This window comes from Periplaneta americana, chromosome 9, assembly GCF_040183065.1.
Source record: "Periplaneta americana isolate PAMFEO1 chromosome 9, P.americana_PAMFEO1_priV1, whole genome shotgun sequence".
NCBI classification, from domain to species: Eukaryota; Metazoa; Arthropoda; class Insecta; order Blattodea; family Blattidae; genus Periplaneta; species Periplaneta americana.
In genome coordinates this window covers 155,587,405-155,650,497 of record NC_091125.1, presented here as the reverse complement: position 1 = coordinate 155,650,497, position 63,093 = coordinate 155,587,405, and the positions used below count along the sequence as shown (strand labels likewise).

The 63,093-nt window shown below is 36.0% G+C and overlaps 2 protein-coding genes across 3 annotated transcripts; one reads left to right on the top strand and one right to left on the bottom strand.

The window, feature by feature from the left end:
* Window positions 1-20,876: 20,876 nt before the first annotated feature.
* On the bottom strand, window positions 20,877-44,905 carry SC35 (SR family splicing factor SC35). 2 transcript variants are annotated; one of them, XM_069836194.1, is made up of 4 exons: window positions 44,579-44,905; window positions 43,536-43,673; window positions 29,432-29,649; window positions 20,877-22,265 (listed from the first exon to the last, which is right to left on the bottom strand). In XM_069836194.1, exons 1-3 carry the CDS (start codon window positions 44,758-44,760, stop codon window positions 29,436-29,438), a joined length of 534 nt encoding a protein of 177 aa, XP_069692295.1. In that variant the 5' UTR covers window positions 44,761-44,905; the 3' UTR covers window positions 20,877-22,265; window positions 29,432-29,435. The 2 variants fall into 2 exon arrangements, with proteins under 2 accessions (XP_069692295.1, XP_069692294.1); XM_069836193.1 differs by lacking the exon at window positions 44,579-44,905 and adding an exon at window positions 43,932-44,286.
* Window positions 44,906-44,950: 45 nt separating this feature from the next.
* LOC138706649 (uncharacterized) lies at window positions 44,951-62,121 on the top strand. Its single transcript, XM_069836195.1, has 4 exons — window positions 44,951-45,087; window positions 50,818-50,926; window positions 55,244-55,422; window positions 61,770-62,121. The coding sequence occupies exons 2-4, from the start codon at window positions 50,845-50,847 to the stop codon at window positions 61,992-61,994; spliced, it is 486 nt and encodes a 161-aa protein (XP_069692296.1). The 5' UTR covers window positions 44,951-45,087; window positions 50,818-50,844; the 3' UTR covers window positions 61,995-62,121.
* The last annotated feature ends 972 nt before the right edge of the window (window positions 62,122-63,093 follow it).

The window sequence follows — 63,093 nt, the reverse complement described above, 5'->3', positions numbered from 1 at the left end:
TTTAAAAATGCAGTTATATTGTCAGACTCCAAAGCAGCTATTCTATCAATAGTCTCTAAACACACACCTTCATCTCAAACAGCAGAAATAACTAAAATGCTCTCCCAATTAATATCACTCAATAAAAGAATTGTATTCCAATGGATACCATCCCATTGTGGAATCCTGGGAAACGAGAATGCGGATGCTTTAGCAAAGAAGGGCAGCACTGCTACTTACAGACCTGTTACTAAATCTACGTATTACTCTGTGAAGAGATTTATTAAATCTACATACTTAGACTTCAACAAAAAAAATTTGATAACACAATCCCAAGGGAAAAAATGGAACTCTCTGCATCAAAATCCACAGTTAATTCCCGATTTACCACGAAAATCGTCTGTAGCTGCATTTAGATTGGCAACAGGCCATGATTGTTTGGCCAAACACCTGCATAGAATTGGAATATATCAGTCCCCTAACTGCCCATTGTGCAACTCAAACCAAGAAATGGATTCAGAACACCTCAAAATCTGTGCTTCAGTGGCTGGCCATGATAATATCTTTGAAAAATACTGGAGTGCAAGAGGTCAAATGACTTTATTGTCAAACGCCTGGCATTAGAAAACAACAACATATTTCATATGCTACCAAATTGAACAGTTTTTCAACATCATCAATTCCTTACCTGAATGCAGGAACTAGGAAACTCAGTTGTTTATACAATGAAGAGAAAAGAAAGAAGTTCTGCCTGAACTGGACACTGCTACTACTAATTCCACAATTTGGGACATCTGGCCGACATCTATGGCTGACTACTAGGATCCAGAATACAAAGCAGAGATTAAATAAAAAATAAGATACAATATGATTTCGGAGAAACAAGAGATGAAAGTACAATTAAGAGTAATGAAATGAAGAAAAAAAATTTATATTACGTAGTGTTATACAAGTGATTGTGTAAAATTGATAACGAATCTCTCAATACTAATTAGACAAATATTGTTAATGTCATTAGAAAATTTAAGAGAAAGGAGAAAGATTTTGGTTAACTTAAATGAAGTTCCCCTAGCGCCAAAAAGAAGTCCTTTCACTTCCCATGTATTAATATTCTTTTATATCTCTCACTGAAGTGAGGAATACATGGATTGTAAATAGACTTCTTTTCATCGTTAACATTACTGGCGTGTTGATCATCCTTCTCAAAACTAACACTGGAGTCAAGAATGAGGCTTCTTTGATTCTGGCGATCAATGGCTATATGTCTGCTCTTGACGACCCATTCTCAGCCAAGCAGTGCACTTTTTTGTAAACCTCCCACTTTGCCTTCCAAAGAGTGGTTGCAATGGAAAAACTCTATATTTTCAGGCAGAAAATTACATCTTTTGTGAGTTAACATTGTGTTCTATGCAGTACACACTTTCACATATTTTACTCGCTTATCTTTACATATTTCAACATTTTGACATATTTTCCATATTTTATGGTTTTGAAATCCACAGGATTTAAAATTTATTTTACTAGCATGTGTTTCTGGTTTATCCACGAAATGTTTAAAGTAATCTTTGCTCTGTGCTGCCTTGGGGGATGCACATTCCTTTGTTGCCTGCTATGTCATTACTGACGTGATTTAACCCACTCCATCATCAGTACAAAAATATTTTTTATACCTGGCCTTTAAGAAAGAAATTCTACTGGCTAACAAAAAATATAAAATGTGGGGGGGGGGGGGGGGGGAAGAGATTTCTATCGCATGTGCAACTTTATAAGAAGAGTGAATTTAATACGGACCTTTTAAAGTCCCTATCGGAGCAGACCTACTCTAAAAGTTGAAGAACCCATGCATCAAGAGTTCCTGAAAAAATTACATTGTGTGAAGTCATACCATTTACTTAGTCATTCAAATGATATGAACATAAAATTCTCGTACATTCATTCTAGTTATAGCTTCACAGTCTACTAGTCGTCATTTTTTTTATCAGAGCACATTACATGGTTACTTTCCAGTGTCTCCTGTTGAGATAACATAGTGTACATACTGGGCTTGGCCATAAGGCAATATAGTGATGAGGTAGAGAACAGATATGAAAATGTGCTGTTTCAGAGTTATTCAGTTCTGTACATCCTGAAGGCTGGAACAGCACTGAAAGTAATTTTCCCAAAGATCATTCATTACACTTGTATAGCTCATGCTTTTCATCGATATGCAAAGCTTGTTAGAACCAGCTATTGATGTGCAAAGCTTGTTAGAGCCAGCTACTCTAAAGTGGACATTTTAATATTTGCAATAAAGGAAGTTCTTCCAAAGGCTTCTAACAGGAGCCAAATTTTGTGAGACATGGAGAAAATCCACAAACGATTAGGGAAAACATGGGAATTTTACTGGAAGCAAGTAAAGAGATAGGTTTGGAAGTAAATCCCGAAAAGACAAAGTAGCCTAAATGATTATGTCTCGTGACGAGAATATTGTACAAAATGGAAATATAAAAATTGGAAATTTATCTTTTGAAGAGGTGGAGAAGTTCAAATATCTTGGAGCAACAGTAACAAATATAAATTATACTCGGGAGGAAATTAAACACAGAATAAATATGGGAAATACCTGTTATTATTTGGTTGAGAAGCTTTTATCATCCAGTCTGCTGTCAAAAAATCTGAAAGAATTTATAAAACAGTTATATTACCAGTTGTTCTTCATGGTTGTGAAACTTGGACTCTCACTTTGAGAAAGGAACATAGGTTAAGTGTGTTTGAGAATAAGGTGCTTAGGAAAATATTTGGGGCTAAGAGGGATGAAGTTACAGGAGAATGGAGAAAGTTACACAACACAGAACTGCACGCATTGTATTCTTCACCTGACATAATTAGGAACATTAAATCCAGACGTTTGAGATGGGCAGGGCATGTAGCATGTATGGGCGAATCCAGAAATGCATTTAGGGTGTTAGTTGGGAGGCCGGAGGGAAAAAGACCTTTAGGGAGGCCGAGACATAGATGGGAAGATAATATTAAAATGGATTTGAGGGAGGTGGGATATAATAGAGAATGGATTAATCTTGCTCAGGATAGGGACCAATGGCGGGCTTATGTGAGGGTGGCAATGAAACTTCGGGTTCCTTAAAAGCCAGTAAGTACCTTGAACATGCTACTACCACCCAAACCAATCATAACTAGATGGGGAACATGGTTACAAGCAGTAGAGTATTAATGAATTAACACCGAAGTCATTGAGAACTGCACTTAGGCACTCAGCAACCTATCACTCTGTCCGAGCTCCCATCATGCAGAAAATGGCAGAAAATGTCAACTGACACAATGGAAGTGTCGCAGTAGTAGTGTAAGTGAACTTGAAAACAGAATACAGGCTATAGTAACATGTAAAATATCAATGCCATTTTAAGTGGCGATGTTTTATTAGGTCCCGTTAGAACTCTGAAAGATATTACTAGGTTTAGAGTGGTCCCCATTACTTCTTATGATGTTGAGCAGGGTAACAAGGAGTACATAGCAATTTTAAGAGACAATAAACCGTTTCACATTCCAAAATTTGAAATATTTTGTAAATAAGCAATTGTTACAGGACGAAGACAAATCAACTGCTTTATTTTACTTACAAATAGCTTTTAAAACCCGGAGGTTCATCGCCGCCCTCACATTAGCCTACCGTTGTATCCTGAGCAATATTAACCCAGCCCTAAGCATCATATCCCACCTCCTTCAAATCCATTTTAACATTATCCTCCCATCTATGTCTCGGTCTTCCAACCAACAGTCTATATGCATTTCTGGATTCGCCCATACGTGCTACATGTCCTGCCCATCTCAAACGCCTGTATTTAATGTTCCTAATTATGTTAGGTGAAGAATACAATGTGTGCAGTTCTGCACTGTGTAACTTTCTCCATTGTCCTGTAACTTCATCCCTCTTAACCCTAAATGTTTCCTAACCACTTTTATTCTTAAACACCCTTCACCTCTTTTCCTCTCAAAGTGAGAGTCCAAGCTACTGAAACAATAATATAACTGTTTTATAGATTTTTTTTTTTTTTTTTTTTTTTTTTAAGAGTAGACTGGGTGATGAAAGCTTTTCACCCAAGTAATAACAAGCATTTCCCATATTTGTGTTAAATTTCCTCTAGAGTGTCATTTATATTTGTTACTGTTGCTCTAAGAATATTTCAATCTCCTCAAAGTTTAAATTTCCAATTTTTATAGACATAATCATCATATACTTTGTTTTTTTTTTTACTTCCAAAAAAATATTATAATAATGCAATAATACGTTAAATTCATGTTCTGTGGCTTCTTGTATTTATGCAATAAGCTTTTTAATTGAACTTTATAATTACATAGCATGAAAATCATGAACTGATTTTGTTGTTGTTGTTTTCTAATGCCAGGCATTTGACAATGAAGTCATTTGACCTCTTGCACTCCAATATTTTTCAAAGATATTATCATGCCCAGCCACTGAAGCACAGATTTTGAGATGTTCCGAATCCATTTCTTGGTTTGAGTTGCACAATGGGCAGTTAGGGGACTGATATATTCCAATTCTATGCAGATGCTTCGCCAAACAGTCATGGCCTGTTGCCAATCTAAATGCAGCTACAGACGATTTTCGTGGTAAATCGGGAATTAACTGTGGATTTTGATGCAAAGAGTTCCATTTTTTTCCTTGGGATTGTGTTATTAAATTTTGTTTGTTGAAGTCAAAGTATGTAGATTTAATAAATCTCTTCACAGAGTAATACGTAGATTTAGTAACAGGTCTGTAAGTAGCAGTGCTGCCCTTCTTTGCTAAAGCATCCGCATTCTCATTTCCCAGGATTCCACAATGGGATGGTATCCATTGGAATACACTTCTTTTATTGAGTGATATTAATTGAGAGAGCATTTTAGTTATTTTTGCTGTTTGAAATGAAGATGAGTGTTTAGGGACTATTGATAGAATAGCTGCTTTGGAGTCTGACAATATAACTGCATTCTTAAATTTATTGATGTGGCATAGAAGATTCCTGAGACTTTCCCTTATTGCAATGATTTCACCATCAAAACTTGTTGTTCCATATCCAAGAGATCTATAAAGTGAGAAGAGACAGCACGTAACATCTGCACCGGCACTTTGTTCTCTGGAGATCAAGGATCCGTCGGTGTATAAATGAAGCCAGTTTTGTGGAGGGTACCTAATATTAATTGTCTCTAAAGACAATTGTTTCAGTATTTCTTCTGTTAAATTTAGATTATATTCTATATTTAATAGAGTTAAAGGGTTTGGTTTAATTTGTAAGTTTTCTTTTAAATTTGTACATATATTCCTAGCCAGCCCTGGCAATAACTAGACACCACATGTTCAGAGAAATGTCTATTTTATACTAATCACCACTACCCATGGCAAATGAAGCAATCTGATCAAGTTTTATATGACCTATTTACGTATTATTCGAGTTTTTCACGTAACATTAAAAAAAATTGAGATTTTATATATTACAAAATCCCAAATTTATGACATTTCTGCCCATGATGGCTGACATGTCTTCAGCCAATAAAATCTCACCACACTACATATCAAAACTATTCTGCCAGTCCTCAGTTGACAGCACGCTCAAACTGTGCAGCAATGTTTTCTGAAGAGTCCAGATTATCCCTGAAATCTCCAGATATGGCAAGAGCCTGGAGAGCAAACTTCTGGGACGATTTCTAGTCTATGAGGTGCACGAGACATTCAGTACTTGTCTACACTCTCAGGTAAGTGAAGAGTGCACATAATGCAATTATGCGTAAGTTCAGTTCAAACAGAGTTACTTAAAAAAAAAAAAAAAAAAAAAGGTGAAGGGACCAGACCATGCCCAAATGGGAGAAAGTACTTCTCTCATCTATTTATTTAAAATTATCAATGTATAGACTTAAGTTGGTTAATGGATTACAGTACCTTAGTCTATTTAGTTAGCACTCTTGACAAGGAGTATATTTCTGCAATGGTTATTGTCTTTTTCTTTACCATCGTAATCAGGCAAGTGTGTGTACTGTATAAACACACCCACCAAATATGACAACTCTTTCCAATGTAATACAATTGAATCGATGATTTTAGAAATGACCTCAGTCATAGTACAGTTTTGAGATATACAGAATGTTTCCGGGCTGGTGTTACAAACTTTCAGGGATGATGGGCACATGTATCAATTTGAGATAAAGAACCCTGGTCCGGAAATGACTGAGTCGAAAGTTATAAGCAAAAATAGTTGTGTGGAAATGGAATTGTAATTTCGCACCATGTACCCTCCTTCCCTTAACCTTTGGAACAGTCATGAAAAGATGGTATGGTCTATGTCTCCTACGTGGGTACTGGCCCAATAGAATCTGTAAGCTTGTCTACTGTTCCCATCATTGGCTCATCCGTATTCAAAAATCAGGTCTGCATATTCCGCTCTCGTGTACTCCTACATTTCACTAGGACTGATCAACTGGACACTGCAACTTGTACACATACACTGCTCTCTACAGACATGCATATCAGGACCGACCATGTCCGTTACACATTACGCAATCTACATTGCTTTAGTGTAGTTTCCTATCCCCACGCCTCAGACAGCGCACTGAATGGAATACTGTAAGTAGACAATGTAAACAATGTCAGATGAATACAGTATGTGTAAGATGTACAGATAAACACACATAAATAAGGTGTACTGAGGAATAAAATTATTTCAATTTCCACACAAGTACTTTTGCTTGTAACTTTCGACTCAGTCATTTCTGGACCAGGGTTCCTGATCTCAAATTGATACATGTCCCCTTCCCCATCATCCCTGAAAGTTTGTAACACTAGCCCGGAAACACCCTGTATAGAAGAAACACTATTTGAATGTTTCCGAGACATTTTTATATGCATATACAATTAATTTCTCTGGAAAGAATACCTGAAGATATACATTTAAAGCTATCTTGTCGACACTACTTCAATTCTCTATCATTACAATTTATAATTGGAGCCAGATCCTTTCTGCAATCAATGGAAATAGAGAATAAAATATAGTAATAAATCACAGTCAAATTCAAGTAATGTACGGAAATAAAATTTGGAGCTTCCTTACGCTGTAGTTTTGCTTACAACACATTGCACACGTGCAGTGAACAAGAGTTCCTGCATATATGCTACTTGTGGACAGTTGTGTGAATTTGTTGCCTACATACAAGTGGACTCCCATCAAGACTCACTCCAAATTTTAATTCCATATCTGTACAAACCAATATTTTAGTTATTTGTTTTACTTGATTATTTAACGACGCTGTATGAACTGCTGGGCTATTTTTAGCATGGATAGAATTGGTGATGAGACAACATTTGGCGAGATGAGGCCGAGAATTCGCCACAGATTACTTGAAAATCACCTTACAGTTGAAGAAAACCTCAGAAAAATCCGAACTGGTAATCAGCCCAAGCGAAAATTAAACCCTGGCCAAGCGCAACTCCGGATCAGCAAATCCGCTACCACCTGAGCTATGCTGGTGGCTTTTAGTTATTAATGTGTGTCAAAATTAAATATGTTTTTATTATTCCATTACTGAAAGCATAAAAATTTCAAGCTGCTGTTAACATTTTTCACATTTTACATTAAACCACTGTCCCTATAATGCACTATCTACCAAAAAGTAATTGGGCACTGTTTTTGCCCCTTTAGAACCTCGTGGTGCCAATTCTTGTTGCTGTAACAGCAGCCATCCTGTCAGCATGCTCTCCATTAGTTTGTGTAGGATATCCACTGGAATGCGTCATCATTCCTTCTGCAACATGGCACTCAGTTGCACAATGGAAGTTGGCCACATCTCCCGGGACCTCAATCGCCAGTCCAATTAGTCCCAAAGGTGCTCAATGGGATTGAGATCAGGACTCTGTGTAGGGCAGTCCAACCGGTGAACATCATTGTCTGCATAGTAGCCGCCAAACATGGGCCAACTTCCACTGTCCCACTGAGTGCCATGTTGCAAAAGAGGAATGGAGACACATTCCGGTGGATATCCTACACAAACTAGTGGAGAGTATGCCTGACAGAGTGGCTGCTGTTATAGCAACAAGAGGTTCCAGAGGGGCAACAATAGTGTCCAATTACTTTTTGGTAGATAGTGTACAATATCAGCCTGATGACACTTCGTACATCTTTGTATCTCCATTCCATAGTTGACCATTGGAAGATATTCCAGAATTCATTTTCGGCAGTTTCTGACACATAAGCTGCTGATTTCTTAATATGACATTTTGCACACTTATTGCATATGCAAAAGACAGAGCAATTTTTTTTTGGGACATGTGAAATATGCAGTTCAAGCCACCAATATACTCATAGGCAGTAACCAACCCCCCCCCCCTTTTTTTTCACTTTCAAACTGGTTAAATGTAGACTTGATTAGTAAAATCTTACAGTCTCTTGCAACAGAACTAGAAATTTCTACTGAGGTTCAGATCTTTCTATACAGTGATGACAACCATGATTTAAAATCTAGCATGCATGTCTTTTGAGTGCAGAAAGGATCACAGTCCTGGACTCCAGATCTTTCTGTACTCAACTCAATCCCATGTTTTGAACCTTAAATTTCCGTAGTTTGGGATCTTTTCTCTGTAGGTGAATATACCTCTAGAGATTCAGAATCTGCCCACAATTGAATTTCGTTAAAAAAAAAAAAAAATGCTATTCAGATCCTTCCTGCAATCATAGATTCAATTATTCCCTAGTTCAAGAATCGGGTCCTTTGGTCTATTCAATTTTTAAGTGATTTATGTATGCTATTCAGAAACACCAGGAATACAAATCCCAATCAATACTTCAGACATGCCCATCAGGAAGTATACCTATTCATTTCAGGGCTCCTTATATTGCGTTTTTAATCATGCCATGCTAGGATGATATGAATTAAGGAGGGAATACATTAAAAACATTAAAAATTCATCAGCATTATTTTATTTTCAACAGGATTACATTTGTAGCATGTAGCAGCCTTGCAACAGTCTCTTCTAAGATGATAACACTGTAGAATTAAACAGCACATTTAACGACAATCGTACAATGTCGAACCTCAAATTGTAATTTTAACTTGTGCGAGGTCTTTAGGCAGCAGAGATAAGCCCGTGCTTTCCCACTCTTGACAGATATAATCAAAGTCATCTCTGACCAAGACTTTGAATTTTATAGGAAGTTGATTGGATCCTGGATGAAAAATCACACCTCCAATTAAGGTTTGAACATTTCCTCTTTTACACTCGTCTATAGCTCAATGCTCCCGACCTCTTTCTTGAACTACCCCCCCCTCCCTCCCCAAGAAAGACCTCAGTATTCAATTTTATAGGACATTGAATACTGGATTTAAAAAAATTCCTCTATGAATCCGTCTTAATTTTGTATACGTACTAGGGCATTCGAAAAGTAATGGACACTAATTTATTTAGGTTACATTTGACATTACATACTTCAAATATAGTCTCCTGCCATGTCAATATGTTACCAAATTCTTGGAAGACGGCGGGCGGATTCCATCTGATGCAGCATTTCTGGCTCTCTCTCTCTCTCACTGATCAATCTAAAGCTCTTCAGACGTCAACTCTCGATTGAAAGCAAATGCCTCACTTCCAACCAATTGTAATTGTTCAATATGGAGGACTTCTCTCCCACAGACTTCTTGTAATGCCCTAAAGGATTGAGTTGCATGTTTTCCTCTTGCAACTTGGGATTTTTATGAAGTACCTTTGTCAGTATCTTTAGAGCTGTATCATTTACTACAAATCAGAAATGGCCCCATGTATTTACAAAATATGGCTACTTCCACAATCTCGATATTGCAAATTTACAAAAACAATCACTGTTCTTATCACACTGGTCATCGCTAGAAGCACTGATTTACAGCATTGTCATTACTTATCAAATGCCCTAGTATAGGCCTATATATATTTTTTAACTCCATATTAAATTGCTATACACGAAGAAATTTAACACCAGACTTAACCGTTGGTTTTCTGTCAGGTGACCCTTGTCTTGTTGCAATAGTCCTCTTCCATCTATCATATTATGTATAATCGCAGAGGATAACATGGCTCAAGATAAGTTTTCATTGGGATCATCTGTATAAAACTGTATATGATATTCTGTATCATAAAGATCTGTTCCAAACAAAATATATTTAGAGAAATTGCATTGAGAACATGAATAAAACATTGTTTAAGTCACATTTTCAATATGAACACCAATGAAGAAACTACTTGTCTATGCAACTGCTACTTGTGCTGTTATTGTGAATGGAAATGAAAGAAAAAAACACTCGGGTGAAAGTTGTCTGCTGAAAAGAAATCCATATAAGACATACAAATAAATATTACAGAAATTAGTCATTGAAGACAATCTTATTCCTTCCCCCAATTTGTGTACAAAATTACGCAAAATTTTTTTTACAGATGTTTCTGTCTATGAACTCTGTATTAAAGGATCTCAGACACATTTCCTCAGTACTCTCCTCCATTTCTTCAATTATTCTTGAAGTTATCATAAATGTAGAGAACTCATTTGTATAACATTCATGCTTTGAGCAAGTTCTAAACCAAAATGTTCCCAATGAAAACGCATGTTTAGAAGTATTCCAGACAGTAAATTTTTTTTCGCGAATTTTGGCGAAAACTGGCTGTTCCTCTGTGAAAAACCTTGATTTCTACATGGGAAAAAAAATATATATATATTTTTTTTCTACAGAAATCCAGTATATTAGTTTTGAAGATGCTAGTTACAAAATAAAAGGGGGACAAATTATTTGGAAATTATATTTGTTATTAATTGCCTACAGGACCACTGCTGGCTGGGCTTTTGCATAAATAACAGTGATTTACATAAGGTATAATTATCTTTCCCTAGCAATGAGTTTTAAATATAATAACGCATATAAGATTACTGTTAATTAATATTGCGTATCACATTAGCTGGCAAAGGAAAAATCACTAAATTAGTCACACTTTTAACCATAAGTATGATACTGAAACATTTCACCAAAAAACTTGGCCCTGCTCCTGGGAATGTAAATTCCCTTAGTAATACTGACCACTTCCATGATTCGAAAAGTAGAGCGATGGTCCACCATTTGCAATGATTAACAGTATGAACAATTTGTGATGGGTAATAAGACAGGTTTTTTGAACAGAAACTGTTAATGTCAATATGAACGCGACACTGACGACAGAATTAATAAAGCATGACCTCCCTGATCCTCCAGATTAGTGCCAATTTCTATCCCAAGGACAAATCAAATCCTAACATCCGAGAAATGAACAGCAGTATTCATTAAAACACTCATTTCTCAAGGGAACCTGCAATGTGTTACCTCTTAAATGCCACAAATTTTCAGAAAGCAAAGGCAGGCTGTTTCAGAATCTTTTTGGTTATTTTGACCAGTAAATAACTGTTTAAACATATATTTATTTAATAAAGTAATATGTGAGTTACTTGCAATTCCAATAAATTGCACAATGGCAGGGGTTAACGTAAGGGTGTGTAACTTTAAGAAAAAAATTTAATTAAAAATCTGTTCCAAGTATTTCGTCTAAAATCATAAACTTTTTCAGAACTACGATTTTATGAATAACAGAAACACAATTAACGTGTGATATGGCTAAAAATCAATTGGATAAAAAACATGGCTCTCCATTGTTGCCTGCGGCCACTGAACTCAATAGAATTCCACTAGCAAGATATCTCTCAATTGAGAGGTGGATAAAGTTTAAGTGGATCTTATATAATTGAGATTGATCTTAAAAATTTATGTTATCTCAGCAGGTGTCTAAACAGCTGACAGTGAGGTAGGAAAGTAGGATGGCAGAATTCATTATGTTGGTTGAGAGAAGGAAAATCTACAAAATTCGGAGGGATTCACATGTTCAAAATTATAAAGAATGTTATCGGTTTGAAAGATAAAATGTGTAGTAGCTCTAGGAACACATACAATTCACAAGAGAGTGGTGAATTCATCACAGGACTTCCTAGAGTAACTCCTGTTAGATTGATTCATGAAGAACTAGAAATTCCGACAATTCAAGAATTTATTTCAAATCAAGCCTTCTGCACGTACACCAAGTCGTACAGCAGCACAAACCCACTAATTTCTTCACTAGGAAATTACAACCCTGCGTTAGACAAACATAAAAGACCTAAGAGCGTACTCCACCCTCTAGCTTGGAACGACAACGTACAAGACGAATACCAACTTGAACACTAAATAACCACTTGACTCTACACACAGACAAGGCTATTAATGCACTAATAATGTTATTTCTCTGTTTCAGGGTCATCACGTTATTGGCAGCATAGATGCATTCTTCTAATTGTTAACATTTTTTTTATGGACCTTAAATGTATTTGTATATTGAATAATGATTAAATCAAAACCTCCCACCTGAACATATTCCGACCACACTATAGCCAATTGGCTGGTCGTCAGCACGACACCTCATCCTGCTCTAGGTTTTTCCGTGGTTTACCTTGAGCAATAAGACAAATGTCGGGATGAGCCCTAAAAGAAATGGGCCACGGACCACTTCCCTTCCCCCACTTTTTCTCTTCTACTATCACAAAGAACTTGCTAATTTCTTAGATACAAACCCTGAATTATGATAATAGGGGAACATAAATATATTGTAAGTTCACAGGGCTAACGGCTTCGAAGCTGGGTACCTGGTTCTAATGAAGTGCACTGGTAGCAATCTAAAACATGGGGGGGCATGAGATAGTTACTCTGCCTGCCATTAAAAATTCACTTCACTAAATCCCCAAGGTAAAAAAAAAAAAAAAAAAAATGAAGTTCTTACAGTGTGTGGGGGACCCAGGTAATCAAAGTGGCGTGGTAGAGGATATTGGTGTGGATTGGAGTATGATTTCTGATACTTTTGGCAAGTTGCTAAGTGTATTTAAAGAGGTTCAGAAAACGGATTAAGTTTCCATTCACAACAGAGGCACTAGAAAATGCAAAGTCACAGTGGCAACAGCGGTACAGATTCCCCCATGTGTTGGCAGCAATATATTGCACTCACGTGCTATTAAAAAACCCCAGATACATGGTGACGAGTATGTTAACCAAAAAGGGGTCGAAGTGTAAATGCCCAAGTTACATGTAATAGTAGAGAAGAATTCACAAGTCTGGATGCAACAATATGGAGGAACTTGGATGCATGCAGGGTAATAATGGTAATACATGATATGGAATACCACCGTGGCTGATACTATATCCAATAATGACTGCTGAACAGGGGGGGGGGGGTGCCTCTAATAACTGCTTTGCGAGATGGGTTTCACTCAACCGAAACAACAATTCCCCATTTTCAGCATAAGATATGATTAGTTACAGAGAGGATACCAATAGTTATAATCAGCTGTTTTGCACTTCATAATGTAGTGAAACATCTATAGAATGAATATTATCATAACATACTTGCTGAAACGGAGAATGTGAAGTTAAATTCTGTGCTACCTTCGTCCACGTGGTACTCATATAAATGCAAGGAAAATAGTCTTTAAACTAGAATGAACTTAAGGCTGGTCCACAATAAACTGGGAACGGAAACGACGAGAATGGAAATGTTGTTAAAATAAATGTATTTAAATATGAGCATTGTCACGGTATGTTTGGATCTTTAATATTGTAATCCGACAGAATGAAAATTCGGCTATCTTTCCTCTATATGTATCTTTATGCTCGACCATGCCGAAATGTAGTAATTATACACCTGGTAGCAAACCTTTAATGCATGTCATTAAAGTACACCTACTCATTAAAGGTCAGGTCTTTCAGCCAATGACGACTCAGGTTACAACTGTTCAGCCAATGACAGGTCAGCTTTCTACCGTTATAAAACCGCAAGTATCGATTATTCTCGGATATGCAATCGAAAGAGAATTAGCGAAAAGTCACGGAGGCTGGAAATCCAATACTGTCGCAGAAGGTTATGTTCTGTTACTATAATAATTAGCGTTAATTGTAAATAATATTCAAATAAATTCAATTTGTCATCTCGTTTTTCAATGTCTAATTTAATTTCAATGTTATCTCTGTAGGTTCTTATGGCCTAGCAAGGTCAATGTGAACATCTGGTCCTCGGAAAAAAATCAATACTTTCGCGTCTGCGCACATCTCACAACTTATGGGACATTGGTCAAGGTCAGATACAAAGAAAATTAATAATATCAAGTTAGAAATATGGTCGAGCATAAAAAGTCGTATGAAACTCGCCTATAACGGTAGTTAAGAAGCTCGTATGAAAATTCTCGCTTGCGCTCGTTTCATAAATATCCATACTCGCTTCTTAATTACCTTCATTATAGGCTCGTTGCATAATGTACTATTATAAAACGGTTTCCGGTGTATCAAACTTTAACTATTTCGGTGCGCATGCATCAATCCACTTCCACCTCCTACTTGAATGCTCGAGGGGAGGGGGATGGTTGTGGAGATGACAGGATGAGGCGTCAGTTGGGGACTTGGCCTGATACGGGTCATTAAGAGGGCAGAATCAACTCAGTTGGAGAGATCAACCAACCGAAACTTGGCCTTTGCTATGTGATAAGTATACACCGGAAACTTGGAGATTGAGATTGTGAGATGGGTTATGTGTGGGTTAGCAGATTTTAACAGATACGTAAAAAGGGGCTGCCGCTGAATGAAATAATTTTGTTATTTATTTTTCTGAAAGTTTGCTGTTTATTCTATTTAAGAGAAAGATTATAATGTAGGGAAATATTCTTGTTACTTATTGTTGGAAGTTTCCTGTCAATTCTATTTAAGAGAAAGATTATTATTCAAAGGAATATTCTTGTTATTAATTGTTGAAAGTTTGCTATTAATTCTATTTAAGTGATAATTTTATTAAAGGGAGATATTGTAATTTTTGGATTTTTTCTTTTTCTGAATTTATTTGGTTTTCAAAGTTTCCTTACTTAAGCACTGGTGTAGTGAGGCAACGTTACATTGAATTCAAGTAGGAGATGGTAGTGGATCGACGCATGCGCACCGAAATAGTTAAAAGTTTGATACACCGGAAACTGTTTTATAAAGATACATATAGAGGAAAGATAGCCGAATTTTCATTCTGATTACAATATTAAAGATCCAAACATATTGTGACATTATTCACAATTAACAAGAAGCTACGCAACATACAATTAATATATTGCAATCAACTATTAGACTTACATTAAAATATCCATTATAATAACATTATAAGCCTAAAATGTAGCCTGATGACTCAAATCGTAAAGTGAAGTGTTTTATGGAGCTATTTACCAATATTAATACATATTAGTTTATGTTCACAATACATTTATGAAATTATTACACCCACATTTAATTAATTTTACCTCTCAGCTAAATTGATTTTGTATTAATTAAAGCTAGTACCATGAAAACATGACAGGAGGAAGGTAATAGCAATCATCTAGTAACGAACTAGCTGTAAGTTCATTAAATTTTGCCCAGGGGTCTTTTCTTTTGGTGTCCAGGTTCGGGCATGATATTTCAGGATAGGGACCCCCTGACCAAAGACCCTCACAGAAGACCAGTGCGTAAGATTTTGCTCTTAGCTGGATTTGATCCCACGAACTTCGGTCCAGAGGCACACGTTACCTACCACTGTTCCATCATGTACAAGTTTAAGTTGCATGCTGAAGTTCAAAATGCGCAGATAAAGAAAGGGGAAAAAATACGTGCAACAAAATTACCCTTACTTCCTTTTCTCATGCTTGACAAAATATAACTTCCCATCTGCAGAGAAGTTCTTGTCGGTTACAATCCACTCTTGCAGCAGACCACTTCTTGAGGATTTTTATTTAGTCATGATCCCTTTAAGTAAACTGAATTATATTGCACAAATAACAATGTTAAGTGTGTATCACTAGTTCACTAGTGAACGATGAAGGATCAAACTTCTCATATCTGAGGCAAAAAGAACACTGGCTATTTTTTGCCCATATCATAATCACGTACGTAATTATGCCATGTCTCACATGCACCTTTTCTTTTAAAATTTATTCAGACAGACTGTCGTTCTTTGTATAAACACATTATCCCTGCATTATGAATCTTTTCTTTCAAAGAATGCCGTCTAAAATAAGGTATTTATGCTGCAACAAATGTCTGTAATGTTTCAGTGAGTTCTTCAGTTAATTTAAAATAAATATAACTGATGTACAGGTTAAACAACGAATTACGCCTTTTTAGGTTCTGACAAGCAAAATAAGTAATTTTAGATCCGAACCTACGAATTTGATTCCACTTAATTTCAAAACAGATTCATTGATCTCGCAATCTCATCACCTATTTCACTTCAGGTCTTAGGCCCCCCACCCCCAAAAATAGGCTCATAAAACAGAGTACAAATGTACTTGCAACAAGACGAGAGCCAGCTGGCTTTAAACCACTTAACTCTTCACCTGGAGTATCTCTACAATGGTATACTCAACTTACCACATTACCATTCACTGCTTCAAACTGTTATTCAACCATTTCCCCATAAAAATCTAAACATTTGAATATCCGTTCGTGTAGAAAAAATAACGACAGAATTATTTGTTTACATGCACAACAAACAAGGCAAACATTTAGTTACCATTTGGGGCAAATGTGTGGAAACCCCGTATCAGTTGCCCAATTTTCAGAGTAAATATGGAGGTTATGTCATTACATCTGCTATGGTGACCAAGACCCCCATCCTCATTACACAAAGAGAGACGTAATGAACATCCACTGCAATTAGAAAGTACCAACATGAATGAAGCAACTTTTATACAAGTACATTATGCAATGTTTAATTTGTAAGGGAGCTCAGTGAAATAAAAAAAGTTATTTAATAAACCCAACAATTACGTATTAACTACAGATTAAGCAATGAATATACAGACTGCAGGACAGGAATCAGATGAATTTTCAAATTAAGCCAAGTCTGTGAAATTCTACATTTTTAAAATTGCATGTTTTCTACAATTATTCTGCACTCTCCCTTGCAGTCTTGAGGACAATTGCCCACTTTGCCATGCCTTCCGCCATAGATTTAACTTTTTAGCCGATAACTTTTAGCTCATTTGAAATCTATACTGTTGCCAATTATGTTAATTAATTAATCCGTGGCGCTACAGCCCGTGAAGGGCCTAGACCGACCAGCCGGCTGCTGGCCTCACACCCACATGGTGAAGCAGAGGTGGACGATCAGCCAACCAGAATGGAGGTATCGTGTGGATAGCACGATGATCCCCCCCAGCCGTTATAGCTGGTATTCGCAACCAGATTTCGCTACCTATCGTAGCTCCCCAAGTGCATCACGATGCTGGGTGGGCACCGGTCCCATACACTGGCCGAAATTTCATGAGAAAATGTCTTCCCCCATGAGGAATCGAACCAGCACGCATTCCGTAACGCGAGTTCTAGGTGGGATGCCTTAGACCACGACACTACAGCGCGGGACGCCAATTATGTACATTAAAAAAAATCAAATCATTATTTGAGGTAGTCAGAAGATTAGATGTGTGTTGTTGTTTTCTAATGCCAGGCGTTTGACAATAAAGTCATCTGACCTCTTGCATTCCAATATTTTTCAAAGATATCATGACTAGCCACTGAAGCACAGATTTTAAGGGGTTCCGAATCCATTTCTTGGTTTGAGTTGCACAATGGGCAGTTAGGGGACTGATATATTCCAATTCTATGCAGGTGTTTGGCCAAACAATCATGGCCTGTTGCCATTCTAAATGCAGCTACAGACGATTTTCGTGTTAAATCGGGAATTAACTGTGGATTTTGATGCAGAGAGTTCCATTTTTTCCCTTGGGATTGAGTTATTAAATTTTGTTTGTTGAAGTCGAAGTATGCAGATTTAATAAATCTCTTCACAGAGTAATACGTAGATTTAGTAACAGGTCTGTAAGTAGCAGTGCTGCCCTTCTTTGCTAAAGCATCCACATTCTCGTTTCCCAGGATTCCACAATGGGATGGTATCCATTGGAATACAATTATTTTATTGAGTGATAATAATTGAGAGAGCATTTTAGTTATTTCTGCTGTTTGAGATGGTGTGTGTTTAGAGACGATTGATAGAATAGCTGCTTTAGAGTCTGGATTAGATGTGTGTGCAGAATGGTGACAGACAAAATCTTTCAAAGTAGTGAAAATTTACCTACTTGTAAAATTACAAAATCATCAAATTCCCCTGCCGCATCCTGTACATATCTTAAAATATATATTTGTACTTACCTGCACTTAGTTGTACTGAAACAAAACTGTATACAAACGTATTCCAGTCTGACAATTTTAATTTCATGTTTTTTAAACTACTTTATCATGTGCCATTTGCCAGTATTTATCAAAAATGTAAATCAATATCAATGCTGTGTTAATCACGCCGCCTGCCCTGTTCCCCCTCCCTATGAGATGTCAGTTTTCTTAAAATAACTTTGGGGAAAAAACAACTTCTTAACAGTATAAAATATCTTGACATTAAGAATGGTGGCAGTCAAAATAAGATCCATGCAGACATAAGCAGGATATGAACTCATAATTAAAAAAAAAAGGTTAAAAAAAAGTGTAAGTGGTTTAGCTCTCTGTCGAACAAAGGACAATTTGATTCACTTGCATTTAGGAAAAAAAGAACGTAAAATTGCCCCCACCAAGGAAAGTGCTAACTGGTCCTACTTACAATAGCTGCCTCTTTAAGTCAGCAAAAGAGATCCAGAACCTAACTAAAATCCTAGACTTAAAAACGTATAACAGAAGGGTAAACTTTATATAAAAGGAGTGATGAGAACCACATAAAAAGGTGCAATTTGCGGTATCTAAAGGGGATCTGAATGCACCAACGTACCAGTCGACTGGAGATGCAGGCTGGTGGAATATATATTATTAAGGATTAAGATGGACAACTCCCAAGACCGAAAACAGGAACTGAGGTGAGGATGTGTTACACAGGAATTCAGTTGTGGGTCAAACTGGTTCAATAGGACCGGATGATGCTCGCCACCACCACGCACACAGGTCGGCACGCACTGCCATCAGCTACCCGCAACTGCTCTCGCTACCCTGACTGCCATGTGCCCCGCAACCGCACTGCTACTCTGCCACCCCAACACAGCTTACACAGCAATCTGCCACTGCCTCTCGCTCGAGCACTACCGCCCACCCTGCGGTATTGGAAAAACAGGGTTAGCCATCAAACCATAGGATGCCTGAGCACCAAGGCTCAATTCCCAGCACAGATTGCATAAACCAATTATTTCATTACCTCGTCATGTATACAAGCAATTATTTCGGTAGTGCATAATAAGATAAAAAGGTTCTATCTACAAAGCTTTGCAAGGATGGGAAACTGGTTCATCAGCAAGTAAAAATTAAATGAAAAGAACAAACTTATGAAACATTACTTTTGCTTTTCAGAAAACATTTCCAGGTAGATATGAAGTTTTAGCTTAGTTTTAACATATTAGTAAAAGCCAGTGTATAGTAATACAGGCATATTTGACTAAATTATGTTAGATTTTTCTTAAACTATTTTCTCCATGAAGAATGGTGGAAGCACCTACAGCCAATTTAATTTACAGCACTGAATTAAGATAGTTTTATGTCCAATCAGTGAATAAACACTAGCATAATCAATGTCCCCACAAAATTTGAATATCAAAACTTCCTTTGAAAAAAAAATGAAAACGATTTGTTCTAGATGAGTTTTGATGGAATAAAAAAAAATCTATAAGTTAAAATAGCTGAACCTGTTGAATATTTATTTTACTTATAGCACATGATCAAATATTGGTAGTACTGTAATAATAATAAAAAAAAAAACAGCTGCAACCATCTTACTAAACAAGAGTTTAAACATACATGTTCTTGAATACAACCGGACTGTTTCATGTATGGTATTTCAAGCTCATGATTTATATAATACATTTCACAGAACTTTCTGACTTACTAACCCCTATAGTACAAAATTTATAGAGTTTATCGAAGGTCTGATGGTCTGAAATCTGAACATACAAACTGATCGATGCCTAACTTCAATTCTGAATCTAGGATGTAAAGGTCATGAGCTATATGACTAAATAGCAAATAATGGTATCTTTGGAAATTAAGAGCAGATAGAACCTTTTCACAGCATGATCCGAGTTTTCTAATTTCTAGTAACATATGCTTTACCGCATACACAGTATGCACCAGTGGATTTTGTACAGAAATGAGATGTATTCTGGGGGGGGGGGGGGATAAGTTCATATACAGTCTGCCTTAGTTTTCGAGGTGGGGGAGAAAATATTTTGCAACTGTCAAATTCTCTATAAAACATAATAGTAGTTTCAGATACCAAATTTCGTACTTGAAAACTTGTTTTCAAATATACACCACTTATCTTTTTTTTTTGTACCATTTGGTTCACAATTGTTCACCAGCTAGGGCTTAAATCCTCTCAAATAGAACAGACATTTCGTAGAAACGTGTGCATTTATGAATTCACAACTAAATTGAATTTGTTTCATGCGTAATGTACTGTTAAAACAGGATCATATTGACATATTAAGTAATCACTAAAAAAAAGTGTTCCGGCAAATTGGTATAAGAACATGTCTACTTTTTGCCCAAAAACACATCCAAAACTCCTGTACGAAGTCCACCAAAATATCTTTGTCACAAAAGATCTGACGAACATTTATTAGCGAAGCAATAAATCCGCAGAATGTGAATACAGAACATGATAAATTTCAGTTTTACTTAAAATATCGCACAATCTTCAAAGAGATTGGTAACTCAAATGCAATCTCATTATGCATAGCAGGGAATTAAGCCTTGCAGGCCATCACTAGATAAGTGGGGAATGCATGTTTTTACCAAGTAAATCCACTGTGTCATTGTACATTAATTTTATGTGAGTAATACAATGTTGTAACTACACACAACAAACCAAAACTAAACCTAATTCTTCAGCTTTTTTAAACTCTTGTACAACTATGAACTTGCTATTGATATTTGAACCAAAGTAAAAAATACAAACACATTACAAAAATTTGACACCTATATAATTCCTGTTCTATTATAAGCTATGGCTGTTTTTAAGTTAGCCATTTATAAAGTTATAACATACTCTCGTAATTTAATGTTACAATAAACTGTTACCATACCAACACAGTCATGAGAATCTTAAATGTTAGCTAGGGAATATGAATAAAGGAATGGGTACCGTAGAAAACTTAAAATGCACAATATTGAAGCATTACGGTTCTACTGATGAAGAAAAGCAACAAAGCATATCTACTCGATAATCTGAGTACACACATGTGCGTAATGAATCCTGCCAATTTCCTTCTGTGGTACAAAAAGAATTGTCCAAGAACCGGAAATGGAAACAAAAGCAGTAATAGTTCAAAGTGCTACATACATAAGAAGCAGTATCTCAAAAAAGTCTATGCTACAGCATTTTGTGAGACCGACTTTCGAGTAAATGGAAATCTGTTTTGTAATTCAAATTCGCCAAACTAAAACAACTCAACAGCCAATTGAAACAGGAAAGATTTCATACTCTTATTTCATAGGGAAAAGCTATTAAAATGTATGTAGTCTAACCAGCTGACTTTCAACATAGCGCCTGGTAGTCCCATTACCTGATTACTAATAAAGGCAATGCAGACAAATGTGTCAGTATACGTAAGTATGGTGTTCAACATGCTACAAATAAAAATGTCCCTTTTCATTGCTATGAATTGTACACTGTTTAGGGAAAAAACCTAATTATAGAATGGTTCTGATACACAATCATCGTCCATTATTTAAACAAATATCCATATTTCCAAAACATATACAGTAAATTTTGACTGAAAACAAAGCACTAAGCAATCAATCAAAAAATCTTAAATACGATTGAACAGAAAATTTAATACATTTTAAACACTGAGAAGAGTGGAATCCATATACAAATAATTCCAACTCGATTTAAACATTCACAATTAGTACAAGAGAATCTTCGATATCTGGCAAGGAGGGGCAGACATTGCAAGACTTTTTTTATAACTCAGATACACGTAAAATTATACAAGCACAGTAATTTTGAACTTTTCTTTGATGATCATGTTATCAGATTAAACATCACGTTAACACAGAAAGTAACTCAAAGTTAGGTACAATAACATTCTTCTGTCCAACACTATGAGTAATCAGTACCTTTCAAAATGCAGAAGTCTGCTTCCATCTTTATTCCACTAAATATAAAGTGTTGAATCAACCACCTAGCCACCATCACCCTGCAAGAAAAGAATCATATATGATAAACTTGATGTAGTTCAAAATAAAGCCAAATTCATATCTCATTTCGTTTCCCTGAGCACAATGGCTGTCACAAATCATATGGTTGCTCATATATACTGGAACTTCAAACAAACTATGGTACATTTTTGCACAATCGTGTTTTTCGCTGCAGTTACAGCTACTGTTGTTAGGCCTTGAAAGTTAAAATTCCCACACAGAAACTTGTTACTAGGGAAACCATTTTTCAGAACATAAAACTACACTCAAACAGACCCATTGCACTGCACTTTTTGTTACTTTAGTTACCATTACAGTACAGTTTTGCAAAGGCTTTGGAATAATATTGCTCTAAATTTTCAATGCACAATATATTGTATTTGCAATTTTAGAAATGTGATCGTGCAAAAAATGCTTACAATACACGTTTGTGAAGTACATTACGAATATCTCGGAAATTGAAAAACTCCCTCCGCTCATTCTTCAAACTTTTTCTCAATTTTGTAAAAAGCACTTTCCAACCTTGTATCATAATATACTATTATACTCATCTTATAAGAAAGGAAAACACCTTAAGCTTTGAATTTGAGATGTCACACAATATAATTTGTCACATCTTCAATAGGAGTGATTCACTCATTTTCCATCTTGCTTCCCACTACAAACTTTCCAATCTGCTTAAACTAACACATTTTAACAATATTCAGTATTTATGATAAAGTTACGATCATTACATTCCACAGTTACCAATAAGGCTTGAAACTACAATATGACAGAAGTAGTCAACCATTTATAACAAATTCAAACAATGTAACAATGTTTTTTCTTAAACCACTTAACGATTTTGAAGTTTTATTTGCCTTAACATGAAGTGTGATATCTTACTTGTTGACGATCTTTGATATTGTGACAGCTACACCGGGGTTCGAACGTGTGACCATTGGTCGCTTAGGTGTGGCAGCGAGGGGAGCATCTGGATGCTGAGAGGGTAGAGGGGCGGTGTTCTACGGCGACGCGGCGAGGGGAGGTTGCGCGCATCTGGTGCTTGCCAAGAGTGGAAGGAAGCAAACTGCTACGTGCGGAGTGAAGGGGGGACGGACCCTCCCGAATCGTCCAGAAGTCCGTCGAAGTGGAAATCCAGATTATTCGAGAGTGGAATCTTTCGCGAACTCTCTAGAAACTATAGTTTGGTTATAAAAGAGAAGACGCAAGTGAACGTCAGTCAGTCAGTAAGCCAGTGTTGTTACAGCCAGTGGACAGCAAGCAGCCAGTTTTGTATAGCAGTGAAGCCAGCTTCGAGACCAGAGCGCAACTTGAGTTGTGTCCGTAACTGTGGAGCCTGAAGCCAGGAGTTCGAGTGCAGTGGACCGCAGTTGGGGGACCTGAGTTCGAAGTTCAGCGGATCGTCTCTGAAGGTCTGGGGTTCGAGATTCTGTGAACGCGAGTGACTGAGCTAGAAGAACTAGCCAAGACAAACGAGCTGTGAACTGAGAACTGACAGCTCTGTGTTGTAAATAGTGCTTTGTGAATATTAGTTAAGATTAACAGTTCATTGTTGTTCGTAATAGTCCAAGTAAATTGTCATTGTCGTCTGTGGAGTGCACTAATGAATACTGTGTTACTGTGTGGAGAGCAAATCCCATTGTTGACGGGAGTGAAATTAAATTGTAAAGAGTGATAATTATTGTTGCTTTGAATAAAAGTTACATTGTTGAGTTGGAATAAATTTACAATATGCACAGCAATAACTATCGATAATACTGAATATACATGAGGAATGAACTAATCGATATTAAACTCCCGATTTGGCATTGGACTCTCCAAGCAACTTGGAAACTGAAGAGGAGCAGGATCTGGCCTGTGAAGTATGGAAAGAAGCAGTACAGAAATTGAAAATTCCTCCATCCTTCTCTTTTGAGGATTATGTTTCAGTAGATGTCACAATAGAAACAACACAGCAGCTAACAGAAAGTGAAATTGTGGAATCTCTGTTGATGTAACTACCATTAGGAGGAGAAGAAGAGGTAGAATAGGAGAAAGAAGGGCTACAGTAGAAACCATTTCTTCTGTGGATGCAATGAAATGTGTAGACAAACTTAAAAGTTTACCTGGGGAAGACTGAAAATGTTTCAGAAAGAATTCTGAAGTATTTGACGGAAGTAGACCAATTTGTGAAAAATGTACTTAGAAAAAACACTTAAAAAAATAAGTGATTTCTTCACATTATCCTAGTTCTTACATTTTCATTTTTTTTCAATTGTTAGTGTTAAGTGTTTTATTGTAAAATGTAATAATTCTTTAAAGTGTACTTGTGTGTTTGAATTTGTTCTGTGACACAAAAACTGTAATCACAACTAGTAATGGTAGGTCAAAAGGCATGGTTATCAGAATGAAGTACTTTTCATTATAAAGTCACCAGGTAATCTGAAAACACTCTCTTTGCATGTCATACAATGTCCCATATTGTAGTATAATTAACATTTCTTTCGACTTCTGACAGCTCACTAGCTCTGTGGCTTATCGGTCTGCTGTCACAGCAATGCTGACAACTTGCTATTGCTAGGAGCCAGTCAGTCACACGCGGTATGTTCGATAATGTGGCAGCACTGCCCACAAGTTTGAATGAAGAGAGTAGGGGGAATAAAACAGTGATGGCTACTTTCAAGGTTAACTTTGGTTACCATGACAACCCATAAAATGGTAACTGGTATTAACCCATAAGTACTATGAACCATCTGCTAGACCACTCCGTTTCTAGCTTTCAGTTCTGATGAGACCCGCATCACAAGAAAGTCATTGTCGATTGAAATACAGTTGTTCCATGAAATTCAAATGAGAGTTATGACATGTCTTTTTATGCAGTAGCTAGATGGCAGCATAGTGAAATTGATAGAAGTTGTTGCCATCAAAGACTATATAAGGCTGAGCAATCTGTTATATAATATGTGATCTGAGTTAATATTAAGGGTTAAGTAAACAATACTCATTCCTACCTTCTGTCACTTAAAATTTGTACACAAGGCGCCCCTAACAGTTGTCATCTATCCATTGAAGACATCGGAATCATTGCTGTGCTCATTTTGTAACTTTGAGATACTTCTCCGATACATCAATGAACCACTTTACTCTTCCAATTCACTCTACTTTTATACATACACATTTCAGACCCAAGACAGTAACTGTTTCGTGCATCCACATCCACACTTCACTTAGTGGAAATTTGTAACAAGATTTTGTACTTCATTCTATGTAACTATCATATTGTGATTATACACTACTTAATAGTTTCTAAGTATTTTGGTGAAAACATAACACTTCATCTCATTGTATGATTAATGTATGCATACCACCGTTATAATGAAAATCTTTTAGGGTTTAAAATTTTCTTAATTTAGTTTGATGAATTGTACAGACAACTCTAGATATAATGAACTCAGTTATAGTGAATATTCGGCTATAGTAAACCTAAATCATTTGTCACAACCAACATACATTAAAAAGTACATTTGTGCGAGATCATGCGTATTGGCTTGCTTTCCGCACAACACCAATACGCGGTAAGTGTGAAATACCACATTCAGTATTCCCAACGTCACACACAAAACAATTTCCCTCTTCTTACCGCTTAAGCGCCATATTCATTTTACTGCTTTAGGCTTTTAACATATTTTTAGAGACGTTTAACATAGTAATAATTATAAATTGGAAACTTACCACTGCAATTTCACCTAAATTGCACTGTCAATTATTGTTTTTAAATATTTGCAAAAATTAAGTAAACTCTACAACACCACAAAAGTTACTGCATTTGTAATGCAAGTAACATTAAGGAAGCCGTGAAAAAATCAACAAGATTCCAGATTCCGATGTTATTACTGCAATATGTTATATAAATAATATTGTTAAAATATTAAAATGAAAAATAAATCATTACATAACCTTACCGTTTGTTTTAAGTTCGCATTTATAGACTGGGGGGAAAAAAAAAGACAGACGTATATCACGGCCTGCTGGAATATAGTAAACACAGCAAACATTTTATAGCAACAATTTGAAGATAGATATTTTTGTTTTTAAAAGTTGCAGTCATTGAACAGAAACCAAGATGGAGATTTCATTGCAACTAATTAGAAATTCCTCTTTCAGGTATGTAATAAACGATCTTCGCACAAAATAATGTACGATACACGAGCGGTATGTTTGTTTTCATGTTCTCGGAAATTAAAAAAGCTCAACTACGTTTTGCTTTTTCAATCTTTTCCTCGAACATGAAAACATCAACATACCGCTCTTGTAACGCATATTACTATAATATTTCCGTTTATAGTGAACCCTTGCTTGTTATAGTGAACCTTGTATCCTGACAAATTGATTCCTAGACAATGAGCTGTACTGTAAAACCAGGCAACACGTGAAGACCTTGCCTCACCCCACCGTCGAAGGGTTGCCATTCTGTTCTCAGGTATTCTACTCTACTGTTATTTCTAATCCTCCACCAACAAAGGGTTGCCTCTTGTTTTCAGAAACATTTCCCTTATGGCGGATAGCATCGAAACAATGGAAAATGAAATTGCCTTTTATTAAAAATGGACGGACAATTATGTCCAGATCATAAATGAAGGTAAGATTTCGATGGCTTTCAAACTCCATCAACCCTCTTCCAATTTCCATTAAGAGACCCGGGAAATTCCAAGGCTGAGTACGCAGTCACACCATAACAGCGTTTGTCATTTCTACCTGATCTTCTGTTTCTAGTGTTCAAACAGTGAATGTACTGTATAAACACAGTCTACTATATACAGTCGCGAAGCTCAATATGTAGTAAATATGCAAACATGGGTGGTTGCCCACCACTAGGATCGCTACTATCGCCTCATCATCGCAGATCTCTCTCCTAGCATACGACAAAATATGTTACACTTTCGTTGTTGTGTTCTTTTGGAAAAATTAACACCTTCCTTCCATTATTGAAATATTAAATGCATAAAGTTAATTTATTATTTTAATGAAGTATATTAAATTCCACCATTAACTTGAAGATACCTGCAAGAAATAAGTTAATATAATTTTTGTTTGTGCAAAACGAACTGAAATTTACTATAATAGCTTCACTCATTCAAGATTATAGCAATAATTAACTATGAAACCAATAAATATCAATTTGCATTTCCCTTTACAACATTAATAATGGAAATATGAATTAATGGCGTAACTTACGTGTACCAGTACTTGTAGTGTAGGCTTACGTAGTTAACAAAGTGGGATGAGGTTAAGCAATAATAATCACACCAGAATTGGAAATAAAACGTGATCAATAAATTTTATTGTAACAGACTTTTTCTACGTCTCTAGTAAAGCAAAAAATAAAAATAACAACAAAATTAACAGCTATAATTAAAAACATGTCCTTCAAAAAAAAAAAAGTAGGCCTAAGCAATAATAATCCCACCAGAATTGAAAATAAAACGTGATCAATAAATTTCATTAAAACATACTTAATTTTTCTAAGTGTTTAGTAAAATAACACATAAAAATAATAAAATTAATAGCTACAATTAAAAAATATATCCTCTGAAAAAAAAAAAAAGTAGACCTAACCTTTATTTCTCTGGAAATTTAGCAGCCGGTATCTAATGTCCTTTTGGTTAGACTGAAACATTCCATTGTGAAATTTAAGGATATAATGTATCCTAACAGTCACAAAGAACTTCAAAATTAAGAGTTTTATTTCTGCACAGCATTCTTGTGGAAACCCAGGAACCTTTCTGAATCTTTCGGAAATCGAAAAAGGATAACTCTGGCTCTTTTTCTTACTGTTGCTACAATTTATAGCACTACAAATGTCTCCTCCTTGTCCCATATTATTATTCAAATTATTATATTTTAGCCATTAACATTTTCATTACAACCAATAACGAACATTTCACAAGCATCAATGTGAAATACGCAACGAGCTAGCACTCTATAGAAATACGACACAGTCCAAAGTCGACCATGGACAGTCTATTGTTTCTAGTTGCTAACCGCTTGGAGCGCTTTATCACGAGATTTGCAAAAAAAACACCTCAAGCTTCGCGACTGTATATAGCAGACTGTGGTATAAATATGTCGAAGCATAAACTGCTTCCTTTGGAAGATCAGGCGAATATTATAAGTGACATTGAACTTGGTCTTTCCCAAGCGGACGTGGGTCCATAGCATAGTTCAAGTAAATCAATTGTAATGGTATAGGCCTACAGTATACAGTGTAATCCGTTCCACAAAAATAAAATATTTTATTTTCTTGTTCACAATTTCATTCATTTCTGTCATTTAAGGTTAGGGGAGAGACACTTCCGATATAGTGAACGAAATATCCAAGTCCACAGAGGTTCACTAATCCAGAGTTGACTGTATTCCATAACTTTTACACTTGTGCATTTGACATTTAATGTCTGCCTACCATATGATTTGCTTATCCATATGATATATTTCTCATTCAGTGTTTATATTGCAGTTGTGTTCAATCTTCACACAACTACACTGGAATAAGTGATTTTCCATCCTCCGTCATAAACTGTTCAACACATCGTAGTTTATAGTTCATTTTAATATTTTACTGATATAACAGTTTATACAAGCATTTTATCGATGTTTTAAATTTTTAATTTCACAATTGAATCAGTCGGAGCTAAAAGGAACTAAGTCACTTTTCACAACTTTTCAGGAGAAGCAAAAAAACATTCCACTAATAACACAAATATTATATTTTTATATGATAGAAGACAAAGGAATATTTATAAGTCTTAGTTCCTTCTTCCACCGTTCGATGCGCATGACATCAGTTGTTCAAATTGTTGCATAATCCAAAACTGCATATTTTGATTTAGTTCCTTTTAGCTCCGACCGATTCAATTGTATTGTTTCAGAACAGATGTTCACACTTTGTTTAATTGTAAGTGTTTCACATTAGATTGCACACATATATATTTACACAGATTTATGTATTCATTGGCATAACTTCTGAAGATGATTCAGTCGAGTCGAAAACGTTAAATATTTAAACAAAATGTGTACAAATAACTTCTAATTAATTGTTCAAACAGATGAGCATAGACGGATCTTGTGTTTAACTTAATACTCAGGGACACAAAATACGGTAAGTATATTGCATGCAAGTACTCACCTGTTCACTTCGACTTAGATCGGGACTTGCTTTTGCTTTCACGTGGAGATTTGCTACGGGAATGAGATTTCCCGCGAGAGCTCTTGCTGTCTGAACGTGACCTGGAACGGCTGCGAGAACGGGTGTAAGAACGACGGCGAGACCTTGAGCGTGAATGGCGGGAACGGGAACGTGAGCGGCTCCTGGTGCGTGAACGGCGACGAGAGCGAGAACGAGATCTGCAATTAAATGGAGACCTTAAGCGTGAATAGCGGGAACGGTTAAGGGAGCAGCTCCTGGTATGTAAACAAAGAGAGTGGGAACGAGATCTGCAATTAAATGGAGATCTTGAGCGGGAAGGAGATCTGCAACCACTGAAGCGTGTAGAGCTGTTATAACGGATACGAGAGCGGGAACGTGGTCTGCGGTCTGAGAGTGAATGGCAGGAACGGGAAAGTGAGCGGCTCCTGGTGTGTAAACTGGGACGAGAGTGGGAACGAGATCTGCAATTAAATGGAGATCTTGAGCGGGAAGGAGATCTGCAACCACTGAAGCGTGTAGAGCTGTTATAACGGATACGAGAGCGGGAACGTGGTCTGCGGTCTGAGAGTGAATGACAGGAACGGGAAAGTGAGCGGCTCCTGGTGTGTAAACTGGGACGAGAGTGGGAACGAGATCTGCAATTAAATGGAGATCTTGGGCGTGAATGGCGGGAACGGGATCGTGAAAGACTCCTCCTGGTGTGTGTGCGGCGAGTACGGGAACAATATCTGAAAATAAACAGAGACCTTGAGCGTGAACAACTTCTTGTTCATGAGCGGCGACGAGAACAGGTACGAAATATGAAATTAGAAGAGAAAACAATACAATTGGATAACATATAGTTACCGAGATGTAAAGGGATGTATCCCCTCACACCTGACTTCTTAATTAGAACTTCATCAACAATATGCAAGGCCTCTCAAAATGGAATACACAACTCAGCATGTCCTCAAAGAAAAGCTATAAAAACTAAAAAAAATACACAAAACATCATTACATTCAACCAACATCTTTTATACACCACCGAAGTTTCAAGTTACGATCATCAATCTACGATCTCATAACAATATCTATCTATCTACGATCTCTCATAACAATCAGTACTATGGTAACATCAGTAACTTCTCTTTTTGGAACTGAAGTGGTCGTCATATATCCTGCTTTATAATGACAGCACTAAATTAAAATGCGAAAGCAGAGAACAGGTTGTGGTCCTTATGTTATTCAGCTTCGAAAATCAACGTGAGCAGAAATGGTCAAATTTTGCCCTATGTTCGGGACATTTCTTTTTGTGCAGAAAATCTACGACACTGGTCTGCCAGCTTTACTTCCATCCTGGAAAAAACCATGCTAAGGATTTCACAGTCCTCAGTTATGTCTGAACTCTCAAACCTCGGCCAACATACTGTCCATACTTCACGAGATGATCCCTGCGAGGGGGAATGGTCCTTGCGGGATAAGAGACGAGGGTAAGGAAATGTACAATAACTCAGCGCGTCTGAAAGAGCAGGTAGATGAGGGTGGAGGCATTGACTGGCTGGGACAAAGTTCAGTGACACAGAAAACGTTGGTTTTGCAAGCATTTTAGTTACTGTTGAGATTTTATTGTATGATGTTTGTGTTGTGAATACTGTGGATAACAAGTGTAGTTTATATTAAAACATTCTTAAGTAGGATTTTAATTTCTTAAGTTACTTAAAGATCGTGCCAGATTGGCTGCATTACGCTTTAATTAGGCAATTATCTTAATTAGTAATTTAGTTAGACAATGAGTTACGAAGTTGTTTAGTCAGTGAAATATTTAGTTAAGTAGTTTTAAAGGGAAGTAGAGTTCTGTTTGACTTCAATAGTGTCACATATCAGTTATCATAATGTTTACAAAGTGTAAAAATGGAAAAACTATACATAGTGAAACACGACAAAGTATAGCGAATGTAATAAAGCTGTGTGATGAAGAAGCAAGGCAGAAGAGATTATTGTGTCCTTTGATGAATGCTACAGAAAGGGCTGCTAAATAGGCAGGTATTTATTTATTTTTTGTAATTTAATATTAATTTCATTTACACTGACTTAATAATATTCTCATAATGTCAACATTAAATTATTGAAACTTACAATAACTTCAGTTAACCACAGGCGTGCCTTCGAGAGGGGAACAAATTTAATACTTTAGTTAGCTCAAAAGTATACATAAAGCTTTAATATTTCATTTAAATAACATGCAGCATTATACTCGTAAAAATTTTAATTTCTATATATTAAAAAAAATCTTATTAAACTAAATAATTAAGTTAATAAATTAAATTATTATTATTATTATTATTATTATTATTATTATTATTATTATTAGTAGTAGTAGTAGTAGTAGTAGTAGTATTAGTAATTACTATATTGTAAACCAAACATAATATTTACATTGACTGGTGTAGTATAACACTGTCACTGAATAATTGCTTTCCGTAATTAACTTAATTATAGATATTAAATGTATAATATGTAGCCTGTATGAATTGATAATCCGGATACAAATGTTTTACTGAGGGACAATGTTTTCACTGTAGTTGATAGTGAAAGTTTAGTGGCGAAGTGCATCAACATCGGTTAAAAACGCAGTAATCATAGATTACGAAACGACGGTTAAACAGTAACCGTGGTTAAAATGTAATTTCTGTGCACCATTCATAATCACCGATTACTTAAACATAGTTAGCTGACACTTCATTTAACCAGAGCAAAGTCTATGATGGTACACTGTTTCTACAAAATGACTAAAGGAAAGCATTCATACCACAGCAAAGATAATAGTCAACATCTAAAAACGACTGCGCTCACTCCGTTCTACATCGAAGTGAACATGTCCTACATTTTCGCGTTGCATTTGTTTGCCTTTGGGCGCTGTTATATTTGCGAGTTGCATTTCTTTGTTTTTCATTGCTGTCAGGTTAAAATCGTACAAAATAGAAAATTGAATGCAAAAACGATTATATCCCAATGTGAGGTTAAGTATCGATAGACTTACTTAATAGATTTAAATATATTATATAATAAAGAAGGAATATACATAAAGGAAAAGGATGCAGAAGATTAGTAAAAATGTGTGTACGACCTAAGATCCCATTTACACCAGGTTACTGTTCATTATCCTAAGATCCATCCATAACCTCTCTTTGTTCAGCCAGTGACAGAGAAAGAGACATTCAAGTATTCCCTCTTAAAATACAGAAAATAACAGTTACATAGAATCTTAACATAAGGAGGTGATCAACAGAAGAAATATGACTGTTTTTGAGTTATTGCAAGTGAGTCATTTGTAGATTTTGATAAACAAAATCCCTCCTGAAATTTTCTGTCACCTAATTCCTCGTAAAGATTCTCTCTTTCCACTAAAGAAACTTCACGCCCACGCTCTATCCAAGTAATTCAATTACTGTACAATAATAATCGTCTTCGAAGTAAACATCTGTGGCTCTGGCCGCCATTTTGCTTTACTTGCTCTACTAATCACTGGTTATCTCCTTTAACCGCTCGAAAATGGCCGGTTATAGATTACTGTGGTTAACCTCCTATTTAAGTCGTAACCGAGGTCGATCCACTGTAAAAATGCTTAACCAGAGGTTAGGTGACAATTTTAACTCGTGGTTACACTAACCGACGTTGATGCACGTGGGCATAGAGCACACAAACCCGGTTGTCTCGATGTTTGATTGTGAGAGTGGGGGGAAAACCTTGCATTCCTTGCTCGGATCATCTCGTGAAATGTGGACAGTAGTAACAGAGACCAGCGAGACAGACTCCACTAGCAAGTTCGGCTTTTGACATTAAGCACTTTAAAAGAATGCCCAGTTACTCTGTGATTCATTATTATAGCATTTTTTCTTTATAAACACATTTAGTTGGTTAATTCTTCAGAAGTGACCTGTTTTTTTTAATTCAATTATTGCATAAAGGAAGCTCTTTCATTCCATTATTACCTTCCGTGAAGTGTATACATTGGGGAACACATGATCCTACTTTCTGCTTTCAAATTCTTTCAACATAATAATAAAAACATTTACCTGTATGTTTTTATGTACAGCTGTAAGCTCCGTCACATTGTCTGCCCGTCAAGATTCTCTCCTCCCTGAACTTAACTTCATACATAAATAGGGACCGGATTTTTATGTAATATCAAGGTGTGAAATATGTACATATTTATGTAAGAAAAATAAGCTGAATATGTACCAAAATATGTAAAATCGTGAAAATATTTAATATCAATATCTGGCAGGTATAGGATAGGTAAGACTCTCCAGTTGTGATTTCATAGAGGACCCGACTTTTTTACCACACACTCGACACATTACTATTTTCCCATCTGTAGTAAAAGCTTCGTCCATCGCAATCCATGATTTTATTTTTGTCATTAGGGTTGAAAATACAGGGGCAATTTTAGTTAAAAGCAGTAGATACTCTCACTTGCACTTTATACTGTAAGTACTAAAACTACAGAACTAGGTGAAATGAATGACACAACAGTACTGCAAGCACTCTTTCGCTTTATTGGATTAGGAGAAAATAAGAGATGTGGGACACATGCATTTTAGCTGCTCCCTGTACCTACTAAAACCTCAAACTATAGGCATTCACGAATTGAGTCGACCTGGTTGGCGAGTTGGTATAGCACTGGCCTTCTAAGCCCGAGGTTGCGGGTTCGATCCCGGGCTAGGTCGATGGCATTTAAATGTGCTTAAATGCAACAGGCTCATGTCAGTAGATTTACTGACATGTAAAAGAAGAACTGCAGGACAAAATTCCGGCACATTCGGCGACACTGATATAACCTCTGCAGTTGCGAGCATCGTTAAATAAAACAAAACATTTAACAATATTTCACAAACTGTTGTTTGAAAAGTGACATTCCTGTCTCATTCAGAAGGATAGGATTATTCCAGCCGAGAACCAAACTATTTGCTCGGAAAATCCCATTTCTGTACAGGTCTACTAAATTTAAGGTAAAGAGGTCAAGCAATAAGCTGAAAAGCTATTTATTTTAATCTATCAACATCTTTCTAGTTTGTTCCTTTACTCCAGCTTTTTTTCAAAAGTTGGCTACTTTATTGCGGCTCATATCAGACTTGACACGGGTTTTCCCTGGAAGGATTAGGAAGAGGGTGGGTGGGTAAAGTTGCAAATTGCATGGGAATGGCTTATTACGATGTGTGCAGAAAAATTATAGTTAGAGACAAATCATGTCGTTCTCATCCCACTCCACCGCACGAAGGCAACGCTACTTTCTGAGTGATTTTTACAATACAAGGTAGTTGTATGAGAAAGGTTGCCTTTTGTTCACTCATATTTACAATGGACGGTATGAGGTGAGTGCCTCTTATTACTTTCTGCAACCATGGGCGTTTATGTTTTGTCCCGAAATATATCCTTTCTTTGATAGATAAAAAGGCTTTTTAAATCTGTGCATTTCAAATTGTAAACTTCCCCAGCAGAAATCCACCCCCCCCCCTTAGAGAAGTAAAAATGAATAAAACGCCTAAATATGTAGATTTATGTAATACCAAGCCATAATATGTAATGTGGGGTAAATGTGTAAAAAAAAAATGTATCAAATTTTAATATATTAATGATAGTTACAAGATTCGCAAAGATTTGTTATTTATATACAGCTACGTTGGAATATAATATGTAATTACTAGCGCCCATATGTTAGGCATTTTGGTTAAAAAAGGCAGGCATATAGGCACTAAAAATAGTAAATATAAGCAGTGAAATAGGCATTTACTATTCATGGAAAGAAAAAAATAGACAAATACTTAATAAACTATCCCATACGGTACTCACTTTCCTTGGTTACATGTCACAACAAGATGCTTTTTTTTAAGTTGTCAAACTGTCATAGTGAGCTACTTGTCAGAGAGAACGTTTATGGTGGAAAAAGATCTTTCTACTGCTATTGAAGTGATTGGAGCTAACTTAAAACAACTTATTTCAGAAGGACTGTATCTATTTTCTTTCAGAGATCGGGAAAAGCCGACTATGTATTGTCTCAAAAAGAGGGGTGTGAGAAGGGGTTAGACTTCAAACTACACGTGACTTGTGCGTGTAAGCGACAATAGTAACGGAACCTAAAGACTTGCTTTTAATACTTCCCTCATCCCCTTTCTTTCGCTGGTAAACCCCGAAGTGACCTGAACACTGAGGGTCATACTGTTCAAACATCTTTGTTAAGGGACATATTAAAAGATGAAATCTGTAGCGGAGAAAAATTTACGAATTCTTGGAAACATATATGTCTTGCTAGAGAATAAGATTCTCAACAAATATTTGTGTGAAGTAAATAAATATTTTTAATTTGTACAACCGTTCTTTTTTGTTTTTTTTTTATATGATTTATGTGCAGTTTATTTTCAATGCATTAAAAATATAGAAAATCTACAATGACATAAAAAGGCTAAAAGACATTTAACCTTAAAATAGACGAGAGCCAAAATAGGCAAGAAAGACAAAATAAAAATTAGGCCTATTGTTCCCAAATGTGTAGAAACGTGTTTATCTCTAATAGATCTTCATACATACACTCAGTTTAAAAAAGGTATTTTGTCTAACATCGGTAATTACTAGACATCGGATTTTTAGGCACTAAAAACTGCAGTTTTAGGCGCCTAAAATAAGCTCAAAATTTGTAAAATTAGGCTCTATTTTAATGAAAATAGGCATTTTAGGCACATCAAGGTATCATACTTATTTCTTTCACTGAAATTTTTAGTTATACACTAAAATACGCACAAAAAAGTATGTTTATACATTAAAAAAGAATACTATATTATATTTATAAACAAAGCTGCACAAATTTAATATATTGAAACTAATGAAATAATGATTATTGATATCAAGATTACTCATTTTAAGTTATTGAAATTCAGTTCCATGCTCAGACTTTATTATAATTATCTGCACAGTACACCACCAGAATTTTTTCTAAATTCTCCACAGTTAACCTTTGCCTTTTGTCACTGAGAATCATTTTGAAAGCAGAAAAACTTCTTTCAACCGAAACTGATGTGAGAGGCGCAAATTTTAAATTAGGTACAATAGAAACATCAATACTTACTGGAACATTTACACTTTCCCCCGATATCACTCTTGACACTTTTTCCAACAGTGAAAATCCTACATTCTTATTCTTATTTAATACGTTGTCCCACTTATTTTTAACTTTTTTCCCAGTTTCGCCCAAAGCAGAATGTATGTTCACTTGAGTTAGCTTTACTATTGCTATTTGGTTACAAAGAGATTGTTTTTCACGTTCTAATTGTTCAATGCTTGCAGGTATGAAAGAAAAGTTTGATGTTATGTAGGCAATATCGTTTTTCACTCGTGAGTCATTCAGACAATCTTTCACTGCTTTCACACACGCTGCACTATCAGTTTCAGGTAATTTATCAATAACTGTGACCACTTCTTTAAAATACTTAGAATAATACACCACTGACTGAATCCAGGTTCCCCATCGTGTAACAACCGGCTGAGGTGGGAGTGGGATATCTGGAAAGTTCTCACTGAATATTGAAATCCTGGATGGGCTTTACAAACACATTTTTTTGTGTTAGAAATAAACGAATTGACAAGAGGAAATTCATTCCGGATTGTTTCAGAAACCCTGTGAAGGCCATGTGCTAGACAGGTTACATGCGTGAGGTTAGGATAAAATGTTTTAAGAAGTGGAGCTGCAGCAACCATGTATGAGGCAGCATCAGTACAAAACAACAGAACTTTAGAATCGTCTATATTACCTGAGTATAAAGACTGTAGGCCTTTATTTACAAAATAAGCAATGGCTTGGCTATTCACTTTCGAAAGTTCCTTAACACATACGAGGTGTGGAATCGAAGGTCCATCAGGACTAAGTTTTCCTACTACCATATTTGCTATATACCTATTCATATGATCTGAGGTTTCATCCACAGAGACCCATATGTAAGAATCACCTATATCCTCCCAAATGGAAGCTAAAGTTTCATTGTATATTCTGTCTAAGTAATTTTTTCTTAGGGTCGACTCAGATGGGATATTTTGTTTGCAGTATTTTTGTAAAAACTGTCTTAAAACCGGATTTTCAATTGTAGGCTGTGTTAGTAAAGTTTGTTGCAGTTGATTTTTCTGCTGAGCTTTAGCCTTATGAGCCGCTCCTTGCACATGCTGCTTTAGGTGGCACTTCTTTTCTTGCGAAATCTAAAAATGTAAAGTAAACCGAATTAAAATAAAATCCTAATTGTTGTATTGCCGTATTTCTATCACAAAGTTAGTGGGTTCGAACAATCAAAATTTTAATGACCTGCAAATACTTTAACTATCGGAAATTAAAAGGTTAAAGTGTAGTGGTCTTAAAAAGAATTATACCTCAGGATAGTTCAGTCAATGTATAAATATTATAGGCCTACTCATTAAAATTAATAGAATGTATATATTTCAACTATTGTTACATACCTGTTTGCTACAAATCTTGCAGAATATTATTTCTCCATCATAAGTGAATTCTGAATATTCTGTTAGCCATTGCCGGATCAATGTAGATTTTGCACTTATATTTTTCGGCATTATCGCGTTAAACTTCACAGGAAAACGTCCTACCACTCAAAACTTCTCAACACAAATAAGGTGAGGGAAAGAGCAACTGTTAACGAGCATTCAAATGAACCGTTGTTATTGAGATTCAATTGGACAAAAATACAAAATTCCACTTATTGTTGCATTTCCTGGTAGTGTTGACACTAGGAGGGCCATTCTTTTAAATATTTTGTAACGGTTTACCCTACCAATTCGCAGTTTTACGACTTTTCATAAATATTTCAAAAACACTCTTTCTCCAAAAATTGTGATTTTATGACACTCTGAAGGGCAGTACAGCTAATCGGTTTCAGACCGAAAACAGTCATTTTTATAGTATAGTATATCTCTGAATCGGTAGCAGCACATGTTGTGATTGTTGCCTGCTTCAAAACTAAGGTTGGTTCTTTGTCGGCATTTATGCCTCCAAACATGTTAAATTCGGTGAAATCTATTGCGAGTGTCGTGAGATTCAAAACATTTTGTTTCCTTTATCAATGGTTTCATGGCCGGTGTGAAGCAAACTTTCCACTTTTTAAATGCCTTAAATTTCGCAGTGAATGCATGTATAAATTATAAGAAGTAAGAGTAAAATGCGAAACTTGACAGTGAGTTAGGCATTTTTAGGCGAATATTAACAAATTAGTCTCTAATAACCGTTTTAGGACACTATAAAACTCTTTGAATACCTTTCAATTTCTATGAAACACAAATATTAATAATTATTTTTACTTTTCTCCTAAAGAAACAAAATAGGCATTTGCCCTAGAATCCGATGTCTGGTAATTACACAGGTACATAAAAATCTGGGCCCTATACATAATGTACACAAACTGACATTCATATCCAACATATAATATATAATAATAAATTGAATAATAAATTTTGGCGAGAGGCCTACGACGAATTACTGGAGAATCGAAAGATTTCAGTTCACATACGATCAGTTTACTTCCGTCCAAGCATTACTCTCACCTACTTAATTATAGCCAATGCTGTCCCTTTCTCTTACTAATCATAATTCCTCTCATTAAGTCATTCATAACGTTATCCCTTCCATCGACACATGGACCTCTCAGGGCAACAACGTAAGAGAAAGCATTGTAATCCCACCAGCATCTGCCACGGTGGCCTAAGGCTGGGTCTACACATAGCGATTTTGCAGGAACGATTTTGTGGGACCGATTTTGCAGGACGACAACAACACATTGGTTTAAATGGAACGGTGCACACATTCCCGCAGAATCGGAGCTTGCGGGATGGGACTACAGCATGCTGCAGTTATGCAGGATGCCGCACAGCGGGATGTACGACTACAACACGTGGATTCAAATGGTGGCGTTCACACAGTGCAGGATCCCGCTACAACTACAACTCAAGCATTCAGGTAGTGACAGGGCATCCACACAGAGCAGTTTTGTCGTCCGTATTTTTGTGGATCTGCACTCTACAGTCAATGAAGTATTCGAACACCGACAAACTTGTAAGAAATATTATAACATTGTAGAATAATGCACTTGTTTACATGAAACATTTTTTCTGCACATACCGAAGTGTAGGAAATATTGAGTATTGAAAAGAAAATTAAAAATATGTATATTTAAAAAGACACGTTTAAGTTTCGTAAGATGTGTAATTGTGTAAACTGAAAAGTATTCGAAAAGTTTAAACTCCAGTGACGATTAGGCCTGTGACTCTTACGTGTTTGATCATGGGAACTTCTTTTCACAATGGGGTTCAGTCTCCAGTGGCCAAAGAAAAAAAAAATTGGAAAGCATGAAAATAACTTGCTGCTCAAGAAAAATGTCCAAAGCAAATGGAAAAGCAATTTTAAGAAAAAAAAAAAAATCCCGTTTAAGAGCACCGAAAATTGTCTCTGATCTTGAACTACAACTAAGTGTGACAGCACAGTTCGTAATTATCATCATCATATCCCTCATGTATTAGACCCTACAGGATCTGTTACGGTCTCATGCCAGCGCTTTCGTGGTCTTCCCAATTTCCTCTTTCCTCTTGGTACATAAGTAAGAATCTGTTTAGGCCATCTAGTGCGATCCATCCTTTCGACATGTTTTTTCCACTGAAGTCGATATTGTTGAACAAAATTAACTATAGGATTCATTTTGAGTTCCTGCAATATGTCCACATTTTTACGGTGTTCCAGCAAAGAGCATCCCGCTGTTCGTCTCATGAACCTCATTTCCGCTGTCGTCAGCCTTTGCTCATCAGCTTTTCTGATTGTCCATGCCTCGCTACCGTAAGTGAGGACCGGTCGCGCTAGTGTTTTATATACCTTCAGCCTTGTATGTTTCTGAACATGGGAGGATTTGAAGACGGCATTAATGACGCCAGTGATTTTTATAAATTTAGATATTTTGTTTGACATATCTTCATCAGTGATGTAAGAGAGGTTATAACCTAAATAGTTAAATGAGTTAACACGTTCAATTAAAGTATTATTTATCATGATCTTAGTTCGTAATTATTTGAAAAACAATTAATATCGTAATAGTCAGAAGAAAAAATTTGTTAATGAAATCATTAGGAGAAAGATTAGAATTCGCGGAGAAAATTATATATATGGAAAACACCTGTAATCCTTTCTGGAACAAAGCGAAATTCACAGACGAGAGCAAATTCAGTTTTTTTTCTTCAGGTGGAAGATGTGACCAAACACTGAACTATACTCATGAGTAAAACCTTACTGGTGTCACTTATGAGGTTCCAATCTGTCTTCGGCAAGTTGACCAAACAACATAATTATATTGAAATTTATTCAGTTTATTTTGTACATTTTTATCATATGTTACACTACAGCCCAAATAACTGAAATGGCTGACTATTGTGTTAATAATTATTATCTTTGATCGTATGGGATGCTTTCCTAAAAATGCCATAACTTTTATCTTTTTAACTGAGCTTCCTAAACTATATTCTACAGTAACCTTGCATAAATACTGAACGGCTATCTGTAACTCATCTTAAATTGGCAAATATCACGTGTTTATCTGCAAACATTATAGAATTTAAAATCTGTGAACCTAATTAAAATGTGTTGTCGAGATTGTTTTGCTGATAATAGGATGACCAGAACTCTTAACGATATTCTGAAACATAATGCTGTAAAGATGATGAACAAGAGTTCATCGAAGAAATTGGATATTCGATAAAAAAAAAAAGAAGTTATTTTCATACTGTTTTATTCAAGTAATTTTAAAATTTAACCCTTCATTGACACAAAAATAATGAACCCAGGATCTTCTTTCTATTGATTCCTTAAGCAAACTAGCAGCTTCACACACAGAGCTTGCTGTTTTGAAGGACTAGCTGTCAGACTACAATGACGGACCTTCGGCTGGGCCTCAAATTTATGATCACCCAAACGAGGGATTGCATTTTTGTGGGAAATGTGTAGACCGATGAAGGGCATCCCGTCAGGCAGGAGGTAATAAAACGGGTCCTGCAAAATCGCAATGTGTAGACCCATGCTGGGTTGCAAGAAAGCATTTATGGTTCGTTAAACGCTATTTGTCCTATAACTGTTCATTTAGCGTAAGTAAGCGTTGCAAGAACAACCTTTAAAGCTATTGGTTCGTTAAAGCACTCTGTAAACTATAGGTCGAAAATCGGAGCTGTAAACTGTTAACGAATCGTTAGCCGCCATATTGTACGTATATATCTTGTTTTTTTATCTGACAGCATTAAGTAATTTCGTGGACATGTTATCATAAGTAAGTGAAATGTAATATTCATATCACAATGAACTCGAGATTCATGTGTGTATAGGAAAAGTTTTGTGAATAAAACAATTTTATTACTGTTATAGAATCGCTGACGTAGAGGTTATGTTTGATGTGTTACAACATCTACCAAGAATACTGACAGACAGATCGAATCCTCTAGAAGAATACGATAGTATTGATTTTAAGGTTAGATTTAGATTATCGAAAGACACATTCATGGCTCTCTTGCATAAAATCATATTAGAAAACAAATCGCACGCAGTAAATTGCCTTGCGCTATTACGCAATAGGAGCGTTTCAGAATGTGATAGTGGATTATATTCATGTTTATAAATCTACAGTTTGTAGAATAATAAGATATGTGACTGCATTGCAAGAATGAGAGAACAATACATTAGTATGCCTCAAGTAAATTCTGTGCAAACAGTAAAACAGGATTTCTTCTCAATTTGCAATTTTTCCAATGTTACTGGTGCGTAGACTGTAGCCATATCAAAATTCAAAGCCCTAGTGGACACTTGAATGAGATGTACCGAAACAGGAAGGGTCACTTCTCTATCAATCTGTACCAAGAATCGTTGCATGTTGGCCTGGGTCAGTCTTTGATGCCTGTCTAGTGCGAAGTTTGAAAACAATGACTATCCAAAAGCAAAATATTACCATAGCGACACGCAAGTATAATTAGGGAATTATTTGCGCCGGCTACGATGGCTCTGTCGTTTTGGATCTTTTCCGTTAAAAGATGGAATAGCTAACAGATCAATTTGGTAGGTGCAGTCCGTGTTCTAAAATTTTCCCTTAAAATAGAACTTGATGTTGGAACGCTTTTTCGGATCGTGTACTAAATCCAGAAATGCTGTAACCGTGCCCGTCTTCGCTAAGAACGGGCTGCTTAATTATTATGGTTTCGCAGCTAATTCAAATTGCAGAAAATAGAATTTTCTATAAAAAGGCAAAATATGGAAGGCAAGAATTCCGCTAATTCAATGTCGTGTACTGGGGAACTCTCATCTAAAAAAGTTTTGGATAAATCACAATATAGCGAACGCCAGTAGGGGAAGTTATCCCCACCCACATGAAATGTGCATTCAACACAACACTCGCCTATCACGTAGATTGTCTGGTGAGCTAGTAGGGGAAAAGTGGAAGGGGCCGAGGGCGGAGCTTCTACGTTCGCTATATTGCGATCTGCTCCTTAAAATACTAACAAGAGCAGATTTGTATGTGTTTGTCGAATGCGCATCATCATGCTGACGGAAAGAAACTTTTTCAGTTCCAGTAATTTATTTTGTGTTCACAATGTTGGAATTTTGGCGTAAGAGGGAGGAAAAGGAAGGTATCCGCGTTCTGAAATTTATCTCCCTCATTTCCCCAAAGATGCTTCCCTCACCGACTCAAACTCATTTTCCCCATCACCCGAATAATGATAGTCTTAGATGTAATTGCTACCTGATTTAACTACTTCACTCTCATTACTGTTGAGTGCACTGTATAAAACAAGAACTAGAAAACAAAAAAAAAACCTAAATAAAAGCAAACAAAATTTAGAACACTAACCTATACAATAAAACAACACATCTATTTCACAGCATTCATTATTTTGAAGTTAATTGAATTGCACAACATTGTAACACCGACAACTTGTTTCAATTTCACACGAAATTAAAATACATTACAAAATATTATTTTAATCTGTGAATCGCTAATAAAATTCACGGCCTACAATTTGATGAAACACTTACCTCCTCCTGCGGCTATGACGACGATAGGGAGAAGATGGTCTCCCGTATCGTGCCATTTGGACGCGGAGTTCCCTTCCATCCAACAGTCGACCATCCATTGCATCCAATGCATCCTCCGCATCTCTCTTGTCGTAAAACCTGAAACAAAAAAAATGAAGCAACAGATCCATAATATTAAAACTATTTCCAAAAGTAAATTAATCCCTCACACCTAAACATCACATTACATGTGCAGATTTAATCCATCAATCATTATACATGAACATTCGCTTCTGAAACAACTTCACACAAAAGCTTCGCCGCCATTATGAAGATCGCAAATCTTGCCTAATATACTAATTTCTTCCAAAATAAGGCAAACAATAACAAGCCTTCGTCATTCTTAACATTACTTACCTCACAAAGGCAAATCCTCTACTTTCTCGTGAGAATCTATCGCGAGGGATATAAATATCGCCTACTTCGCCGCATCTCTCGAAAACGCGACGTAAATCCTCAGGCGTTGTTCGGTAGGTCAAATTATCAACCTTCAAGGAAACCATTCCCTCTATGCGTGGAGGTGGTCTTCCGTAGCTCATTTTTGCTGCCTTTTGTGAACAATTTCGAAAGAATAATTTTCTTTACACAAACAGTGGAAACTTTAAACTATTCCTCCCTTCAGATACAACTAATCCACAACACGAAAGAGACCAACTTCACTGCACAATGAACTCAAAATGGCGGATGAGATAAAAGGGAAAGACGCGGACAAAAATATGACTACGTTAATGTATACAACGACTAAATTATTCCACTAAGTCCCATTATACAAGCACCATAGATGCAACTAAATTGTAGTCAAATTTCCTTACAATAAGTACACTTTATCACTCATAACACTTAAAATAGGCTACTAATAATATATTTTACAGTTGTTTTCGAAATGAAGAGTATACAAACGGTGTGATCTCTGATACAAACATTCATTTGACTAGTATGGTATGGCTACATGGCTTTTACAACCACCAAAATCAAATAAAAAACTAAAGAATTAAATAACTAACCTCACAAATGCAAATCCTCTACTTTCTCGCGAGAATCTGTCCTTTGGAATATAAATATCACCCACACTGCCGAATTTTTCGAAAACACGACGTAAATCTTCTGGCGTTGTTCTGTAAGTTAAATTACCAACTTTCAAAGAAATCATACCGTCTATTCTAGGAGGCGGTCTTCCGTAACTCATTTTGTCACAATTCTGTAGTGAAAGTCAATATTAAAAGTGGTTTGTAAATTATACTCAGTTAAAAGAAACTTCCTTCTCCATATAATAATATTCCATTCACAACTAAAATTGAAATACGGAGAAGAATTATGACTTTCAACAATATGGCGTCCGCGGGTAGCGTGTGACGTCAGTTACCATGGAGATTTCTCCTCCCGCCTCAAACAACTTTTAAAAAGACATGATATTTCTACATTGAAATTTTGATTGGCTATGATTTTTATCGCCTGTTTAATAAAGAAACCGGATAGTCTTCACATCGTAACTCTTCAAATATCACTGTTTTTGGTATGTACATTTCTTTATTTAAACTGTCCAGTTTGGCCAACGTTATTCGTTCAGCCCACGTGCTTTTAAGTAGCCCCCGCTGAATTTGATTTCGGTGCTGCAATTACTGCAATATTGAAAATAGATGCATTGTAATGAAAATCCAATTATGGTGTAGTATAAGACTCAAATCGTGGCGTCGTGGTCTAAGGCATCCTGACTAGGACTCGCGTTACGGAATGCGCGCTGGTTCGAGTCCTCATGAAGAAATTTTCTCATGAAATTTCGGCCAGTGTATGGGATCGGTGCCCACCCAGCATCGTGACGCACTTGGGGAGCTACAATAGGTAGCGAAATCCGGTTGAGAAAGCTAGCTATAACGGCTGGGGGGATCATCGTGCTGACCACACGATACCTCCATTTTGATTGGATGATCGTCCACCTCTGCTTCGGCATGTGAACGTGAAGCCAGCTAGCAGCCGGCTTGTCGGTCTGGGCCCTTGAAGGCCTGTGGCGCCACGGATTATTATTATTATTATTATTATTATTATTATTATTATTATTATTATTATTATTATTATTATTATTATAAGACAAATAGATTTGAATTAATGAACTGGGTGCAATAAATGTTAGTGAAAAAAAATCGCTTTTGAGAAAAATTAGATAGGCATTTTAAAACTGTTGAAAATAAAATCTTTACATTTTGTAATAAAATTATGAATCTTATGTTAAGGGATGATAAATTAATAAAATTAGAGCGTTTATAATATCAATGTAATAACAGCATTAACAGGCTAACACTCTTAATTCACCCAGTTTCTTCATTATTGTGTACCAATACTAAACTTTTTATGCAAATAGATCCTGTTCGATTCCAATAGGTCTGCTGGTAAATTAGTCCTATATAACTTAGTAACCACATAAGCCATCCACCGCCGTGGAGTAATGGTCAGCATGTGCAGGCCCAGGTCTGAATCCTGGTTGGCTATTTTTCCGGGATTTTCCCTCAACCAACTGAAGCAGAATTGCTGGGTAACTTTCGGCATTTGACCTCGGACTCGTTTCGCCATCATCACATATCATCATCCATTCCACATCATAGTCCGAGTTCAGTTTACAATGCAGCGTGCTGTACTTGTACAAGAGCACAGCTGTTTGGCTATCCAAACATCCACAATAGGAGTGGTAAGCACAATAAGCCTCAGGTTGTAGTGCAAGTCTTCAGGTCCCTCCTCTGTAAAAGAAAAAGAAAAACTGTATAAGCCTATGGGGCAAGCTTGCTCTGAGCCTCCGAATATCATTGCCTTTCACTGTGGATTTCACACAATTGCCGTCGAGTCATTGTAGAATATTGAGATATTCAATGGTAGCCTTACCAGTGGCGAAGCTCTTACAAAGCTTAATCTAACCAAAAAATTTATGTGCGGCTCACGGCAGGAACAACTTGGATGTGAGATCAAGCTGCATATACGTGGACTTGTTGGTTAATAAAAACCTAAACCAATCAAATCTAACCTTCGTATATGGAAGATGTGTAACCGGACTATGAAGGGAACTTCTTGATCTCATCTGGAATGTGCATACGAAAATAAATCCAACTAAGGATCACATTGATACTGCATGAGAAGTCCACGCATGCGCAGTTTGATCTCAAGCCAAGTTTCTTCCTACTGTGAGCCCCTCCTAACAATTGGCGTTATTATTTCTGGTAATCGTAGGCCTGTAAGTTCGTAATAAAGATATAACGTAACACTTGGTTGCACTCCGATCCTTCCATATATTAAATTCATCGTTGGCTGTCATTCCAGTATGGAGAGAGCAGTGCGAGCAGCAAGGCTTAAGGCAAAAGCCTCTAAAGGCATGGCTACGACCTTAACTCGCAGACTTGAGGGGAGACCAGGGAGGGGGTATTGTATGATATGAGGTTAGCCTTCTGTCACAATATTACGTCGCGCTATATTGGTGTTCTCTGGAAGTGCTGCATTGTTGAATTTAGTTCAATCAATTGTATTGTGTGTTACATATTAAGTTTGTGTAAAATGGCTCATGATGAGAGAATATTGAGTTCATTATCTGTAGAATAAAAAGAGAATCGTTTTCAAGTTGGATGTATGAAACAAAATGTGCTTACAAAGATAGGAGACCAACACTACATAATTACATATTAAAATAGTGAATGGAGTAAGTTATAGAAATTTTCCATTTTTATTATATAAGAATATCCTTGGCTAATACGGTGCTCTGAGTCAAATAAATTACCTATATTGTTTTACCTTTATTCTGTTTGGGGGTGAAAATGAGTGGTCATCATCTTCTTGTGGGGGTCTGTGTCACAAAAAAAATTGATAGAAAAGCCAATAAACAATAATAATAATAATCCGTGGCGCTACAGCCCGTGAAGGGCCTAGACCGACCAGCCGGCTGCTGGCCTCAAGCCCACATGCCGAAGCAGAGGTGGACGATCATCCAACCAGAATGGAGGTATCATGTGGTTAGCATGATGATCCCCCCAGCCATTATAGCTGGTATTCTGCAATGTTACCGTATTTGCTCGCGTAATTTGCGCCCCCCTGTATTTTGCGCACTCTAATTTTTAAGGGATTATTTTGAACTTTATTTTTGCTCCGTGTATTTTGCGCACACATTTTACGTACATACTTTTTTTCAGTGTAGTAGGAATTTTCCTTCCCTACAGTCCATTGTAGATCATTCACCAGCAACTGAAGTACCTGCTTCAGAAAGAAACCCCAAAGTCCCGCTAATTTAACAATGCTTGTCCTTGGTAGAGACAAGTTACCGGTATAGAAAATTAGCCCTACCGTAAATACTTACCTATACATATACTAATTGAGATAAACTCAGAACAGAACCTCTTATTTGAAAAATCCGCATATTTTACGCACCCCAATTTTTCAGTGGCCAAAGTTAATTAAAAAGTGCGCAAATTACGCGAGCAAATACGGTACTATGTAGCAGACTTGGTGATTGGTCTCTATTTCCAACAGAGAAATTAAATCGCTCCCTCTCTCTCTCTCTCTCTCTCTCTCTCTCTCTCTCTCTCGTAATGGTACGGATTTGTGTTGGGTTCATTTTTTATACTGTCTTGGGCACAAATGATGGTATTGCGTCACATGTCCAGATGGTACAGTAATTATCATCATCATCATCATCATCATCCAAGTAAGTGTAAGGCCCATTACGGTCTCAGTGAGTCATTCTAGGTCCATCTTTTTTTTTTTTTTTTTTTTTTTTTTTTTGATGGCCCAAAGATCTCTTCCCCTGGAAGGTATTGAAGCATGGCTTTCAGAAGTCTATTACGATTCATTTTTATGATAATGTCTAATATTAGTTCGTAGTCTTCAAAGAAATAGAACGAAATGCGACAAAGAATTGCTTGCACATAAGTTAAGATTACTCAGCAATTTCAGCTGAGACTTAGAGGAAGGCGGAAAATAGGAAATACCGGAGAATGCTGGGTGTGGTGTGAAAGACCTGTCCTTGGACAAACACTATGAATATAAATAATTGATTAAATGGCGATCTTACTCGTGTTAATTATGTAAGCATGTGCTGCTTACAGCCATTTCGGTGCTACTTGACACCATCCTCAGAGCCTTCTGTGTCTTGGCGCCATCTCAACTTCGCTGCCTGTTGTGTGGGTGCGTTCGTGTGATGAAGAGTTGTGTCAAATAGTGTGTGTGTTGAGAATTTGATTAGGGTGTGTTTTAGTGTGTCTGTATATTTCATATTTCATATTGTTCTAGTCCACACAGGCGTATATACCTTATTTTATTTCAAGGAATGCAGTTCGGTGGTTCCTTTGAACACCCACTTACAGATTTATGACTTCTACACAAACAACTCTGACAATTCCATCCTGTCCCCTCATTCCAACATTGCACAGTTGCCACAATCCTGGTGACCTTCGAAATTATGCAGTGAAAATGACGGGATTCTTGAAATTCGGAAAGGATATGGCAACTCTGCCTCCACATGGATTTGACGGGCACCTGTCAATTCTTCTGAACGAGGGTTGTGATTGGTTACTAACAAAAGAAGACAAGATTTCCGTCACAGTAAGGAAGACATTTATTTATGACAATCAATTAGTAGGGGGCAGTAGAAGGTCTGTCGGCAAAGTCCTTTCTATGAAACTGCACTCCATGAAAAAAAAATAAAGTATACAAACTCACATGCAATAGTTGCGACAGTTTCTACATTGGACAGACAGGCAGATCATTCCAAACTCGACACAAAGAACACATTAAAGCAATAACCAGAGGACACAATACATCTACATATGCCGAACACATAACCAATGCTAACCACACATACAATAACATAAATACAGACATGGAAATCCTACACATACAATCCAAAAACCAAAATCTCAACACACTAGAACAATACGAAATATACAGACATACTAAAACACACCCTAATCAAATTCTCAACACATAGATCAATTTCAGAACACACACACTATTTGACACAACTCTTCATCACACGAATGCACCCACACAACATGCAGCAAAGTTGAGATGGCGCCGAGACACAGAAGGCTCTGAGGATGGTGTCAAGTAGCACCGAAACGGCTGTACACACCATTTGAAATCTTGATACTGTAATAAAAAGTTTACTATAATAAACTACTTTATGAAAAAAAAAAAAAATGTTTTCCTTCCTTCAAACCCCACTCCCCACTTTTAAAAATCCTGTGCACGACCCTCCATGGACTGCTTTAAAATGGAATGTAAAAGACTCTTTGTCCTACATCTGTTTTCATATTCTGTTGTATGTCATTATTAGGGCTAGGATTTTGATGAAATTGCATTTTTTTTCTAGTAAGCCAGAAACATAGCTGCTTTGGTATTTATATGTTATGTGATAAACTGAGTGTTTCAAGACATATTTGTTAGGTCATTTTTTTTTGCATTTTTTGCCTGTTTCAACTCATAAGATCATCTTTTGTTTTATTCGGTCATTTTTTTTTTAGGTATTTTCATTTAATTTTGGCAATAAATCGCCATTATTAATGTAAAATAATGTTTATTTTCTTTGATATTTTCTTTACATATTTTGTCCATTAATACCCATTATTTTTAATGATATTTTAATCGTTTTTCTACACAAATATTGCCATTTTAACGTAGTACACCCCATGTATTGGATCAGTCCAACCACCCCTTCAATATAGACTCCTCTATACCTGCTAATTCCGGATAAGAGTGGCCTTGTGGTAGACTACATGGAAACTAAAAGTAAAGTAAATCCATGGCGCTATAGCCCATGAAGGGCCAAGACCGACCAACTGACTGCCGACCTCACATCCACATGCCGACGCAGAAGTGAACTATCATACATGGAAACTACATCAAGTAAAATAATTAAAGTGTACTACTTAGAAAAAATTATGTAAAATTTAATTTAATTACTAATCTAAATATTAAGTAGTACAAAATCTCTTTTCTTACAAAGCCAATTATGTAAAATAAATTTTTAGGGTATTTTCAAGGGCATTTTTGAAAGATTTTTAGATCATAAATGCATTGTTTTTAGGACTTTTTTCATGATTTATAGGTCATCAAAATCCTAGCCCTAGTCATTGTTGAGTCAGACAAGGGGTAATGTATTGATTCTGCATTTAGAATACCAATGAATGTTCAGTTTTCACATTTTGGTAAGCATAAATTCGAATTACATTCGAGAAATATGTTCAATTAATTGTGACCGAAAATTTTTCTGCAGGTGTATCCTTAAGATAAATTCCTCACTATGCCTGATGTATATGACGAAGAATTTCATGCCTATATGGGTATAGCCAAGCGTCTGATGACCAAATTGCGTGATGTAAATGGTATGTTAAGTACTACTATTAACTTACGAATTAACTTTTCTGGCTTATCGACATTGATACTTGTTAAATTTTCCAGACTTAGCAGTAACTTTTAGTGTATTTTCACAATAAGTACCGGTAATATTGGCCAAAACAATACAAAAAGTTCCCATGGACATACAGTAGAACCTCTATTATCCGTGGTAATGAAGGGGATAGAGTGAACGGTTAATCGAAAAATCGGATAATCCATTTCATAAAAGGTTTTCATAAATTGAGTGCATAATACAGTTTCATAATTTCCTCCATGATCTTTTTTTTAATACACTAGATAGTGAATCAGAAGTCTGGTTTTTAACAACATGCTTTTAATGGCCAAGGAAACTCCTTATGACGGCTGGAAAGATAGGAATAGCACAGTCTCATGTTGTAGATTTATATACCGATACTGTACACAATTTATATTTGTTTTTCATTAAATCCCGCCAGTTATAATTCTATGTCATATTCTGATGCGAAATGAACCACAGTTTCTCTTTTCCCAAACCATTCAATTAGGCCTATTTGTACTTTTTTTTTTCGTAGCACAACACGTTTTCTTTTGATATCTGTGGAAGACATTTTGCATAGAAGTTAGGCATTAAGGCCACTCGAAGAGTAGATCATATTCTGTTTGTAAAAAAAAAACACACTGCAGAAAAACTTGTACTAATATAACGCATAGTACTTCGTATTTTTTCTGCAGAAAAACAATAAGCAAGAGAGAAAGACAATCGGATAATCCACCAGTCGGTTAATAGAGTGACGGAAAATCGGGGTTCTACTGTATATCCAGAAAGAAATAACTGTTGACATATGGGTTATTCTATATTGTGATCTATCTTCATCAATCGTTTAAAAACGAAGGTTCGTATGTTTTTACAGTGGGCAGTATTCCTCAACACAGTGTTTAAAGTAGGTAGGTATGGGCCAGGTATGCATATGAAACCTAGGAAACGAGCCAGTATGGCATACTGTTAATAAAACTGATAAAATGTAAATTTAATTACCTTTTTGTACTCCAGCATTATAAACAGTCTTTATCGTTTGTGAAAATCGTGCATAATATACATTATCCTACCAGAGCCGTAAAATATTACCATGCCAAGTAAAACGTTATGCCTTGTGCCATTGTGACAAATGAGAAAGACATGCTATAGCGCGACATCACATTCTTAGTCATAACATGACCAACATCGAACAAGTTTATGAGCTGTTCAGAGCAAAAGTGGTGTAAGTCAAAATTGGGTAGTGAGGTTTACAGAATGTTTACTTTAATCCTCATTACCCATTTTTGACTTGCATCACTTCTGCTCTGAACGGCTCATATATAAATGCACGTTTAACATGAGTTTAACATAGCAATTCCTTTGTTTTTTAGAGCTTTGAACATGTATTTATATTAGGCGATTGTCAAGATGGCCATGACTAGATCATGATAACCACGTGACTCTGATTCATGCCATAGCCTGTCTTTCTCATTAGCCACGTTGTGCCATGAAGTTAACATCATGGATAAATATATAATATATTATATATTTATCCATGTTAACATTATGAAACGATTTGTCGTGCCATAATATTTAATACATCATTGTTGTCATAGCAATCCCTTCATAGACCATGATATCAAACTACCCATAATTACAAACTGATGTTATTTCTTTATTAATTGTTTTATAATGCTGTCATACAAAAAATAACGTAAGAAACACGTTTATAATGTTACACAGCCTAGAGCACTCGTCAAAATTAGGAAACTTGCTTCGCTCGTTCCCTAAAAATTGACTTGTGCCATGACATACTGGTATAACATTATGAATTTGTTTCATAATATACTATTATATACCTAATATTATCCATCCCAAACAATATTCATTTTATTTAGTTTAATTACATGATGAAAACTCCATTACATAATATTAATTGAACTGTTATAAATTCTTCATATAAAGTAGTGTTTTTCAATCTTTTTCAACATGTGGCACACTAAAGGTGTAATTTAAAATCCCGCAGCAGTGGTTTCCAAACAGGGCGGAATTTTTAGGGTTTTAGGGGGGAATGAGGACTATAAAATATAAATGGATGGGACAAGTGTATATGCATTAACATATAAAACGAAATATTATATGCATTATTTTTCAGTCAGCTAATTGGTAATGATAGTATAATGATGTAAAAAATTGTAATTGTGATCTTGTAAAATTCTGACTTGTTCCACATCTTAAACCTTCATTGCTAATGTTAAGATCTATGGAATATATTAAATGAAAAAAAAAAAAAAATAGTAAAAGGGTGCATGGGGCAAAAAGGTTGAGAAGAGAAACAAAATACACATTATTCACAAATAGAACTAACACATATTTTGCATTCATATTTTAAGTTTATGATAGAAATGTAAAATTTATTGATATAAAATTATTTCAATGCAATATTAGTGTGAAATTAAGTTTAATACAATTTTGCTCGTTTTTGCTTCCTTCTCGAGAAAAAGAATTGTTATAAGCCTATGAAACATTTCATGATAATTGAATAATTGAAAGAATTTTAGTTTTGTTCATTAAATCTACAGAAATTTGATCCGAACAAATGTAACTTTTCGTTCTGAAAAGGAATTTTAAAATGTTACATTTGCTCGGATCAAATTTCTGCATATTTTAAAGGATAAACCTAAAATTCTTTCAATCATTCAATATAAAAAAAAAATTAAACAGAGTAAATATGATGACTCAGAATTTGGCAAGAGCGTTTCAAAACTGAAGTTATGATGTCAGCAGTGAGTGTCTGTGGCAGTTCAAAAGTCTTCCTGAAGCTTTCAAAGAACTTGGGAATCACACCACGAGCTCCAATAAGAAGACCAATCACCTCAATGTCTTCAAGCTGGTATTTTGCTTTGAAGTAATCAACTGTTGGCAGATAAATGTTGATCTTTTCTTGATTGACATCCTCCGGCTGGCTACTCCCCGTTTCAATCCTTATGGTAGGATCAATTATATATCCTTTCTTGGTAGTCTGGGAATACGCTATGATGTCAATACGTCTAGAGGAGCCATTAGTAGCAAGGCAAAAAACTTCCTCTTCTACTGTCCAAGACTTTTTTCTTAAAGCAGTTGCAATTAAGGATCGAACATGATGGTGTCTGGCATTTTGGAGGAGTAAACCTCTATTACACTGACCTTGGACGTGGGCAAGGGTTTCAGTCTCCGGGCAGCCATGTCTGCACCGGGATCCGTCCAAAGAGCGACCAGGTACTCCTCTAACTGCTGCTAAATTGGCATTCATTTTGAGACAGGTTACCCATTCAGATGTAGATAGTCCAGACTTATTAAAAATCCAGGCGTTGGCTTTAGGTACTTTGCTGTACAATTCTACACCTCTGCCTCTTCCAGGCATTACTTTCCATGATTCGAATTCTGCATTTCTTAATTCCTCTCTTAATTTCCTAGTCACATATTTACGAAATTCAACTGGACAAGGGAGCCTTAGATGTTGACAGGAAGAATTAAGTTCAGACATCAAAAGTCGCATACTATTTACATAAGGATTTTCATTTAATATTAAAGTGATGCAGATGTTGCAGTGTTGCAAGAATGCTTCCCATGATGCTCTGACTAGTCCCAAACCTCTGTAGTTTTTGCTTGCATATAACATACTGAGCATACTGGGAATTAAGTCAATGGCTTTCCCAAAACATGCTACGAAATATTACATATAAAACAATTTTTATCTTGGAAAAGAAGCAAAAACGAACAAAATCGTATAAAACTTTTTTGTTTGAAATATTCAAGGAATAGCACCCTGAAATTAATGACATTACTTACGATCCACTCTGTATTATGCATGTTTTCTGGATTTGTTATTTAGTAAATATGAAAACATACAATATTATTACATATTTTGTCAAGGTATTTAATGTACGATATTATTTTTATAAAGACACTAGTAAAATATGATAAGTACTTTCTTGTGTTAAATTTTGATGTGCCTTGTTAACATGTTTCGACCTATTTTGGGTCATCTTCAGAACTGGTCGCTGTTGGTTCTGAAGATGACCAAAAATAGGTCGAAACATGTTAACAAGTACGTCAAAATTTAACACAAGAAAGTTCTTATCATACATTCCGAAGTGATACAGTGTTAAAAGTTGTGTAATCAAGATGTATAAAATATGACATTTTTTAAAGGCTGGTACGATATTCTAACTTCACTGATCTGGCAACCCTAGCTGTGGGTCAGTAATATGGAAACCCTTCTTTGTTATGAGTCCTGCAGTTGACTTATTTGCAATTTATTTTACAGACATAAGGATTTGCAGAAGATGGATAACTAAATTATGCAATTTAAATTCTGATGATGTAATGGTGAAAAAGAATCGTAACCACTTTTTCAAGTACATGCTCCATGTTCTTCACGATGGTGTTCTGGAAGGACCTTTCCAAGAATTACCAACAAATGATCTGCATTCCACTAGTGAACAGGTATCAACTATAAAGTCTGATTTCAAACTATCAGAAGAATTCAGAACTTAAGTACATGATAATGCCTGACTACCTATTAAAATAAATATATTATTATGGCATATTCACAGACTCATATTCTAAATAAAAAAGTGAAGACAATCTCTGTTTTTGTTGATCCTCCCCAATTTTCCTATTCTTGTTTCACATAAAACTTTGAACAAATACAAAAGTGGTCATTACAACTAACTGTTTTTAAATTATTTGTGGTGAGGAAGGAACTCTACAGTAAACTACACATTTTGCAACTTGTAATGAAGAATAAAATATTTACATAAAAATATAGTCTATATTTTTTTCTTGTTCTATTTCCATAATGTCTAGGATTATGTTAATTTTATGTATCTTTGAGATCTGAAAATGTCTGTCCACATCCTTTCAAACAATTACACCTCATATGCATTATTACTAGATGAACTGATTGGAAGATCTGAAAACGAGAAAAAAATGAGTAAAAACACACACATAGACACATAAAGGTGCTCAAACACCATTCCTGTCTTTCCATCCACTGCTAATCTTCTTTCAAATTTCTGGCCTTCCTTGCTGCTTCAACTCCTTCCACCCCAAGTCTTTTTTGGCCATCCTCTTTTTCTTCTTTCCACTAGCACACATTTCCATTATTAATTTAGGCACTGTTTCTTCCGACATTCTTTTAATATGTTCAAACCAACTCAATCTTTTCTGTTCAATAATGTCTACAATATCCAGATTATCTTTCACTCCCATAATATATTCTATAATTTCATTTTTAATTCCTTCTAGCCTGGATTTTCTTGTTGATATCAAAATATTTGTTTGCCTGATCAATACTTGCTATATCTCTGACCTACATGTGAGGATACTCTTATAATAGTTTATTAAGGTGTAATTTTTTATTTTGTTACGTTTTTATTCCACCAAATAGCATTTAAGGACGTCCACCAAGTTGGCTCTGTGGTAGCATGTCTGCCTCCAGACTAGCCAGCCCAGGTTCGATTCCCGGCGGGGTCAGAAATTTTCTTGTAAAATTTCTACCTCGGGACTAGGAGAGATGACGGTGCACAACTTCTAATCACCAAATTGTGCACCAATATGACTGGATTAAATCTCAAATCTCTCCGCAGTGCATTTGAAGGGAAGGCATATGTCACTGTTGATAGTGATTCGTCCGTCGGATGGGGATGTTAAACCTAATGGCCTCCTTGGTGCTATTCAATAGGAGTAGGCTATGTGCTAGGACCGAGTTTCCCCTTCTCCCTTCCTCACCATACTCAACCTTTCCCTATACTACACTTACACAAACATTTAACATACACTCATCCTAGTATACGATATAACTCTTCACAGATACACATCATGCATAACGTGGCCTGCTGAAGCAGTGTGCAATTTGAAAATGGATCACATTCCTGCCATCTATCCATAGTATGCGGAACCCGAATCACGTAAAGTGAAGTGGATAGGCATTAGACACACACACATACACGCATTTAAAGCTTTATTAATTTAGGTAATTCTATTCTTAATTCTTGTTCGATAATTTCAAATTTATCTATTTAGATGCTTAAAAGAGTGTTTTCTGTAAAAGGTGCTACTTCTTCCCATTTTCGAATCAGTTATAACAATACTTTAGAAAATAAAACTAAACAGAATAAATCTTCAAAGGCCACACTTGACTGCTTCTGTGGTCTGTTGGTTACAGATCTGGAGGTCCAGGGCTTGGCTCTCAGTGAATTTTTCTTCAAGAAGAAAAATTGCCTGAGTGTCTAGAGTCTGGAAATTTGTATGAATTTGAGTGTGCTGGATTAATATTAATTAGCCAATCTTAAAAAGAATACAATATATCAGGACTGTCACTGGGCAGTACCCTGAACACAAGTTTCAGTGTCACATTGTTGACAAGTAACTCCATTTGTTAGCACAACCATAAAGAACTAATAGATGCTATAGGGTTAACAACAATGAAGAAAAAATAAAAGCCACACAATGTTCAAGACCTGAAAGATCAGTATTGCAAGCAATTCAGATTTTAATGCCATACATACTTACTTACTGGCTTTTAAGGAACCCAGAGGTTCATTGCCACCCTCACATAAGCCTGCCATTGGTCCCTATCTCCTCAAGATTTTCATGACATGTTTTTCAGAATTTTATTTTCCTCGTAAAATTTCCACTTCTTACATTAAACAAATTTAAACACTACTTTTCCCTTCAAGAGTGGCCTTCGTGAATATTCCAAGTATCGAAAAAATAAGCATGGGAAACCCACGATCATTATTCATCTCTTCTATAATGAAAAACGTCTATGATTCTTCTGGCAATATGGAAGTTGATCTGGATTTGTTGTCTGTTGAAATGCTTGTACATGTATGTTTTATTATTCATAATTATTCAGATTTTATATATATATATATATATATATATATATATATATATATATATATAGTTATTTAATACAAGCATGGATTTGATTAGTACTAGAGATGGGGTGGGATTTGAAGACCTGTAATTTTGTCGCTGTGATAGGTTTGTTACTGGTTTCGACTGTGAGCACAGTTCCAAAATCAAACCTCCAAGAAATCGCCATCTCTGTCTGATATGTGACTCACAGTGTTGGCGACTGATGTATGTATATGTGTCTAGACAACTGCAAGTCTTAATTAATTAATTAATTTTCGTCTCACTCGAAAGGCAAAAGGTTGTTGTTGTTTTCTAATGCCAGGCGTTTGACAATAAAGTCATTTGACCTCTTGCACTCCAATATTTTTCAAAGATATTATCATGACCAGCCAAAGAAGCACAGATTTTGAGGTGTTCCGAATCCATTTCTTGGTTTGAGTTGCACAATGGGCAGTTAGGGGACTGATATATTCCAATTCTATACAGGTGTATATTCTATGGGGGAGAGCCATTAATCCTTCCCATTGAAGGCTTTAAGGAACCAACCTGGACAAATACCCAATGTCCCATCCCTACCTTTCCATGGTGTAGCTGTTAGTAAGCATAATTTTACGAGCTGAACTAAAGGGAGGGGCTACTCATCCATTAGCACTGGTCAGCTTGATGAGTTAATGACTGAATTTGGTATAATTTTACTCTATCCAATACCTAATTCCCTCTTTACCCTTTCCTATCCAGTCCTCTGACTGAACTCTTACGTTCTTCGATCCCGATGGCATTAGAGCATTCGAGGCCTAGGGGTTCATTTCCCTTTCCTTCCTCCTCTTTCTACTTTTCTGTTCCTAGTGCTGACCTGCTATGGCACTAAAATCGTCCTCCAGTGGCTTAAGGAGGGAAAGCTGGTGATCAACAAGATCTCCCAGCTAGGTCCAATGGACCCGTCGACCAACAGCAGGTGTGGTCCTCCAGATATTCTAGAGGTTGTGTGTGAATGAAGTAGCCACCAAAACGTTAAAATATGGTGTTCACTTAAATCGGCTACAACTTGCCATTTAACTCCAATATGAAAGGCAAAAGGTTAACGTCTTGATACTGAAGCTATATTCTTCCACGAATGAAATCCACTTAATCATTCGTAAACATTCTTGGACGAATATGCGCCCACACACAACATTAACAGCTCAGAGTGTGTTTTGTTTTCAGTATACACACTGCGCTAATCACTATTGTTGATAAAAGACATGTCACTGGCATATCAATTCAATTCACAGAAGAGTGATAAACATAAGCAACTGTCGGCTTGGGATGAGAAACATGGACATTCCCCGTAGTTTGTTCAGAGATAAGTAGATGACAATGATATTGAGTTCTAGACGAATTGGAAATCTACACAGAAAATGGAGTCCCATAATCGCCAAGAATCATCCGAACACAAAAATCACACTGTGATAAAATCTCTATTATCTATCACAGCCTTTTTTTCGGAACTGTGACAGCAAAACACTATCACACCCCTCCTCTAATTTAGTACAAGAATTCTTTGTTGTTATTTATGACCAAATTATTCTTTATATTTTGTAGTCTTCGCGTAATTTCCCTCTCCTAGATTTTTACATCCGAATTTTTAGAAAAAGAGGGGAAATTATGCGAGTTAATATAGCAAACCAATGTCCAGCGAAAGTATATAAAATGTCTGATTCATATCCATAGTCTTCGCGTAATTTCCCTCTCCTAGATTTTTATATCCGAATTTTTAGAAAAAGAGGGGAAATTATGCGAGTTAATATAGCAAACCAATGTCCAGCGAAAGTATATAAAATGTCTGATTCATATCCATAGTCTTCGCGTAATTTCCCTCTCCTAGATTTTTATATCCGCATTTTTAGAAAAAGAGGGGAAATTATGCGAGTTTATATAGCAAACCAATGTCCAGCGAAAGTATATAAAATGTCTGATTCATATCCATAGTCTTCGCGTAATTTCCCTCTCCTAGATTTTTACATCCGAATTTTTAGAAAAAGAGGGGAAATTATGCGAGTTAATATAGTAAACCAATGTCCAGCAAAAGTATATAAAATGTCTGATTCATATCCATAGTCTTCGCGTAATTTCCCTCTCCTAGATTTTTACATCCGAATTTTTAGAAAAAGAGGGGAAATTATGCGAGTTAATATAGCAAACCAATGTCCAGCGAAATTATATAAAATATCTGATTCATATCCATAGTCTTCGCGTAATTTCCCTCTCCTAGATTTTTACATCCGAAAATTTAGAAAAAGAGGGGAAATTATGCGAGTTAATATAGCAAACCAATGTCCAGCGAAAGTATATAAAATGTCTGATTCATATCCATAGTCTTCGCGTAATTTCCCTCTCCTAGATTTTTACATCCGAAAATTTAGAAAAAGAGGGGAAATTATGCGAGTTAATATAGCAAACCAATGTCCAGCGAAAGTATATAAAATGTCTGATTCATATACATAGTCTTCGCGTAATTTCCCTCTCCTAGATTTTTACATCCGAATTTTTAGAAAAAGAGGGGAAATTATGCGAGTTAATATAGCAAACCAATGTCCAGCAAAAGTATATAAAATGTCTGATTCATATCCATAGTCTTCGCGTAATTTCCCTCTCCTAGATTTTTACATCCGAATTTTTAGAAAAAGAGGGGAAATTATGCGAGTTAATATAGCAAACCAATGTCCAGCGAAAGTATATAAAATGTCTGATTCATATCCATAGTCTTCGTGTAATTTTCCTCTCCTAGATTTTTATATCCGAATTTTTGGAAAAAGAGGGGAAATTATGCGAGTTAATATAGCAAACCAATGTCCAGTGAAAGTATATAAAATGTCTGATTCATATCCATAGTCTTCGCGTAATTTCCCTCTCCTAGATTTTTACATCCGAAAATTTAGAAAAAGAGGGGAAATTATGCGAGTTAATATAGCAAACCAATGTCCAGTGAAAGTATATAAAATGTCTTATTCATATCCATAGTCTTCGTGTAATTTCCCTCTCCTAGATTTTTATATCCGAATTTTTAGAAAAAGAGGGGAAATTATGAGAGTTAATATAGCAAACCAATGTCCAGTGAAAGTATATAAAATGTCTGATTCATATCCATAGTCTTCGTGTAATTTCCCTCTCCTAGATTTTATATCCGAATTTTTGGAAAAAGAGGGGAAATTATGCGAGTTAATATAGCAAACCAATGTCCAGCGAAAGTATATAAAATGTCTGATTCATATCCATAGTCTTCGCGTAATTTCCCTCTCCTAGATTTTTATATCCGAATTTTTAGAAAAAGAGGGGAAATTATGCGAGTTAATATAGCAAACCAATGTCCAGTGAAAGTATATAAAATGTCTTATTCATATCCATAGTCTTCGTGTAATTTCCCTCTCCTAGATTTTTATATCCGAATTTTTAGAAAAAGAGGGGAAATTATGCGAGTTAATATAGCAAACCAATGTCCAGCGAAAGTATATAAAATGTCTGATTCATATCCATAGTCTTCGTGTAATTTCCCTCTCCTAGATTTTTATATCCGAATTTTTAGAAAAAGAGGGGAAATTATGCGAATTAATATAGCAAACCAATGTCCAGCGAAAGTATATAAAATGTCTGATTCATATCCATAGTCTTCGCGTAATTTCCCTCTCCTAGATTTTTACATCCGAATTTTTAGAAAAAGAGGGGAAATTATGCGAGTTAATATAGCAAACTAATGTCGAGTGAAAGTATATAAAATGTCTGATTCATATCCATAGTCTTCGCGTAATTTCCCTCTCCTAGATTTTTATATCCCAATTTTTAGAAAAAGAGGGGAAATTATGCGAGTTAATATAGCAAACCAATGTCCAGCGAAAGTATATAAAATGTCTGATTCATATCCATATTCTTCCTATAAAAACTACTTACAGAAAGCACGTGTGTGTTTATGTGGAGGCGAAAGACACTGGAAAGGAAAGGGAGACAGAGAAGAATATAGTGTTGATAAAGAAGCTAGGAAGGCACCATACATGACGCACTGGTCACCAGACAAGCGCACTTATGTAGCAGCTAAAGCACTTCCTGGCGCTGGCGCCCTCATCTACATGGCAGTTGCAAAAGATCCCAATCAAGGTTGGGATATTCCAAAACGATGAACTGTAACGTATTCTGGAGTGGAGATTACCTTTCTTCAAAATTATTCATTTTAGACAAGCAAAACTGTAAAGCTTTCAAATCAAATACATAATGTTACCACTTTGAATATTTTATTAATAAACAATTCATTCTTCATGCAGGACAAATAATTGTTATTCAGGTTACAAAATGAAGTAGAAAAGGAAGTGTTGTAGACATATAATAGTACATTATGCAACGAGCCTATAATGATAGTAATTAAGAAGCGAGTATGGATGTTTATGAAATGAGCACAAGCGAGTTTCATAATTTTCATACGAGCTTCTTAATTACCATGATAGGTGAGTTTCATACGACTTTTTATGCTCGACCATATTTCTAACTTGAAATTATTCAGATGTATACATTTTATTTGTATCTGACAAGATCGGAAGTGACCTTGTTCTAGGTCGTGAATTGTGAGATGTGCGCAACCGAGAAAGTATTGATTTTTTCCGAGGAACAATGTCATTGACCTTGATGTAATCCCGTTAAACTTGATATAACCTTGATTATTGAATTCGAAATTGAAAAACGAGATGACAAATTGAATTTTTTGAATATTATTTACAATTAACGCAATTATTACAGTAAGACAACATAACCTTCTGCGACAGTATTGGATTTCCAGCCTCTGTGACTTTTCGCAAATTGTCTTTCGATTGCATATCCGAGAATAATCGATACTTGCGGTTTTATAACGGTACAAAGCTGACTTGTCATTGGCTGAACACATGTAAGCTGAGTTATCATTGGCTGAAGACCTGTACTTTAATGAGTAGGTGTACTTTAATGACATGCATTAAAGGACTGCTACCAGGTGTATAATTACTACATTTCGGCATGGTCGATCATAAACTTATTTATAGGTGAAATATGAAAAAGCATCAAGAGAAATTTAATGGGTGAAGAAGCTACAGACTGAGAATGAAGGAAAAGGGAGGTCTGCCTTTGAGGAGCTTGTCTCAGCAAAATGAGGTATTGTTCTCATCGGTATGGGGGAATGGTGTTTTGTCTTACTCTTATTGCTCGATTGCAGATGGATGCTTGAATTGCTATTGGCTACTAATAACATAATTC

Excerpts from the sequence above, each read along its gene's own strand:
- LOC138706649 (XM_069836195.1), top strand. The coding sequence starts at position 50,845 with ATGCCTGATGTATATGACGAAGAATTTCATGCCTATATGGGTATAGCC. Across the intron at positions 50,927-55,243 it reads CAAATTGCGTGATGTAAATG|ACATAAGGATTTGCAGAAGA; the intron begins GTATGTTAAGTA and ends TTTATTTTACAG. Across the intron at positions 55,423-61,769 it reads TGCATTCCACTAGTGAACAG|AAAGCACGTGTGTGTTTATG; the intron begins GTATCAACTATA and ends AACTACTTACAG.
- SC35 (XM_069836194.1), bottom strand. The coding sequence starts at position 44,760 with ATGAGTTACGGAAGACCGCCTCCTAGAATAGACGGTATGATTTCTTTG. Across the intron at positions 43,674-44,578 it reads AGAGGATTTGCATTTGTGAG|GTTTTACGACAAGAGAGATG; the intron begins GTTAGTTATTTA and ends TTTTTGTTTCAG. Across the intron at positions 29,650-43,535 it reads CGTCATAGCCGCAGGAGGAG|ATCTCGTTCTCGCTCTCGTC; the intron begins GTAAGTGTTTCA and ends ATTTAATTGCAG.